The sequence below is a fragment of the Phyllobates terribilis genome, unplaced genomic scaffold, assembly GCF_046119375.1.
Source record: "Phyllobates terribilis strain yellow unplaced genomic scaffold, ASM4611937v1 Scaffold_7__3_contigs__length_470593459, whole genome shotgun sequence".
NCBI classification, from domain to species: domain Eukaryota; kingdom Metazoa; phylum Chordata; class Amphibia; order Anura; family Dendrobatidae; genus Phyllobates; species Phyllobates terribilis.
The window spans coordinates 169,540,888-169,612,976 of NW_027362767.1; the positions used below are offsets into that span (position 1 = coordinate 169,540,888).

Sequence of the window (72,089 nt, forward strand, 5' to 3'; positions counted from 1 at the left end):
GGGATCTCCCCTGGCCAGGCGTAGTTGTAGGCCTCCCAAGCTGACTGTACTCTTCTGGCTACCTTGCTAGAAGCTGATGTAAGTAGCCCACGTCCCTGAGTGTACCGTGTGGTGCTCACCCGTATGGCCGGTGACTCGGGGCCTTCTAATGGCTTCCGCTCCACGATGGCGGTGCTGGTCCCACGCGTGTGACCGGGCCTTCGGGCTTCTGGGCCAGGGGACCTGAAATCCCCTGCCTGACGGATTCTGCTGCTGGGTAGAAGTTAGTCCCCACAGCCTCGGACTCCGGGTCCGGTAAAGAATCTTCTTAGTCAGGGCGAGCTCTTTAGCTGCCAGCCCCTGACTCCTTGTGACTCTGCTGCTTCCTATGCTGCTCTTGTCTCTACTCTTCCTGGACTCACTAACCCTGCCTCAGCCCCGGGTTTATACAGGGGAAGTTCTTCCCCTCCCAAGGCTGGGCAGGAGGTGTGGCATGCACAGGATCCCTGACCAAAGGACCTCCCACCTGCTCTCAGACGTAATATCTCTATCACTGTGACAACCAGACCCCTGGGGTGTCACACTCCCCCCTAGTGAAATTTAGTACTCCGGGACTAAACACTTTTTAGAAAAATATAACAAGGTATATCAAAGAACAATAAAATACAATAAGGAAACACAATAAGATGGTCACGGATGTCCGCAACCGGGTGCAGTCTTTGAAGAAAAGCAAAGGTGTCCATTTCACCAACACAGGGAGACGTAACCAGGTAGGGGTCTGTCCTACCCCGAGTCCTTAACAGTCTCTAGTCCATCCTGGGTTACGCTCCAACTATATACAAAGGATTCCCGGTAAATCCACCGAAGACTCCTAAAAACAACTAGAAACACAAAATTACACACAAGCAACAATAAACAGGTAAACATTGTAAAACAACTTAAACATTTAGATCCTCCAACGTGCGGGTAACTGGCCTCTAGTGGCCCTAGTGGACCTACGGAGCTGACTGGCTGGCCCTGAACTACAGGGTGTAGGAGCTGTCAAGGGTAAACTGGGCAGCTGTCTACCGGCTCTTTGTCTCACTAGGGGTACGGCAGGCTCACTATAAGCAGAGGGTGGATTCTCCTGTTCCGCTTGGGTGGAGTCTTCTGCCTCCTGGACCGGCTGCTCTTCCAGCTCTACCCGTTGCTCCGTAGGTTCTTGGGATGATGGTTGGAGGAAGGTGAGTACGGGTACCACAACTGCACCATTGACTTGAGTCCAAGACCGAGGGAAGTCCCCGAGCACGGTACTAACCATATCTTCCCTTTCTTCCACGGGTCGATGGTCTTCCTGTTCCTCCTCAGGGTTCCTCAGTTGTTCGGGGCACTTCTTCAGGTGGTCCCGGGATACAATGGCTGTGGTTTCCCCTCCGTCTTTACTGATGGTACAGACCTTCGGGTTCTCGTGGCTTGAGGGCAGTACGGTGTACGGGTCCTTCTCCCACTGGTCGTCCAACTTGTGGAGCCGTCTCTTCCTCTTCAAGACCTGCTCTCCGGGTACCAGGGGAACAGCGGGAGCATACTGGTTGTAAGTCTTCTCTTGTCTTTCCCTAGCCTGACAGAGACTTCGCTCCACGCTCTCCTGTACTTTCCGGTACTGCTGCTGCCTCTCTGTGTCCCAGTCCGTTTCTGGTGAAGTGTCCTCGGGCGTCAGGACTCCCATTTCCAGGTCAACAGGTAACTTACCAGGTCTTGCCCTCATTAGGTAAGCCGGGGTACAGTTGGTGGAACCTACCGGGATGTGGTTGTATAGGTCCACCAGATCGGGCAACTTCTCAGGCCACAGACTGCGTTCTTCCAGGGGCAACGTTTTTAGAAGATCCATTACCACCTGGTTCATTTTCTCACAAAGTCCATTAGTTTGCGGATGGTAGGGTGTCGTCCTTATCTTCCGGCAGCCATACAGATTGCAGAATTCCTGGAAGACCTCCGCTTCAAAGGCAGGTCCCTGGTCCGTCAGCACTTGGTCCGGGTACCCGTGTGGACGGCAAAAGTGCTGCTGGAAGGCTCTAGCTGCTGTTCGAGCCGTTAAGTCCTTGACGGGGACGACAACCAGAAACCGGGAGTAATGATCCACGATGGTTAACGCGTAGACGTAGCCACTTCTGCTGGGGGTCAGTTTTACATGATCCAAGGCTACCAGTTCCAACGGTTGCCGGGTGACGATGGACTGCAGGGGAGTCTTCTGGCTGGCCCGGTCCTTCCTTCTCAGATTGCACGGGCCACAGTCTCTGCACCACTTCTCGATGGTTCCCCTCATGCCTACCCAGTGGAACCGCTCGCGCAGCAGGAACTCCAGCTTTTTCCACCCGAAGTGTCCAGCTCCGTCGTGGTATGCCTCCATCACCATGGCTGCGTCTCTTCGTGGCACCACTACTTGCCAGAGTAGTTCATGCGTCCTGGAGTTAACCATTCTGCGGCACAACTTCCCCTTGTAAAGGAACAGTCGACTCTTCTCTGCCCATAGTTGTTTGGCTTCCTCTGGAGCGTCTGATTCCAGGCTAGCCTCCGGGCGAGTCAGCATCTCCTTCACCAGTCGGACGGCAGGGTCGCTGTCTTGCGTTTCCGCCCAGTTGTAGTGAGGTAAGGGGTTCAACGTAGCAGCCTGCTTACTCCTTACCCGGTGGGAATACTGGATAGTCCCATGACGGTGGAACGCAGGGAGTTCAACTTCTTCCAGTCCCTCCGGATCTTCTCCTCCGTCCGGCAGGTTGGGCATCCTGGACAGGGCGTCCGCGTTGGTATTGGAGCGCCCTGCCCGGTATTTAATTGTGAACTCGTAGTTGGACAGACGGGCCATCCACCTCTGCTCCAGGGCACCGAGTCTTGCCGTGTCCAGGTGTGTCAGCGGGTTGTTATCCGTGTATACGGTGAACCGGGAAGAAGCGAGGTAATGCCTAAAGCGCTCGGTGACTGCCCATACCACGGCCAGGAACTCTAGCTTAAATGAGCTGTAATTTTCGGGGTTCCTTTCGGTGGGTCGCAGTTTTCGGCTGGCATAGGAGATTACTCGTTCTCTCCCCTGCTGAATCTGGGACAGTACGGCTCCTAGCCCGATGTTACTGGCGTCGGTGTAGAGGATGAAGGGCTGGCTATAGTCCGGGTACGCCAAGATTTCATCCCCCGTGAGGGCCATCTTCAGCTGGCGGAAGGACTCTTCTTCTAGCTTTTCCCATTTGAAGGGCGGCTTCTGGTTCTTGGCCTTCCGGGACTGGCCTATCAGGAGGTCCTGCATAGGTGCTGCCTTTTTGGTGAAACCGGGAATAAACCTTCGGTAGTAGCCTACCAACCCTAGGAACTGCCGCACTTCTTTTACGCTGGAGGGGCTTGGCCATCCCTTAATTGCGGTGATCTTATCGGGGTCGGGAGCCACTCCGTCAGCGCTCACCACGTGTCCCAGGTATTGCACCTTTGATTTCAGGAGGTGACACTTGGAGGGTTTCACCTTTAGGCCGTAACTCGCCAGAGCTTCGAACACCTCCGCCAGGTGTTTCAGGTGGTCCTCATAAGTTTTGGAGTATACGATGACATCGTCCAGGTACAACAGGACCGTCTCGAAGTTTCTGTGGCCCAGACAGCACTCCATTAATCGTTGGAAGGTTCCTGGGGCGTTGCAGAGTCCGAACGGCATGCAGGTGAACTCGCTAAGTCCCATCGGGGTGGTGAATGCGGTCTTCTCCCGGTCCGCCTCTGCTACAGGAACCTGCCAGTACCCGCTAGTGAGATCCAAGGTAGAGAAGAAGTTAGCAGATCTTAAAGCAGCCAATGACTCCTCTATCCTTGGTAAGGGGTACGCATCCTTGTGTGTGATACGGTTGATTTTCCGGTAATCTACACACATCCTCATGGTGTTGTCTTTCTTTTTGACTAAAACTAGTGGGGCTGCCCAGGGGCTACAGCTATCCCGGATTACCCCAGCCTCCTTCATGTCTCTAAGCATCCCCTTGGCGTGTTGGTAATGTGCAGGGGGTACGGGTCGATACCTCTCTTTTATGGGAGGATGATCTCCCGTGGGGATGCGGTGTTCTACCCCCTTGACTCGCCCGAAGTCTAACGGGTGTTTACTAAACACTCTCTCATACTCTTGAACCACCCGATAGACTCCTTGTTTCTGGTGTGAGGGAGTGGAGTCAGTACCCAGATGTAGTTGCTGACACCAGTCCTCCATGTCTTTCTTAGAGCCGTTACCTTCCTCCGGGTGAGATGGAGGCAAGGGTTCCACAGATTGTATAGAATTTTGATTAGTGGTATATAATTTGGCTAGCGTGGCATACCGGGGCAGGTACACTTCCCTCTCCCCGATATTTATTATGCGAACGGGCACCCTCCCATGGCGTACATTGACCACCCCCCGTGCTGTCAAAATGGTGGGCCTACTGTCTGAGTAAACTGGTTCTACCATTGCCTGGTAATCTCTACCTCTCAGACCAATAGCTGCCCGGCACCAAATCATCATTTCACTTTTTGGGGGCATGGCAATAGGAAAAGGGTCACACATTCTTACGCTACCAATCTCACCGCCGGAGAGTTCCACTTGTTGCCGTTGCATCAGTGCCCGGATCTCTTTCTGGAGCACCCGCTGCTCGCCGGAGCTGGCATTCTTGGCAACCTGCTGTAAAAGGAAAATCACCTCTGCAAGACAATTTTCAATTACATTAGTTCCTAGAGTTATTTTTGGGTGACTCTCATGTTTGTCAATATCTACAATGATCAGTCCCTGTGCGGCCAGTTCGACTCTACCAATTTTGATGGTCACCTCTTTAAATCCGATCTGTGGCACGGGCTGACCATTGCTGGCGATGATACTCAAGTCGTCGTCAGGGTAGCGGGTAATATCCGAGTCATTCCAGTACTGCTTGAAGAGCACGTACGGGATGGTGGTGACCTGTGACCCGGTGTCCAGTAGGGCACTCATGGGAATGCCATCCAGTACCACAGGCAAGACTGGACGTCCTCCCACATATCTGTCGCGCCAGTTCGATGGGCCTGGTGATCTTTTTCCTGGGGGTTGGCCCTCTACCCCAGGTTGTGCCCGTTTAAAGAACAGTACCTTTCCATATGTCCGGGTTGATTGCAGCGGCGGCAGATGGGTCGTCCGTCCTCGCTGTATCGGTCACTGGGTCTTCCTCTGGCCGGTGGGGTCCTCCTTGGTCGACGCCACGGGATGTCCTCCGGTCCGGATGCCAGCTGGATCTTCCCTGGAGTGGAAACCTGTAAAGACTGCACAGTTCGGGTTAGCGCAGCAACGCTTTTAGCTAGCTCTTGGACCTGATGGTGTAGGTCTGGAGCCGGGTCATTGTCCAAAGCCTGCGCATCAGCTCCCACAGGCCCTGCTGACAAGGGCGCCGCCTCCTGGTAGTAAGTGGTAGTGGGGCGTCTGTGGGTCACAACGCCACCTGGTGCCGGTTCTCGGAGCACCCGGATGGCTCTGTCCTTGAACTGTGCAAATTCTAGATGAGGGTCCTGTAAGGCCATTGCCCGCAACTGGGTGCGGTGGGCATTGCAATATAAACCCTCTATAAATTGTTCGGTCAACAGCCTGTCCTCGTTTCCCACTCCATTAGGGTCGGTCTGCTTAATGGCCCTCAGGGCCTCTTGTAGGTTGAGTGCATAGTCCCTTATACTCTCATGCGCTCGCTGCTTGCACCCGTAGAATCTAAGTTTAATCTCGGCTGAGGTGCGGGTATCAAAGGTGTCCATCAGCCGGGTTAGTATCCCTGCGACAGTCTTCCTCCCAGGTGGCCAGGATTTTACTTCCCTTTTGGCTGCCCCAGTTAGTTGGGCCACCAGGATGCTCACTTTTTGCTCTTCTGTGAGGGGGTACACCTGGAAGAGGCTATCCAGCTTTTCTCTAAAGTCATGCAGGGTATGTGACTCCCCTGAGTACTGGGGTAGCCAAGCTGCTCCCGGGATATAGGGCATGGTGAAGGGCATAACTGCAACAGCGGTAGCGCTGGCGGGGGTTGAGGCAGTGGAGCTCTCCTCCGTATCCGACATCTTCCTCCCCCCTAGTGGACCGTGGCCTACCTTGCGATGATCCTGTTCCGTAGGCCGCGGCTCCGCAGTGGATCGTCAGGGTTGAGGACCTTCCGTCGCGCTCCTGTGACGTCGGCGTCTGCTGGGCTCCTTCCAGGACCTTACGCAACGTCCGGACGTGAGGCGGGGCTTCAGTTCTCGCGCGCTTTCGGAGTCCACGCCCCTCTTCTTCCCGCGCGGCGTCCTCAAGATGGCGTCCAATGGCGGGAAAACTCCACGGATGGCGGGAAGAAGGCTGAAGATGGCGCCGGATGGCGGGAAACTTCACCGATGGCGGGAAGAAGGCTGAAGATGGCGCCGGATGGCGGGAATCTTCACCGATGGCGGGAATCTTCACCACTGGTAAGTTTGAACAGTCTTTGCTTTTCAGGCACGCAGTACCCGGTGGTTGCGGGCACGTGATCCTGCCGACTACGCCAAAGTTGACGCGCCCCTGGGCCTGTGTCGCGCTGCGTTGCGCACGCGGGAGCTTACCCGGAGCCGGATCTGTTTAGGGTTGTAGTCTCGTGGCGGTGACCCGGTCCGTGCCCAGGGAGTCAAACTGGACGGCAGTCTGTTAGCGGTAGAAAATGGTTGATGACTACGCCACCCGTTGAATGCAGCCAGGGGGCTGCTGCTGCAGGGCAGACCGCTGAGGCCGGTGGAAGGATGGTGCAGCGTGATAGTATAACCCCCAACGGGAGGGGTATGGCCTCAGGGCAGCCGACGTGGATGATGGGGGTAGCAGGAACCACTCAGAGACGGTATGGTAGCGTTCAGGGTCTTTACTGGTAACAACGATAGACCCTCCCGGAGTACTTGCTAGCGAACGGGGCCTGGTCAGTCCTTGAGCAGATGGGATCTCCCCTGGCCAGGCGTAGTTGTAGGCCTCCCAAGCTGACTGTACTCTTCTGGCTACCTTGCTAGAAGCTGATGTAAGTAGCCCACGTCCCTGAGTGTACCGTGTGGTGCTCACCCGTATGGCCGGTGACTCGGGGCCTTCTAATGGCTTCCGCTCCACGATGGCGGTGCTGGTCCCACGCGTGTGACCGGGCCTTCGGGCTTCTGGGCCAGGGGACCTGAAATCCCCTGCCTGACGGATTCTGCTGCTGGGTAGAAGTTAGTCCCCACAGCCTCGGACTCCGGGTCCGGTAAAGAATCTTCTTAGTCAGGGCGAGCTCTTTAGCTGCCAGCCCCTGACTCCTTGTGACTCTGCTGCTTCCTATGCTGCTCTTGTCTCTACTCTTCCTGGACTCACTAACCCTGCCTCAGCCCCGGGTTTATACAGGGGAAGTTCTTCCCCTCCCAAGGCTGGGCAGGAGGTGTGGCATGCACAGGATCCCTGACCAAAGGACCTCCCACCTGCTCTCAGACGTAATATCTCTATCACTGTGACAACCAGACCCCTGGGGTGTCACATTAGCCCTTCCGCATACAACTCCTCGTCCTCTACTTCCTCCACCTCCTCTTGTGCCACCACCTGACTCTGAATTCTGTTTAACATGTGCTCCAGCATGTAAATCACCGGAATAATCATGCTGATAATGGCATCGTCAGCACTAAACATCTAAGTCACCATTTCAAAACTGTGCAGAAGGTTGCATAGGTCCCTGATCTGAGACCACTCCTCTAGCGTGATTTGCCCCACCTCTGGATCTCGTTGGCCCAGGCTATACGTCAGAACATATTGCACCAGGGCTTGGCGGTGCTGCCACAGTCGCTGCAACATGTGCAGAGTTGAATTCCACCGGGTAGGCACATCGCATTTTAGCCGGTGAAGTGGCAGGCCCAACGACTTCTGTAGAGATGTAAGTCGCTGAGCTGCAGGATGCGAATGGCGGAAGTGAGCACACAGCAACCGTGCCCTCTGCAGAAGGCCATTTAGTCCGGGATAGTGGGCTAAAAATTGCTGGACAACCAGGTTCAACACGTGAGCCATACAAGGCACGTGTGTGACATTGCCCCGGCGAAGAGCCGCACCCAAGTTTGCAGCATTGTCACACACGGCCTTCCCTGGTTTCAGGTCCAGTGCAGACAACAATTCATGTAACTGGTTCTCCAGAGCTGACCACAACTCCTCAGCTGTGTGACTCACATTTCCCAGACATTTCAAAGTAAAAACTGCCTGATAACGTTGAGCCCTGCTACCAGCATAGTAAGAAGGTGTGCAGGATCCCTTCTGCGCAGTTAGAAAGCTTGTGGCATGACCAGACAGGCTTTGGGTGCAGGTGGAGGACCGAGAGGAGGTTGAGGAGGCAGAAGCAGTGGAGGAACTTCGAGATAAAGAGGATTGACGCACAACTCGTGGGGACGGCAAGACTTGGACAGCAGCCCCTTGTCCTGCTGTCACCATAGTTACCCAGTGCCCAGTAAGCGACATGTAACGCCCCTGTCCATGCCTACTCGTCCAAGTGTCTGTGGTGAAATGCACCCTGTCACACACAGGGTTTCTCAAAGAAGCGGTGATGTTGTATGCGACATGCTGGTGGAGCGCAAGCACACCTTTCTTTGAGAAGTAGTGCCGACTGGGCACCTGGTACTGGGGCATTGCGACGGACATAAGGTCTCGAAAATCCTCTGTGTCCACCAGGCAGAAAGGCAGCATTTCTGTAGCCAAGAGCTTGCAGATGGTGAAATTTAACCTCTTAGCTTTTTCATGGCTAGGAGGAAATGGTCTTTTACTTGTCCACATCTGAGGGACCGACGGCTGGCTGTTGTGCTTAGACGGGGTTGAGAAGGGTGTCCTCGGCAAACTGCCGGTCTGTGAAGAAGGTGCAGGCGGACATGTTAGGTTGCCTTGATCCAAAGGTGGTGCTATCGATGTCGGACAGCGCTGAACACCAGCTGGTGTTTCCACCTTCAAAGAAAATGATGATCGGCCAATCACGCTGGCTGTTGCGGGTAAAGAGGTGGCAGGTCTGCGTCCCAATACAGGTGTGACTGCTGTCCCCCCCAGTCACAGAGGATGAAGAGGCTGCGGATGCACAAGATATGGCAGACGGTGGTTGGCCCGGCCGGCTAGGCCGCATTGTAGCACAGTGAGCTTCCCACTGCAACTTATGCTTATGGATTTTTTGGCCTCTACTTAGCTTTTGCTGACAAATGTTACAGATAACACGAGTTGGGTCATCTTTATCGATCTGAAAAAATGCCCAGGCTATGCAAGGCTTAGCACCCATGTGACCTGAAGAGCCACCACGACTTGTGGTCAGAGGCAGAGTTTTGTTTGAGGATGCAGTTGTTGACGTGCTTCCAGTACTCCGTCTCTGTCCAGGAAGGCGCAACCTGACCTCGTCGTCACTAGCATCCTCCTCCACCTCCTCTGCTGACCTCATCAACTGGCTGACTGTGGGTTGACAGTAAGTGGGATCTCCAACCTCGTCATCATCACGCTGTGTGTTATCACACCCGTCGTCCTCAGAGCCAACCTCTTCCTGCCCTGGCAAAAAACTAAAGTTGTCGCTCCAATCAGGTATTTGAGTCTCATCATCGTCTTCCTCATTGTCTCCACCAACAGGAGTTACAGTTTGGGAACTTGGGTCGACATTATGGTCAGAACCTTCTGCGTCTGGTCCTGGATCCGACTCATAAAGATTCTGGGCATCAGTGCAGATCATTTCCTCATCTGGATTCACAGAAGCTCTGGAGCCGACCTCTGATTCCCAGGCTATAGTATGAGTAAACAGCTCTACAGACTCAACCATCTGTTCTACCTCATACTCAGACGGGCAGCCGGAGACTTGGGAGCTGTGAGGAAGCAAGTGCGATTTGGGTGACACCTCTGAGGACTGGAGTATTTGTGATGTTGAAGTTGAGGTGGAGGAGAGCCCACTTAAAGGAGCACTTGATATCCGTCAGGGTGGATTTGATTTAAATCAAAGTTTCTACCTAAACTAGTTCTTGCTACTTTACTTTAACATGCAAGTAGATGAAGATTTTTAGAATCACTTTTTATATTACTTTTTTCTCCTCAGTTTAATGGGTTAATCATTCATATTTGGACACCACTGTTCTGTTGTACTTAGGAAGGAGAAAAATAATCCTGACCTTAATAACAATTTAAATAGATTTATTCAACTGAAACAATAACAACATTACAGCATAAGTTATTTGCTTAAACAAACATCCATGTTTGTTAACTAATTTGGCTAAACAAAATATATATTTTAAGAAACTTAGACTGTCAGCTCAGCCGACACATGAAAAACTTAAATACTACTGTCCCTGCTGTCCTCTGTAGCTCACTCGTCGTCATCTACATCATCATCTTCTTCTTTGTTCCTATTCATAATCTGGAAAAGAAAAACAAGCTTTCCTGCTTTATTGGGTCCCAACCGATTTCTCAATTTAGAATGAATGAGTCCAAAGGAAGAGAATATTCTTTCAACGCCTGCAGAAGAAGCTACTGCTGTTAAAAGTGAAATCATTACTTGAACAGTCTCTAAATCCAAGCGCTTAAGTGACTTCCACCAGTTTACTGGTGTGACCTTCCTTAAAATATCTTCAGCAAACATATATTTCTTGAATGGTTCCCCCTTAGCTCTGAAGTTTATTATAGTTGGCATTAAAGATGGATGATTGCTGGATACCCATGTCATAGCTAACTCCTCTTCCTCAGCACTTAGGTTTTGACCCTGATATTGGATATTGACAATAGTTGCCAAAAAATGAGCTGGAGTCAGTGCTTGTCCCATTCGTTTGTTTACTGCTGGTAATTTAATTCTGTCCATGTGTAGTTCTGTTTTTAAGTGTTCACTCAGTTCCTTCCAAATTTCAACAGCATCCGCAATAAAGCAGCTATTTTTCTGTATTTTGTTTAAAGCTTGAGAGATGGGTTTCAGGAAGCTCAGCATATGTTCAACATTTCTCTTAAGCCCAATGTTGAGGATTTTGGACGTGACAGTGCCATCTATTTTATCTCGATTTTCTTCACAAAGTGTCATCAGAATAGGCCAGTTTTTGATATACTGCTCAAAACAGTCCACCACAGAGTTCCATCTAACATCTTGTGGGAGCGTTAGCTTGGTTCCACCCATCCTTTTCAGAGCTGCTGCAGCAAAATGATTATTACGGAAGTAGTTAGCAATTTCAACAACATTAGCCTTTATTTCTGGAACACTTAAGTCTTTGGCTAAGAGGTGCAGCAAATGAGCACTGCAACCATATGTTATTAGCAGCTTTGTATTCCCTCCCTGCTCTTCTAAATTTCTTCTCATCTTGGATACGTTTGCAGCATTGTCAGTGACCAAACTGCGTACTAGACATTTGAATTTTTGTTCACATGTTGTTATAGCTTTTACTGCCACTTCTTGTAAGTATTCTGCTGTGTGTGCATTTCCTGACGTATCAGTTGTTTGTGCAAGGAAGACTTTACCTTCTTCTGTTGTTATACAAGCACATACAATAGGATCATTGTGGACATTACTCCACCCATCAATACTTAGGTTAACAATTTTACCCTCCAGAGCTGTTGCACATTGCTCCATTTCTCTGTCATACACTTGATCCAGCAGTTTCCCTGCAACATCAGCTCTGCTGGGTGGACTGTATCCTGGTCTCAGTGACTGAACCATATTAATGAAATGTGGGTTCTCAGTCAGACGGAAAGAAGAGTTCATTGCATAAATAAACTGGGCAATTTTTTCATCAATCAACTCTTTTTCTAATCTGCTAGTTCTTATCACAAACCTATCTATGGTGGTTCCAGGAGGTAAAGGTTTTTTCTTCCTTTTGGGTGATGGTGATATGTGGCTGTGGGTGTCTGATGATGATGCTGCTGCTAATGAAGCACTATCCTGGATGGATAACTCTGAAACTGTAGAACAGGATGATGGTGATCTTGGAGGTGGATAGTTTCCAGAATCCATGAATTCCCCTAAACAAAAAAAGTCAATGCTGTTATTTTATTGTTTCTACAATTTCTGCTTATTGTACACAACACATCACTGCCCCTGCCCCAAAAGGAATATTTGTTTTTCTTCATAACTGTACCAAATGACAGTAACATGCATTAATAATAAGAAATATAATTTTTCTCACACAAGACAGTTCAGTCTTTAGAAATAGGATTCAATAAAAATGTTTACCAACAGATCCTGCCTGTTCAGAAGTGTTTCTTTGGTCATCTTCATCACCGCACTTCTCATGATGTTGCCTCATTCGCGCCACCAGGCCTTGCATCTCTTTGTTGCATCGTTTGCATTTTGCACGCATGCCTGCCTTACCGATAGGCGAAGGAGCTTCATTAAAATATTCATAAACTGGGTCTCTTTTACGGCCTGCTACCATTATAAGGAAAGAATGTAATAAACCTCAGATCGTACACACAAACAGATCCAGACTTGTCTGTCTGTGGCTATGCTGCAGTATTGTGCTCAAAGTTTCACTTTCATTTTCTTGTCTGTTTGCCCTTCCTCCTCCTCACACTTAGATTCACATTCTTCTTGTGTTGTGCAGATCTATTCCACTCCAAACAATCAGAAACATATTGTCTAACTTCTTGGACTTGGCACTGAAGGGGTTGATTCTGTATTCATAGGTTTGTAGAACAATAGGATTAAGGTCTTTTTCTCAACTCTGTTCATGTTGTAACATTTTTGCCGTGAAGAAGAGGCTGGGACCTCTGCGGAGTCAAATTCAGTTTTGAGAACTGCGTAAGTAAAGCGAGCGTCTGTGATAATATAGGCGAGAAACTGCCCACTAATCCTACAGAAACCTCTGGAAGAGCATGGCATTGTGAATGTTTCACATATACAGCCTTTATTCTACTGAGTTAAACAACTCAGCTTTATCTCATGATGGAAGAACCTTTGGATGGTAAAATATTTTCCTCAAAAAGCAGTTTATTGAAAAAAATCCGATTTAAATCAAAAAAATCCGATTTTTTTAAAAAAAACATTGATTTTTATCCACCCTGATATCCGTTAAAGCACCTGCTGTTTTTGTGCCTCATCTGGAATTTGTAATGATTGGCATGGCCGCAAGAAAGGGATCGTATCACATTGTCCGCTAAAAGAAGTAGACATCTTAGTTTGGCTGAAAGACGGTCTTTCTTCTGCAGATGTTACTGTTGCTTTAACACCTACCCCACGGACACAACCTTTTTTTCCCTTCCCAACATGCCTATTCCCCTTTCCACCAGCAGCAGGCCATTTTCCACTCATTTTGGTGGTTAATTAATTCACAACTCTGGAGTTGTTTGCACAAAAAGCAATGGATGGGAACCGAGCAGAGCTGAGTGTAAAAACTGTGGTATTAGCCCAAAAGTATTGGCTGGGTTAGATGCAGATAAAAATTATTTTTAACTTGCAACCTGGTGGAGCTTGGTATAGATGGACTAATAGAACAAGTCCCACACACTGCTACAAGCCGAAATATTTTTTCAGAGCTAGATGCAGATAAAAATTATTTTTAATTTGCAACCTGGTGGAGCTTGGTATAGATGGACTAATAGAACAAGTCCCATACACTGCTACAAGCCGAAATATTTTTCAGAGCTAGATGCAGAAAAAAATTATATTGAATTTGCAACCTGGTGGAGGTTAGTATAGATGGACTAATAGAACAAGTCCCACAAACTGCTACAAGCCGAAATATTTTTTCAGAGCTAGATGCAGATAAAAATTATTTTTAATTTGCAACCTGGTGGAGTTTGGTATAGATGGACTAATAGAACAAGTCCCACACACTGCTACAAGCCGAAATATTTTTTCAGAGCTAGATGCAGATAAAAATTATTTTTAATTTGCAACCTGGTGGAGCTTGGTATAGATGGACTAATAGAACAAGTCCCACACACTGCTACAAACCCAAATATTTTTTCAGAGCTAGATGCAGAAAAAAATTATTTTTAATTTGCAACCTGGCTGAGCTTGGTATAGATGGACTAATAGAACAAGTCCAACACACTGCTACAAGCCGAAATATTTTTTCAGAGCTAGATGCAGATAAAAATTATTTTCAATTTGCAACCTGGTGGAGCTTGGTATAGCTGGACTAATAGAACAAGTCCCACACACTGCTACAAGCTGAAATATTTTTTCAGAGCTAGATGCAGATAAAAATTAATTTTAATTTGCAACCTGGTGGAGCTTGGTATAGAAGGACTAATAGAACAAGTCCCACACACTGCTACAAGCCGAAATATTTTTTCAGAGCTAGATGCAGAAAAAAATTATATTGAATTTGCAACCTGTTGGAGGTTAGTATAGATGGACTAATAGAACAAGTCCCACACACTGCTACAAGCCGAAATACTTTTTCAGAGCTAGATGCAGAAAAAAATTATATTGAATTTGCAACCTGGTGGAGGTTAGTATAGATGGACTAATAGAACAAGTCCCACACACTGCTACAAGCCGAAATATTTTTTCAGAGCTAGATGCAGATAAAAATTATTTTTAATTTGCAACCTGGTGGAGCTTGGTATAGATGGACTAATAGAACAAGTCCCACACACTGCTACAAGCCGAAATATTTTTTCACAGCTAGATGCAGAACAAAATTATTTTGAATTTCCAACCTGGTGGAGGTTAGTATAGATGGACTAATAGAACATGTCGCACACACTGCTAGAAGCTGAAATATTTTTTCAGAGCTAGATGCAGATTAAAATTATTTTTAATTTGCAACCTGGTGGAGCTTGGTATAGATGGACTAATAGAACAAGTCCCACACACTGCTACAAGCTGAAATATTTTTTCAGAGCTAGATGCAGATAAAAATTATTTTTAATTTGCAACCTGGTGGAGTTTGGTATAGATGGACTAATAGAACAAGTCCCACACACTGCTACAAGCCGAAATATTTTTTCAGAGCTAGATGCAGATAAAAATTATTTTTAATTTGCAACCTGGTGGAGCTTGGCATAGATGGACTAATAGAACAAGTCGCACACACTGCTACAAGCCCAAATATTTTTTCAGAGCTAGATGCAGATAAAAGTTATTTTCAATTTGCAACGTGGTGGAGCTTGGTATAGATGGACTAATAGAACAAGTCCCACACACTGCTACAAGCCAAAATATTTTTTCAGAGCTAGATGCAGATAAAAACTATTTTTAATTTGCAACCTGGTGGAGTTTGGTATAGATGGACTAATAGAACAAGTCCCACACACTGCTCCAAGCCGAAATATTTTTTCAGAGCTAGATGCAGATAAAAATTATTTTTAATTTGCAACCTGGTGGAGGTTAGTATATATAGATGGACTAATAGAATGATGCTATGCCCAAAAGGTTTTACTTTACTAGGTGCAGTAAAAAATGGTATTCTATACACAGGTGCTTTAACTTGCAACACAGATAGGCTACTCCACTGACTAGCACACACTGCAATAGGCCAAAAAGGATTTGCTTTGCTAGATTTAGCCAAATGCTGTGAAAAAAACTTGCACAGCACTGGCACAGACCTGGCTGGAAAAAAGTGATAGGAACTGATGTAACCTAGCCCTCAAAAGGACTGCAATTACAATTAGTCTTTACTCCCAACCTATCTATTTAAGAGCACAGACCTGCCTGATAAAAGTGATAGGAACTGATGTAACCTAGCCCTGAAAAGGACTGCAATTACAATTAGTCTTTACTACCAACCTATCTTTTTAAGAGCACAGACCTGCCTGATAAAAGTCGTAGGAAATGATGTAACCTAGTCCTTAAAAGGACTGCAATCACAACTCTTCCCTACTCCCAAGCTATCTGTAGATTTGTACGCAAATTGGCTTGAAATTAACAAAGTATAGTGCACGCAGCAACAGCGGTGCCGTCTAACACGCAGCTGCAGCAGTGAGAAAATGGTGGCGACGGGGAAAATGGCTGGGTCTTATAGGGCAAGGACATGTGACATACACTGCCAATGACACATGCCCTTGCTTGTGTGAAAAAAAGCAGTTCGCTCCGTGTGTGCGCTGCTGATAGGCTGACAGATTGCACCTCCCCACTGTAAATGCGGGAATGAGAAAAAAAAATGGAGATCTTCATTATTTCTGCAGAGATCCATCCCCTGCCCCCCCCCCGCCCCGCTGTACACTCAATCTGCGTATTAACATTAATTTTCAGCATTACTGAGAAAAAATCCAGTTATGATTTTGGTGCATGAACAGTTATCGAACATAACCTCGAACAGCCGAATTTTTTTCAAATCGTTCGTGTTCGCCGAACGGCTCGAACACCGCCCAAAACAGCTCGAATTTGAGATTGGCGAAGAATTCGATTTGATCACCGCTCATCTCTAGTAAAGATGAACTCCATAATGTATGTTGAGTTTCTCAAACAGAACTTCCTGCCATGGTTCAAGAAGAAGAACCGTGCATTCCGCAGCAAGATCATTTTCATGCATGATAATGCCCCGTCTCATGCTGCACATAACACATCTGCATCTCTGGCTGCTATGGGCATAAAAGGGGACAAACTTATGGTGTGGCCCCCATGCTCCCCTGACCTCAACCCCATTGACAACCTCTGGAGCATCATCAAAAGGAGTGTCTATGATAGCGGGAGGCAGTTCACATCTAAGTAACAGCTCTGGGAGGGTATTCTGTCCTCATGCAAAACAATTGAAGCAGAAACCATCCAAAACCTGACAAATTCAATGGACGAGAGAGTTCAGAAGCTCCTTTCGGACAAGGGGTCCTATGTGCAAATGTGACATCACCTAGAATCAAGTTTAGAGTTGAAAACTGTTTGATTTCAGTTTGTAATAACCTGCTAATGCTTATAATTTCAAAAATGACCATTTTTTTGTTCTTTATTAAAATGAAAAGGTTGAAAACTCTGCTGTGCATAATAATTTGGAACATGCATTTTGAGTGCAGTTTGAGTGTTTTATTTTTTTAAAAATATACTGTTATCATAGGTAGTTTGTACAAAAACCTTTCAATTGTACTCTAATAGTTATTTGACTGGAAAATTACAATTACTGCAATTTATATAGATAATTTGGGAAAATCTGAGAAAATAGTATTTGCATAATAATTTGGAACAAAGTGTAAAGTAATAATGTTCCCCACTGGCCACCATAAACTAATAAAGTATGTTCCTCAATCTGGCCACCAAACAGTAATTAAGTCCCTTGTCCAGCCTGGCACCCCCATATGTCTCGGGTGGCCCCTCCATATACACTGCTCAAAAAAATAGAGGGAACACTTAAACAACAGAATGTAACTCCAAGTAAATCAAACTTCTGTTAAATCAAACTGTCCACCTAGGAAGCAACACTGATTGACAACTTAGGAAGCAACACTGATTGACAATCAATTTCACATGCTGCTGTACAAATGGAATAGATAATAGTTGGAAATTATTGTCAATTATCAAGACACCCTCAATAAAGGAGTGTTTCTGCAGGTGGGGACCACAGACCACATCTCAGTACCAATGCTCTCTGGCTGATGTTTTGGTCACTTTTGAATGTTGGTTGTGCTTTCACACTCGTGGTAGCATGAGACGGACTCGACAACCCATAGAAGTTGCTCAGGTAGTGAAGCTCATCCAGGATGGCACATCAATGCGAGCTGTGGCAAGAAGGTTTGCTCTGTCTGTCTGCTTAGTGTCCAGAGGCTGGAGGTGCTACCAGGAGACAGGCCAGTACACCAGGAGACGTGGAGGGGGCTGTAGGAGGGCAACAAGCCAGCAGCAGGACTGCTACCTCCACCTTTGTGCAAGGAGGAACAGGAGGAGCACTGCCAGAGCCCTGCAAAATGACCTCCAGCAGGTCACAAATATGCATGTGTCTTCACAAATGGTTAGAAACCGACTTTATGAGGGCCCGACATCCACAGATGGGGGTTGTGCTCACAGCCCAACACCGTGCAGGACGCTTGGCATTTGCCACAGAACACCAGGATTGGCAAAGTCGCCACTGGCGCCCTGTGATCTTCACAGATGAAAGCAGGTTCACACTGAGCACATGTGACAGACGTGACAGACTCTGGAGACGCCATGGAGAGTGATCTGCTGCCTGCAACATCCTTCAGCATGACTGGTTTGGCAGTGGGTCAGTAATGGTGTGGGGTGGCATTTCTTTGGAGGGCCGCACAGCCCTCCATGTGCTCGCCAGAGGTAGCCTGACTGCCATTAGGTACCAAGATGAGATCCTCAGACCCCTTGTGAGACCATATGCTGGTGCGGTTGGCCCTGGGTTCCTCCTAATGCAGGACAATGCCAGACCTCATGTGACTGGAGTGTGTCAGCAGTTCCTGCAAGATGAAGGCATTGAAGCTATGGACTGGCCCACCCGTTCCCCAGACCTGAATCCGATTGAGCACATCTGGGACATCATGTCTCGCTCCATCCAACACAGATGTTGCACCACAGACTGTCCTGGAGTTGGCGGATGCTTTAGTCCAGGTCTGGGAGGAGATCCCACAGGAGACCATCTGCAACCTCATCAGTAGCATGTCCAGGCATTGTAGGGAGGTCATACAGGCACGTGGAGGCCACACACAATACTGAGCCTCATTTTGACTTGTTTTAAGGACATTACATCAAAGTTGGATCAGCCTGTAGTGTGTTTTTCCACTTTAATTTTGGAGGTGACTCCAAATCTAGGCCTCCATTGGTTAATAAATTTGATTTCCATTGATGATTTTTGTGTGATTTTGTTGTCAGCACATTCAACTTTGTACAAAACAAAGTATTCAAAGAGAATATTTCATTCATTCAGATCTAGGATGTGTTATTTGAGTGTTCCTTTTATTTTTTTGAGCAGTGTATTTATCCTAGCCCACATGTATCGAGCCTGCCCCCTCCCATATATCCATCCCAGCCCAGTATGTGGCCATCCTGCCCCCCCACATATCTATCCTGGCCTCTATGTTTCCAGCCTGCCCCCCCATATGTCTGTCCTGGCTTCCATGTGTCCAGCCTGCCACCTCCCATATATCTGCTCTAGCACCCCATGTGTCCTGCCTGCCCCCCCCATATATCCATCCTGGCCTCCATGTGTCCAGCCCCCCCCCATATATCCATCCTTGCCTCCATGTGTCTAGTCTGCCCCCTCATATATCCATCCTGCCCTTCCCACCTGCAAATATCCATCCTGACACCCCCCATATCTCCCTTCTGGCCCCCATATGTCCAGCGTGGCCCCTCCATATTTTTATCCTAGCACACATGTATTGAGCCTGCCCCCCCACATATCCAACCTAGCTCCCCATGTGTCCTCCCTGCCCCCCCACATATCCATCCTGGCCTCCATGTGTCCAGCCTGCCCCCCCACATATACATACTGGCCTCAATGTGTCCAGCCTGCAGCCCCATATATCCGTCCTAGCCCACCATGTGTCCAGCCTGCCCCCCCCATATATCCATCCTGGCCTTCATGAGTCCAGCCTGCCTCCCCATATATCCATCCTGGCCTCCATGTGTCCAGCCTGTCCCCCCATATATCCATCCTGGCCTCCATGTGTCTAGCCCCCCCCCCATATATCCATCCTGGCCTCCATGTGTCCAGCCTGCCCCCTCCATATATCCATCTTGGCCTCCATGTATCCAGCCTGCCCCCTCCATATATCCATCCTGGCCTTCCCACCTGCATATATCCATCCTGACACCCCCCCATATATCCCTTCTGGCCCCCATATGTCCAGATTGGCCCCTCCATATATTTATCCTAGCTCACATATATTGAGCTTGCCCCCCCACATATCCAACCTAGCCCCCCATGTTTCCTGCCTGCCCCCCACATATCCATCTTGGCCTCCATGTGTCCAGCTTTCCCCCCCATATATCCATCCTGTCCTCCATGTGCCCAGCCTGCCCCCCCCATATATCTGTCCTAGCACCCATGTGTCCAGTCTGCCCCCCCATATATACATCCTTGCCTTCATGAGTCCAGCCTGCCCCCCACATATCCGTTCTGGCCTCCATGTATCCAGCCTGCCCCCCATATATCCCTTCTGGCCCCCATATGTCCAGATTGGCCCCTCCATATATTTATCCTAGCTCACATGTATTGAGCTTGCCCCCCCACATATCCAACCTAGCCCCCCATGTGTTCAGCCTGATCCCCCATAAATCCATCCTGGCCTCCATGTGTCCTGCCTGCCCCTCCATATATCCATCCTGGCCTCCATATGTCCAGCCTGCCCCCCCATATATCCATACTGACCTCCATGTGTCCATCCTGCCCCAAATATATCCATCCTGGCCTCCATGTGTCCAGCCTGCCCCCCCATATATCTGTCCTGGCCTCCATGTGTCCAGCCTGCCCCCTCCCATATATCTGTCCTAGCGCCCCATGTGTCCAGCCTGCCCATCCCTTATATCCATCTTGGCCTCCATGTGTCCAGCCTGCCCCCTCATATATCCATCCTGCCCTTCCCCCATGCATATATCCATCCTGACACCCCCCATATATCCCTTCTGCCCCCCATATGTCCAGCGTGGCCCCTCCATATATTTATCCTAGCCCATGTGTATTGAGCCTGCCCCCGCACATATCAAACCTAGCCCCCCATGTGTTCAGCCTGCCCCTCCATATATCCATCCTGGCCTCCATGTGTCCAGCCTGCCCCTCCATATATCCATCCTGGCCTCCATATGTCCAGCCTGCCCCCCATATATCCATACTGACCTCCATGTGTCCATCATGCCCCAAATATATCCATCCTGGCCTCCATGTGTCCAGCCTGCCCCCCCATATATCCATCCTGGCCTACATGTGTCCAGCCTGCCCCCCCATATATCCATTCTGGCCTCCATGTGTCCAGCTTGCCCCCCCATATATCCATCTTGGCCTCCATGTGTCCAGCCTGCCCTCTCATATATCCATCCTGCCCTTCCCCCATGCATATATCCATCCTGACACCCCCCATATATCCCTTCTGGCCCCCATATGTCAAGCGTGGCCCCTCCATATATTTATCTTAGCCCATGTGTATTGAGCCTGCCCCACCCCACATATCCAACCTAGCCCCCCATGTGTCCTGCCTGCCCCCCACATATCCATCCTGGCCTCTATGTGTCCAGCCTGCCCCCCCATATATCCATCCTAGCCCCCCATGTGTTCAGCCTGCCCCCCATATATCCATCCTGGCCTTCATGTGTCAGCCTGCCCCCCTCATACAGTGGTGGCCAAAAGTATTGGCACCCCTGCAATTCTGTCAGATAATACTCAGTTTCTTCCTGAAAATGATTGCAATCACAAATTCTTTGGTATTATTATCTTCATTTAATTTGCTTGCAAGGAAAAAACACAAAAGAGAATGAAGCAAAAATCAAATCATTGATCATTTCACACAAAACTCCAAAAATGGGCCAGACAAAAGTATTGGCACCCTCAGCCTAATACTTGGTTGCACAACCTTTAGCCAAAATAACTGCGAACAACCGCTTCCGGTAACCATCAATGAGTTTCTTACAATGCTCTGCTGGAATTGTAAACCATTCTTCTTTGGCAAACTGCTCCAGGTCCCTGATATTTGAAGGGTGCCTTCTCCAAACTGCCATTTTGAGGTCTCTCCACAGGTGTTCTATGGGATTCAGGTCTGGACTCATTGCTGGCCACCTTAGAAGTCTCCAGTGCTTTCTCTAAAACCATTTTATAGTGCTTTTGGAAGTGTGTTTTGGGTCATTGTACTGCTGGAAGACCCATGACCTCTGAGGGAGACCAAGCTTTCTCACACTGGGCCCTACATTATGCTGCACAATTTGTTGGTAGTCTTCAGGCTTCATAATGCCATGCACACTGTCAAGCAGTCCAGTGCCAGAGGAAGCAAAACAACCCCAAAACATCAGGGAACCTCCGCCATGTTTGACTGTAGGGACCGTGTTCTTTTCTTTGAATGCCTCTTTTTTTTATCCTGTACACTCTATGTTGATGCTTTTTCCCAAAAAGCTCTACTTTTGTCTCATCTGACCAGAGAACATTCTTCCATAACGTTTTAGGCTTTCTCAGGTAAGTTTTGGCAAACTCCAGCCTGCTTTTTTATGTCTCGGGGTAAAGAAGTGGGGTCTTCCTGGGTATCCTACCATACAGTCCCTTTTCATTCAGACACCGACGGATAGTACAGGTTGACACTGTTGTACCCTCAGACTGCAGGGCAGCTTGAACTTGTTTGGATGTTAGTCGAGGTTCTTTATCCACCATCCACATAATCTTGCGTTGAAATCTCTCGTCAATTTTTCTTTTCCGTCCACATCTAGGGAGGTTAGCCACAGTGCCATGGGCTTTAAACTTCTTGATGACACTGCGCACGGAAGACACAGGAACATTCAGGTCTTTGAAGATGGACTTGTAGCCTTAAGATTGCTCATGCTTCCTCACAATTTGGTTTCTCAAGTCCTCAGACAGTTCTTTGGTCTTCTTTCTTTTCTCCTTGCTCAATGTGGTACACACAAGGACACAGGACAGATGTTGAGTCAACTTTATTCCATGTTAACTGGCTGCAAGTGTGATTTAGTTATTGCCAACACCTGTTAGGTGCCACAGGTAAGTTACAGGTGCTGTTAATTACAAGAATTAGAGAAGCATCACATGATTTTTCAAACAGTGCCAATACTTTTGTCCACCCCCTTTTTTAGGTTTGGTGTGGAATTATATCCAATTTGGCTTTAGGACAATTCTTTTTGTGTTTTTTCATTGAAGACAAATTAAATGAAGATAATAATACCAAACAATTTGTGACTGCAATCATTTTCAGGAAGAAACTGAGTATTATCTGACAGAATTGCAGGGGTGCCAATACTTTTGGCCACCACTGTATCCATCCTGGCCTCCATGGCCCCCCCATATATCCATCCTGGCTTCCATGTTTTCAGCCTTCCCCCCCATATATCCATCCTGGCCTCCATGTGTTCAGCCTGCCCCCCATATATCCATCCTGGCCTCCATGTGTCCAGCATGGCCCCTCCATATATTTATCCTAGCCCATGTGTATTGAGCCTGCCTCCACACATATCCAACCTAGCCCCTCATGTGTCCTGCCTGCCCCCCACATATCCATACTGGCCTCCATGTGTCCAGCCTGCCCCCCATATATCCATCCTAGCCCCCCATGTGTTCAGCCTGCCCCCCATATATCCATCCTGGCCTTCATGTGTCAGCCTGCCCCCCACATATCCGTCCTGGCCTCCATGGCCCCCTCATATATCCATCCTGATCCATCCAGGCCTCCATGTGTTCAGCCTGCCCCCCCATATATCCATCCTGGCCTCCATGTGTCCAGCTTGTCCCCCCATATATCCATCCTGGCCCCCATATGTCCATCCTGCCCCCCATGTATAATCCTGGCCTCTATGTGTCCAGCCTGCCCCCCCATATAAACATCCTGGCCTCCATATGTCCAGCCTGCCCCCCCATATATCCATCCTGGCCTCCATGTGTCCAGCCTGCCCCCCATATATCCATCTTGACCTCCATGTGTCCAGCCTGCCCCCATATACCCATCCTGCCCCTCCTTCCCATGTGTCCAGCCAGGCTCTCCCCCTTATGTGTCCAGGCAGCCCCCCTTAATGTATCCAGTCAGCCCTCCTTATGTGTCCAGCCAGCCCACCCCCTTATGTATTCAGCCGGGCTCCCCCCTTATGTGTCCAGCCGGGCTTTCCCCTTATGTGTCCATCCAGGCCCCCCCTTGTGTGTCCAGCCTGGCTCCCCCCTCGTGTGTCCAGCCAGGGTCCTCCCTCGTGTGTCCAGCCAGGGTTCCCCCTCATGTGTCCAGCCAGGGATCCCCCTCGTGTGTCCAGCTATGCTCCCCCCTTGTGTATCCAGCTGGGGCCCCCCTTGTGTGTCCAGTCAGGTGCCCCCCTTGTGTGTCCAGCCAGGGTTCTCCCTTGTGTGTCCATCCAGTGCCCCCCCTTGTGTGTCCATCCGGCTCCCCCCTTCGTGTGTCCAGCCAGGGTTCCCCCTTGTGTGTCCAGCCAGGGTTCCTCTTGTGTGTCCAGCCAGAACCCCCCTTGTGTGTCTAGCCAGGGTTCCCCCTTGTGTGTCCAGCTAGGCTCCCCCTTGTGTGTCCATCCAGGGCCCCCCTTGTGTGTCCAGCCAGGGCCCCCCTTGTGTGTCCAACCAGGCCCCACCTTGTGTGTCCAGCTGGGCCCACCCTTGTGTGTCCAGCCAGGGTTCCCCCCTGTGTGTCCAGCCAGGGCCCCCCTTGTGTGTCCAGCCAGGGTTTCCCCTTGTGTGTTCAGCCAGGGGCCCATCCCATTCTGCATACACACACACACATATACATACACAAACACCTCTTACCTTCCTGCGCTCCCGTGCGGTGTCCTCCTTCTCTGGCGGCTGAGTTGAGCGCCTCCTTCACAGCAGGCGCATGAAGATGACGTAATATGCTGGCCGGCGAAGGGAGATGAGCAGCTTCAGCTGCTTCACTGGTACGTGCACCGCAGTGGTTCATGTAATGAACGCTGCGTATGCGCGTCCCTGCATACACTGTGCCTGCGCATTTAAAGGGCCCGTTAATTTTTTTGGGCTCTTTTGTCCCCCTCTCCTCTGCAGCAGGGGGCAGAGCCCATCGGGAAAATTCCCTGTACCCTGCCAGCCCAGTCCGACCCTGGTCTCACACCACATGGCCAGATAAGGTTGTAAAATGTTAAAATGACATTTCCCGGTGAATGCATTTGTCTTGGTTGAAAGCAATACAAAAGCACAAAAATGCATCAAAAACGCTACATGTGAACATAGCCCAAGGTGTGGAGGAGCATTTTTCTTTTTGGTTATTTATTTTGCCTTATATACAAGTCATTACCCTTTAAAGGATATTCCTTAACATATTTCCCAGGAAAATCCATTTTGGTTTCGTTTTTGTATGTTTTATTGTGAGTCTGCAAAAGTGGCGTAATACTCTAACAACGTTGTTGACAGCAGTGATCTGGGAGTCAGAAATGCTTCCAGGGGTCTTCCCCATGCTGTTCCCATGTCATTTGAGCACTATTCCCATCGATTTGGGCAATTTTTAGGCCCTCTGCAGACCGCCGGGGGGAGCCGCCTGAAAAATTCTCGAGTTTCCCATAGACTTACATTGGGCTCGTTGCTCGGGTCGAGCACCTGAGTACCTGAGTATTCCAATGTGCTCGACCCGAGCATCGAACACCCGAGAATTTTAGTGCTCGCCCATAACTAATCCTTACACAACCCCTCCATATGAGCACTTCTCTCATTCTCCTTTGTTTCCTACAATATTGCCCTATTTTCTGCACTTCTGTCCCATCCAGTCTTGACATTGCAATTTTCTCTAATATTTGATTTACTTTTGTTTTTGCTTTTTTCATGTGTGGAATTCTGCTTCAGAAATACATATACTATTTGTAAGTCAAGAAAGAAGTTGTAATTTTGGATCTCAATTCATATAGTTGCATTAAGCAATATATACAGTACAATAGTTTTATGAAATATCAATCACTGCAATTTGTAATAGTAAAGGATCCAATATTTCTGGAAAATCTGTTTAGTAATCCCTTCATGAACCTTCTCCCTAGAGTCATATTGTTTTTCATTTTGTTATAGCATACAGGATTGTTTTTGTATTTTTAGGCCAAGGATCAGATTATTTCTGAAGTGGCAATACCAAATCAAATTATTCTTTTTTTGAGCAAGAGAGGTGATTTAAATATTTTCTTTTTTACTTTTTTTATATTTTTTAAAAACATTTTTTCCTTTATTAATAATTTACTTTTAGAAGTGCTAGGACTTTACTATATATTAATTTCAAGGGCAATAATTATTTTATTTTAGTAGGTTTTTTTTTAAGTCTAAACTTTCTCAAAAAGATGGTTTGAGTAGCCATTTTCTGCTGAGATTGCTTATTTATAAAAATTTTGGGTAAGAATGGCATTTTCATAGCTTTTTATTGCATTTTTGGAGAAGTTGCGATGACCATCATCAACACTTTATTTTCGACCTCTTAGGGTTTGTGCGATGTTATACACCTATCTCTGGTCTAGGCTCTGCTCCATCTGCCAGGTTCCTTTGAGCTTTCTGGTGCTCCATGTTGGGCAAATTTGTGGCCTTTGAATTTAATTGAAATGCAGTAAATCCACATACACCTGCGGGTTTGCTGCATTTCAATGTTCCTCAGTGGCCGCGAATTTGAGGCGCAATCACGGTAGAAATGGTCTCGCATTTTGCAACGCAATGCGAATTCGGCGTGCACAGCACATCCGAATTCACATTGTTTTGCATGGCAGATGGTTTTAAAAGCGTTTTCGCTGCATTTTCGCGGCCGTAAAAACGCCGCAAAAATGCTACAAGAACGCTATGTGGACACATAGCCTTACAGTATATATGTACACAGCAACTTGGCTGCAGGCTGCAGGTCATCTCCTGTAGACTAGTGCCTCATCCTACTTATCTGCGGCTTCTAGTAACTCCGGTGTTGTGTCGGCTACTGTCCCTGGGGCTCCTTGACCTCATTTCTGTGTCTATCTGTATTTTTCCGGACATCTTCTTGGCTCTGTGGGACTTCCTTGGTTGCTGACTTTCCGGAGAGTTATCTGCTACATTCCTGCAGTTTCCTGACGTCCTCAACCTGCCTGTGGTTTCCTGCACTCCACCTGCTTTTCCTGTGGTTTCCTGACATCCTCCGATTGCCTGCAGTTTACAGCATTCCACATGTCTTCCAATGGTTTCCAGTCCCTCTACTCACCTCATGGACCTCGGGTGTATAGGTTCCTACTCATCCAGTGATCCCATTGAACTTCTCATAACATACAATACACTGCAATGTAATCTTTTTTGAAGTATGTAATAGAAATGACAATCTCCTTTGAAGCTAAGCTTGTGGCTGGGTTTCATTGGAGTAAAAACATGACAATGACATCTAGATAGTTAAAAAAAATTCTTCAATTGCACCCTTCTCCTTGATACCATCCTAGATTACTCAATACCATACCTGATCCTCAACAAGCCTCAGCCCCCTCCATGTTGTCTACTTGGCCTAACAGGGCTAAAGATATAGCAGTTTTCCTCGTTAAAAAAATTATTTACAAATTACTAATGTAATAGAAGGAGAAAAGTCTTTCAGAGAATCAATGCGAGATGTATGTAATAAGGAGAAAGAGCGCCATCTGGTGAGCATTTCACATTTTCACGCTGGACCTTGTCAGGTGACCTCCGGCAGAGGATTTCAAAATTTAACCATCTAGCCTGAGGTGATTTCAGAGTCAGACACAGAGAGAGACGTGACGCAGGCCGGACGCGCTGAAGGAACCAGCGAGAGAGACCGGGGTGAGGAACCCGTAAGGCAAGACGGTTGGCTGCCGGTGAACGAGCTCGGGTTTCAGTGCAGCGGTCCCTCGGGTGTTTCGGCTATGGAAGAGGACCGAGACTTGGATACAACATTAAGGAAATGTACAAGACCCTCCTACACACGACGTGGTAAACCGCCCCGATTGACAGCACAAAGAGAGGATAGAAACGAGTCGTGCCGGAGAGATCTCGTCAGCAGAAGCCGACGAGTGTCATCGCTGAACAGGGCTGTCAATTCAACCGCTCCCTCACGGTATCGGGAACAATCGGGTTTAGGGTATCAGGTTGGGAGGGGGACGGGTGAGGTGGAACAAGCCAAACGGGATCTTATTGACTTTGTCAGAAAAAGACTTAAAGGCCTAGCGGGAATAACCGGAGACCCCTGCTAGGGTCATTTGCAGAACCAATGGACTTCAGTGCTAATCCCATATTTGGGCTAGATACAGTATTTTAGAGAAGGAATTTATTGCTATTGTTATTGCTGCTGTGATAGTGTTCTCATTACTAACCCCTGTTGCAATCCGTGTCAGCTTATTTAATATATATATATATATATATATATATATATATATATATATATATATATACATATATACATTTTTATTCATAGCTATTTGACTGCCCTCATTTTGTGACTCTGCGCGTTGCATTCTGACACCTGCATTACATTTGGCGTAGTCGGCAGGATGCAACATTCAGATGCAGAGATGGGGGATCAGTCTGTGACAGGGTCTGTCAGTGGACATATACCCTTGGGGGCTATGCTCAGTCACCTTCCCAAATTTACGGGGGATGGTACGTCACTGTGGGACTGGGTAGAGAGACTGAAAAATATGCTACGCATGTATCACCTTAATCTCCTAGCCCAGGCTAAGTTGGCCCTTTTAACCCTTGATGGGGAAACCCGACAGACTGTAATGTACCGCCCACCCAGGGACCATGACACTGTAGACAAAGTGATCAAAATTCTGGAAGACATGCATGGTGATACTATGGATCTGGGGCATTTACGGTTGTGGTTATTTCAGAGAGTTCAAAAGGAAAATGAGACTATTAATCAATATATTAATGCATTGCAGGAAATGACAGCTCATATCATTAAGAAGGCTCGAGATGGGAATCGAGGACTGGGATCATTAGATGAAATATTGCGCGACCAATTGATTGCTGGCTTAAAAGACCCCTCCCAGAGACAGATCTTAAAGGAGTGGCTACGCCTGAGGCCCGGCCTAGGTTTCTTAGAGATTGGGGTGGAAGCTAGAGTCTTGGAGGAAGAAATTCCTGTTCTCAAGGCCAATGTCAGAAGTCATGAGGCAATAACCCCTCTTCCACCCAATTCTCAGCACACTGCTTTCAGTCAGTTGCCCGTTTGGGTACAAGAGATACGTCAAGAGATTCGAGACCTTCTACAGTGGTGGCCAAAAGTATTGGCACCCCTGCTATTCTGTCAGATAATACTCAGTTTCTTCCTGAAAATTATTGCAATCACAAATTCTTTGGTATTATTATCTTCATTTAATTTGTCTTCAATGAAAAAACACAAAAAGAATTGTCCTAAAGCCAAATTGGATATAATTCCACACCAAACCTAAAAAAAGGGGTGGACAAAAGTATTGGCACTGTTTGAAAAATCATGTGATGCTTCTCTAATTCATGTAATTAACAGCACCTGTAACTTACCTGTGGCACCTAGCAGGTGTTGGCAATAACTAAATCACACTTGCAGCCAGTTAACATGGATTAAAGTTGACTCAACCTCTGTCCTGTGTCCTTGTGTGTACCACATTGAACATGGAGAAAAGAAAGAAGACCAAAGAACTGTCTGAGGACTTGAGAAACCAAATTGTGGGGAAGCATGAGCAATCTCAAGGCTACAAGTCCATCTCCAAAGACCTGAATGTTCCTGTGTCTTCCATGCGCAGTGTCATCAAGAAGTTTAAAGCCCATGGCACTGTGGCTAACCTCCCTAGATGTGGACGGAAAAGAAACATTGACGAGAGATTTCATCGCAAGATTGTGCGGATGGTGGATAAAGAACCTCGACTAACATCCAAACAAGTTCAAGCTGCCCTGCAGTCCAAGGGTACAACAGTTTCAACCTGTACTATCCGTCGGCGTCTGAATGAAAAGGGACTGTATGTTAGAATACCCAGGGAGACCCAACTTCTTACCCGAGACATAAAAAAGCCAGCTGGAGTTTGCCAAAATTTACCTGAGAAAGCCTAAAACGTTTTGGAAGAATGTTCTCTGGTCAGATGAGACAAAAGTAGAGCTTTTTGGGAAAAAGCATCAACATAGAGTGTACAGGAAAAAAAAAGAGGCATTCAGAGAAAAGAACACGGTCCCTACAGTCAAACATGGCGGAGGTTCCCTGATGTTTTGGGGTTGCTTTGCTGCCTCTGGCACTGGACTGCTTGACCGTGTGCATGGCATTATGAAGTCTGAAGACTACCAACAAATTTTGCAGCATAATGTAGGGCCCAGTGTGAGAAAGCTGGGTCTCCCTCAGAGGTCATGGGTCTTCCAGCAGGACAATGACCCAAAACACACTTCCAAAAGCACTATAAAATGGTTTTAGAGAAAGCACTGGAGACTTCTAAGGTGGCCAGCAATGAGTCCAGACCTAAATCCCATAGAACACCAGTGGAGAGATCTCAAAATGGCAGTTTGGAGAAGGCACCCTTCAAATATCAGGGACCTGGAGCAGTTTGCCAAAGAAGAATGGTCTACAATTCCAGCAGAGCATTGTAAGAAACTCATTGATGGTTACCGGAAGCGGTTGTTCGCAGTTATTTTGGCTAAAGGTTGTGCAACCAAGTATTAGGCTGAGGGTGCCAATACTTTTGTCTGGCCCATTTTTGGAGTTTTGTGTGAAATGATCAATGATTTGATTTTTGCTTAATTCTCTTTTGTGTTTTTTCCTTGCAAGCAAATTAAATGAAGATAATAATACCAAAGAATTTGTGATTGCAATTATTTTCAGGAAGAAACTGAGTATTATCTGACAGAATTGCAGGGGTGCCAATACTTTTGGCCACTACTGTAAATGAACTGAGCACTACTAGAGGGACCCCTGCAACCCTCTTGTTAATGGACCGCTCTGCCTCACGTGGATGGAGACAAGAGCTAGGAAGACGTTCCTATCAGGTTCCAACGAGTCGTGTACTCAGTCCACCTGTAGAGCTAGGACCGGAGTGTTGGACCTGTGGCGGAGAGGTCATATCTCCAGAGACTGTCCGAATAAAGTAAAGAAGATACGAGGGCAGCCATTAAACTAAGACGCCCCACGGTTGTGGAGCATACCGTGGGGTTTCCAACTTCAGGGCATGTAAGGAGAACCTCTGAAGACATTGTCTCCGAGAGGCCTATTATTTGGACTGAATTCAATGGACAGCGGATTCGTTGTTTAACGGACACTGGGTCTCAGGTGGCCACTATGCGTAAAGCATATTTTCAAAGTCATTTTCAAGAGGTTGCTCGTTCCTGGAAGGAACCTACCGTCAAATTGGTAGTGGCTAACCAATTACCTATCCCGGTGGCAGGGGCAGTATGGTTGTCGGTCCGGGCAAGTGGAAAGAACCTCGGCCGAAAGGGGATAATACTGACCACAGGATCTGCAGGTGATGGGCCCATTGTAACTCTGGGCATAAATGTGCTTAAGGAGGTCGGACAGTTCTTGGCTGAGGATTCTGACAGAAATAACTGGACCCGCACCACTTATGACCCAGCCAGCAAGAGCGTCTTTCAACACCTCGTATGAGTCAGTCAAATTCAAAAATTGTCTGTTTCTTCTCAGTATCTTGGTAGAGCGTCTATGCCGTCTGAAGCTACAGTGACATTGCCAGTATGACAGACTGTGCTCACTCTGCCAGTGCTGGCACATGTATCATTAGAGGGTATGGACATTCAGATAGAACCAATAGAAGGGGAAGAAGCACCTTTTGGACTTTTGGTTGCTCACACACTGGCCACCGTGCGTCAGGGTCGAGTACCCATACGTTGTATTAACCTAAGTGGCACAAGCCTACACTTGTTGCCCCGCCAAGACACAGCGCGGGTTTGCATAACGCCAGAGGACCTAACCAGGGCGGATGCTATAGAGTTGGAGCCTGTGGATGGAGAACCATGGACCCTAGAAGTGTCCCTTCACGGGTTAGAAGTCAAAAGTCAAGGCCTCTTAGAGCAAATGGAGGCTAATCTCACTGAGTTCTCGGCTGAACAAGTTAAGCAGATCGAGCAATTTTTACAGCGATACCAGTGGGTTTTTACTCGAGATATTCAACACGAAACACCCAAAGGAAATACGGCTCCCATTTGGGAAAAGTATCAGCAGATCCCACCTCAAATGTACCAGGAGGTGAAAGAACTTTTAGCCCATATGCTGCAGAATGGCGTAATTTGTGAAAGTCAGAGTCCTTGGGCAGCTCCTATTGTGCTAGTTCGAAAAAAAGATGGTACTCTGAGATTTTGCGTAGATTATCGGAAATTGAATGCATGTACTGTGCGAGACTCTTACCCATTACCCCAAATAGAAGAATCTCTATCCGCATTAGGAAGTGCTAAATTATTCTCTTCTCTTGACCTGGCCAGTGGCTATTGGCAGGTCCTAGTAGCTGAGAAAGATCACCCGAAAACTGCCTTTGTTCTTCCTATGGGTTTGTTTGCGTTTAACCGGATGCCGTTCGGGCTGACAAATGCACCAGGAACATTCCAAAGATTGATGGAGAGAAGCTTGGGGTACCTCAACTTCGAAGCTACGTTAATTTAACTGGATGATATAATTATTTATTCATCCATATTCATCTCCACCAACTGGAACAAGTGCTAGAATGACTTCAGAGGCAGGGATTGAAAATCAAGCCTTGTAAGTGTCATCTCTTCGAATGAGAAATTGAATATTTGGGGCACACTGTGTCCAGTGCGAGAGTGTATCCCACTGCTGAGAAAGTAGCTGCAGTGCAGAAGTGGCCCACACCAGTCAACTTAAGAGAGTTGAGAGCATTTCTAGGACTCGCTGGATATTACTGCAGATTTATAAAAGACTTCACTTAGAATTACTGAGGGAAACGGCTGGAGGAGCAAAGCGTTAACCTATTCAGTGGGGAACATGACAAGAAGAGGCATTTCGAGCATTGAAAATGGCACTAACGAACGCCCCAATACTGGTCTATGCCAATTTCTCACAGCCTTTTGTATTGTACACTGATGGAAGTCTACATGGACTGGGATCAGTGTTGGCTCAAGTGCAAGAAGGAAGAGAGCGGGTGATCATGTACGCCAGTCAGTCTGTGACGCCTCTACTCGAAAGCCCTTTTCTTTACCCTGGGAGATGGGGGACTCAGCATCGGGTCCTATGATGGAGACATGGGGTGCGGCCATGGCCCGGACCCGACCCGTGCTCAGGGCCGTCACAATTAAAAGCATGGTGTGGGCTTATCCTGGTTGAGTGGCTGATTCCGACTACGCCACCTGTGACACCTGGTGAAGGCCACCAGCGTCGCTGCAGTCCGCTGAGGCATGGTGGTATAGCGGCCAACGTTGTTACTACTCCCCACAGGTGAAGCAAGGCCTCAGGGCAGAGGGACAGGATGGAGGGGGGTAGTGATAGAGGAGAACGGATGCCGCATCGCGCGGTGTGGCACAGAATAAACAGTCCGTAGGCCATAGGGGTGAACTTCCAAGGCTTTACTCACTTTAGAGATGGCAGAAGGAAGGCGACTCCCTGCTCCCCGCGGAATCCTGCAGTCACCAGAGACGGGGGTACGAAAACCTCAGAGTAAGTCCAGTGTTCAATCGGGACCCTGCACCAGAGTGTTCCTGAACTACAGACCGAATCCTTTCCTGTCCGTGTGTGTGCGAATAGGCCGGGTATCCCTCTGAGCTCCTCTCAGAACAAGGGTACGGGTGGCAGCTCAGCTCCTTCCAATACCCGGTGGGATCGTCAGGGCCTACCGGGCTTTCCCGACCAGGACGTGGAGTATCAAGGTCGGGTGTCGGGGGCAGGTACCCCTCTTGCAGCCGGACTCCCTTTGAATATATCAGCTGGTGAGGACAGGTGGCGTACACTGCTCCGTCTGCATCCTCCCCGGTGATCCATTTGCTATGGAGCCACACTCTTAAGCTCTGGGCCTTCTTGGTCCTGGTCCTTGACTGGGTCGAGACATTCCTTGTCTACAACCTATCCCTCATCCCAAGGCCGGGGCACGCAGGCTGTGTCTCCATCTGATGCAGGCCCACACAGGATCTGCGCTCCGGGAGGGAGGTCACAGTGCCAAGACTTGACTACACTGTCAGTCAAAGAATGATCAAAGACCAGCGAAAGACAGACAGACCACGAACCAAGATGGCTTTTCTATTAAATATGAAATTTAAAGTGTAACTAAATTGTAAGTCCTCCACCCTCACCCACTAACTGGTTCCCCTAACTCTTGGTTCCCCAGTCTCCCTGTAACCAGGAGGGCAGCACCTAGTGCTTACTAGCCCCCTCTGGTGGAGAAATGTGGTGTTGGATGCAAGGTTTGGGTCACGACCATCACACTGTTCTTACCACAGAGGAGGAACACTACACTCCATTAGAGAAGTGCAGCATCCCTGTGGTGGTCGAACCCTCAGGGGTGCCACAGGTCACTTCGGGACTCTGAGAAGAATCCAGATAACTACAGTTTGTTCAAACTGGAGCTACTGGCACTGGTATGGGCCATGACTGAGAAATTTGTGGAGTACTTGTCAGGTTAAGAAATACAAGCGCGGATGGACAATAATCCCTTGGCTCATTTAGAAAATGCAAAGTTGGGTGCATTGGAACAATGGTGAGTCGCAAAGATGTCTAAATATCAGCACAAAATCACTTATCGGTCTAAGGTCCTGAACACCCATGCAGATGCTCTGTCCTGGGTCACTCAGATGGGGCCGAAGAGAGATATAGATGAAGAGCTGGAAGGTGATGAGACTCCGGATTTTCGTCAATTTGCTGCAACTGTAATCGATGCTCAGAACTCCAAAGAAAAGGCAAGGCCCGCTCAAATCCTGGGTCGCTCAAGAGACGAGTGGATACAGTTGCGGCAGTTTGACCCAGAGTTGGTAAAGCTTAGGGAATGGGTCACTCTAGGTCAGAGACCCGACCAGAAGGCTAGAGCTGCTTCACTCCCAACTACCCTACAAATCCTAGGTCAGTGGGAAAGACTCTTCTTGAAGGATAGCTTGCTATGCTGGAAAATCCAGCTACCTTGAGAGTGTGACGTGACCTGGCAGGTATTAGTCCCAGGAACACTAGTAACACAATTAGCCCAGGAGGCTCATGGAAGAGGTGCCCATTTCGGCATGGAGAAGACCTTTCGGTGGTTACAATGACTGGTATATTGGCCCCAACTGTGGCAAGAAATCGAAGAAGTTTGCCGAAAGTGTCGGTAATGTGAGTTGAGCAAGCCTCCTGAACAAAGAGCTCCCATTCAGACCATCCGAACTTCTGCACCATTAGAGGTTATGATGATCGATTATCTGACAATCGGAGCTTCATTCAAAGGCTACGGGCATTGTTTGGTAATGACCGATCACTTCACCAAGTTTGCAGTGGTGACACCTACTAGGGATCAGATGGCAGAAACCGCAGCCAAGGCCATTTGTCAAGATTTAATTTGGATCTATGGGTGTTCGAAGTGGATACATTCTAAGGGGCCTGCTTCCAAGGGCGAGTCATGGATGAGTTATATCATATCTCTGGGATCAGCAGATCTCGAACAACGCCCTGTCACCCCCAGGGAAATGGGGCATGTGAGCGCTTCAACCGAACCTTGTTGTAGATGTTACGGACATTGGAAGAGGACAACAAAATTAAATGGCCTGAGTTCGTGTGGGTGTATAATAATCCCGTTCATGCGACTACTGGTTACACACCCTACACTGTGTTCCAAATTATTATGCAAATAATATTTTCTCAGATTTTCCCAAATTACCTATATGAATTGCAGTCATTGTAATTTTCCAGTCAAATAACTATTAGAGTACAATTGAAAGGTTTTTGTACAAACTGCCTATGATAACAGTATATTTTTAAAAAAATGAAAAACTCAAACTGCACTCAAAATGCATGTTCCAAATTATTATGCACAGCAGAGTTTTCAACCTTTTCATTTTAATAAAGAACAAAAAAATGGTCATTTTTGAAATTATAAGCATTAGCAGGTTATTACAAACTGAAATCAAACAGTTTTCAACTCAAAACTTTATTCTAGGTGATGTTACATTTGCACATAGGACGGCTTGTTCGAAAGAAGCTTTTGAACTCTCTCGTCCATTGAATTTGTCAGATTTTGGATGGTTTCTGCTTTAATTGTTTTGCATGAGGACAGAATACCCTCCCAGAGCTGTTGCTTAGATGTGAACTGCCTCCCGCCATCATAGACACTCCTTTTGATGATGCTCCAGAGGTTGTCAATGGGGTTGAGGTCAGGGGAGCATGGGTACCACACCATAAGTTTGTCCCCTTTTATGCCCATAGCAGCCAGAGATGCAGATGTGTTATGTGCAGCATGAGACGGGGCATTATCATGCATGAAATGATCTCGATGGTCCAGATGGGTGGAGTGGAGGATGGCTGGTTGATGGACACCCCATGCAAACACGGCTACAGCACTAACAAGGAGGAGGTGGAGTAATGTTTTGGGCTGGAATCATGGGGAGAGGGATTGTCGGCCCCTTTAGGATCCCTGAAGGGGTAAAGATGAACTCCATAATGTCTGTGGAGTTTCTCAAACAGCACTTCTTTCCATGGTTCAAGAAGAAGAACCGTGCATTCCGCAGCAAGATCATTTTCATGCATGACCTCAACCCCATTGAGAACCTCTGGAGCATCATCAAAAGGAGTTTCTATGATGGCGGGAGGCAGTTCACATCTAAGCAACAGCTCTGGGAGGGTATTCTGTCCTCATGCAAAACAATTGAAGCAGAAACCATCCAAAACCTGACAAATTCAATGGACGAGAGAGTTCAGAAGCTCCTTTCCAACAAGCGGTCCTATGTGCAAATGTAACATCACCTAGAATAAAGTTTTGAGTTGAAAACTGTTTGATTTCAGTTTGTAATAACCTGCTAATGCTTATAATTTCAAAAATGACCATTTTTTTGTTCTTTATTAAAATGAAAAGGTTGAAAACTCTGCTGTGCATAAAAATTTGGAACATGCATTTTGAGTGCAGTTTGAGTTTTTTTTTTTTTTAAATATACTGTTATCATAGGCAGTTTGTACAAAAACCTTTCAATTGTACTCTAATAGTTATTTGACTGGAAAATTACAATGACTGCAATTCATATAGGTAATTTGGGAAAATCTGAGAAAATATTATTTGCATAATAATTTGGAACACAGTGTATATGCTGATGTTTGGAAGGAATGGACGATTGCTGAGCTGGAGCTAGACTCAGAAGATTCCGGTCCGTACAACAGTCCGAGTACCTGAAATCGAGAACACAGATGGCGGCTTCATACAGTGAGAAAGCTGGTTGCGCAGAAATTTCAGGAAGTAGAGCATACAGGGCGTCCCCCGATTTCAGTGAGCCAGTGATCAGGAGATCGTGTGTTAGTAAGGGCCAAACCGGTTGGGAGTAAGCTAGACCATCCTTGGGAGGCGGTACCATATCGAGTATCCATCCAAATAATTCAGACTACAAGGTTAAGCGTGAAGGGGGTAATGCCACGTCATCTAGGGTGTTGCACTGTAATATGCTACAACCCTGTTCGTCCGAAGCAGAGGACTGTAACAGAATTGAGCCTGCGGAAAAACTAACTGAAGTGCCACACTTGGTGACTCTGGAAGACAAAGAAGAATGGGCTGCAATGCAATTGAGCCCTTCAGACCTGAGTGAGATGCAAAATGGATCAGGAGGCGATTTACAATCTTCACTGCTTGATTTATGAGATACTCCGGAATCACCTTCGCAGGAGGAACCCCACAGAACCGAGCGGGCTAATGCCGGGATCCCTCCTAACCGATATGCTCAAGAGGAGTTTATCTGGTCTCAGATTTAACAGAAAACAGAAGAGTGTGCTCAACTCTTGTCTGAACTTACGCTGCCTTGAAGGAGGCATCTATCTTGCAAAGAATACACTCGACCGGGTACTGGCGATTAAAAAGGAGATAGGAATGTAATAGAAGGAGAAATGTCTTTCGGAGAATCAATGCAGGATGTATGTAATAAGGAGAGAGAGTGCCATCTGGTGAGCATTTCACGTTTGCACGCTGGACCTGGTCAGGTGACCTCCAGCAGAGGATTTCAAAATTTAACGGTCGAGCCTGAGGTGATTTCAGAGTCAGACACAGAAAGAGACGTGACGCAGGCCGGACGCGCTGAAGGAACCAGCGAGAGAGACCGAGGGGAGAGACCTGTAAGGCAAGATGGGTGGCTGCCAGTGAACGAGCGCGGGATTCAGCGCAGCGATTCCTCATGTGTCACGGCTGCGGAAGAGGACTAGGACTTAGATGCGACATTAAGGAAATGTACAAGACCCTTCTACCCACGACGTGGTAAACCGCCCTGATTGACAGGACAAAGAGAGGATAGAAACGAGTCGTGCTGGAGAGATCTTGTCAGCAGAAGCCGACGAGTGTCATCGCTGAACAGGGCTGTCACTTCAACCGCTCCCTCACAGTACTGGGAACAATCGGGTTTAGGGTAGTAGGTTGGAAGGGGGACGGGTGAGGTGGAACAAGCCATACAGGATCTAATTGACTTTGTAAGAAAAAGACTTAAAGGCCTAGCGGGAATAACCAGAGACCCCCGCTAGAGTCATTTGCAGAACCAATGGACTTCAGTACTAATCCCATATTTGGGCTAGATACAGTATTTTAGAGAAGGATTTTATTGTTATTGCTATTGTGATGTGTAGCGCCCCGAGGGTTCGGCCGCTACAGGGGTATTGCATCTCAACCAGAGGTGTGGTATTCCACTCCCGGGTAAGGATGGAGTATGGACAAGGGCTCAGTTAGCTGCACATATAAACACTCCTCATTTCCGGGGGACAGCTCTACGGTGCTCCCATTAGTATGTAGGCACGACTGACTATGTCCCTGGCTGGAGTGGGGAGAGGGGGGGAACCCTAGTGATGTGGGAGCAGATAGGGGCTGGTTCCTGGGCATAGGAAGGAGCTCATTGGTTGCAGGTCACCAGGGCTCAGACACAGAGGAGGAGGTATATAAGGTGGGCACCATCTTAGTTCTAGGGGAGAAGAGAGGATAGAAGAGAGGAAAGAAGAGAGGCTGTGAGACGAAAGTGAGAGTGGAGGAGGAGGGGAGCAGAGGCTCCGCTGGAGTTCTGCTCCACAGCCAGGCCTAGGGACACGGGCCGGGCGAGAAGGAGAGAAGGAAAGGAACAGAACAGAAAGAGAAAGGAACCGAAGAGAAAGGCCCAGGAACACGAAGGAAGAAGGGACCCTAAGGACCCAGGAAATTACCGGTGATGGGTCAGGCAAGGAAAGGGTCACGGATCCCAAGTTGGTGGAGGCAAATAATCCTCAGGCAAGAACCAGAGGTCGTGATCATATATTGGTGCGACCCCTCCCTAAACCTGCTAGGAAGGCACCATATAGGATAGCGGGAAACGGGGCCCACGTTTGCCCACATAAATCTGCGGCAGCTGGACAGAAGTTTGGTCACTGGTGGGGCACGAGCAAGAGAGAGGACAGAAGGGGGTACTGTGCCATGCTCCTGAATTGCCTGGGAGTTGACCGAGCCCCTTACCTGGTGGACGCAGCACGGCTTGGGCAGTCACTACCTGTACAGAAGTGGTTTGGAGTATACGAACTGTGAGTAAAAGACCCTGGACTGCAACACGTTGTCTTTGTGCTTCTTACTTCGCCAGCACCAACGGTACTGGAACTCCCTGCACCATCACCCCCACCATCTACTCTTCGCTGCCCTGAGGCTACACTCCTCCCGTGGGGAGTCGTACTATTCCCTGCTGCACCCACAACACCAGCCTCAGCGGTCTGCACTGCAGCAGCGGTTAGCCCTGACCGCAATCCACGGGTGGTGTAGTCGGACACTGCAAAACATAGTAGACTACCACCGGTCTGACCACCCTGAGCCACGGACCGGGTTGCCACTACTACCCCCATCGTCACACTGAAGCCCGGTTCCGAGTGTCCCACGGCCCAGGGGGCGAGTCAGCTTTGGCGTAGTCGGCAGGATCGTGACCAACCCGCCACAAACGGGTATTGCGTGCCTGAAAAGAGACTGATTCACTGTATTAAAAATGGCGCCCGCCCCAGAAGAACGGACGCCATAATGTGCACTCCAAAAGACATCAGGAAGCCACCTCCCATCGTGGGCCAGGTCCCAGAATGGCGCCAAAGAAGGAGCCCACCCCCAACAGCCATGAGTGCGGCTGTAGAGATGTCCATCAAGGTGGGGGGGCTGCCCCTGAACGTGATTGTCAGCAGATTGCCCCAAGACCACCCCCAATGGGGGTGGAAAGAGAAGAAAACTGCGGGGCCGGGTGTGGTTTGGATCAGTCTCACCGGACCACATCCGGAGATGGAGAGAGGAGCCAGCTCCAGTACTTTGGCGAGGGCCCTGCTACAGGCCGAACCACCATGCAGCTTCACGGAACTGCTAGCACAGCTCCCCAAGGAAGACCCGGAGTATGTGCGGGCTGCGCTGGAGGAGTTGGACCGGAGGATGGTCCGGGCGCAGCGGGACGTAATTGCTGAGTGGAAGGAAGAGATGGCCCGGCGGACCGTGACCCAGCAGCAGGAGGCACCGCCACCACCTAGCAGCACGCCTGCCTCCGAGGGCGGTGAGAGTGGATCGGAGGCTGAGGATGACACCGCGGAGGAGGCCATAGCCGTGGAGGCAGGTAACGGGGAAGTCCTTACCCCGAGTCCAGGGGCCGCAACCCTGTCCCTGTCTCCCGTCACGGCACCCGAAGCCCCGGAAGTCGTAGCTGCCGCCGCACCTCCCCCGCTACCAACTAGGCCCCAGGCCGTAGACGCCACCGGCGAGCCCCGCCCCGCACCGTGCCCTTTAACCCCGGGCGCGACCGGAAGCTGACCACCGCAGGCCTGGTCGCAAGGCCTAGTGCCCCCGGCGCCGATGCCCCGCCAGCGCCTCCTGCCTCTGCTGTGCCACCCCCGGGTGCGACTAGAAGAAGACCACCGTAGGCCTGGTCGCAAGGCCTAGTGCCCCCGGGCGCCGCTGCCCCGTCAGCGCCCTCTGCCTCTGCCGTACCACCCCTGGGCGTGGATCTGTTTGCCCAGCACACCGGTCCGGATGGGCTCCCTTTCATCTGGCCCCCCGGATATGTTAACCCCCGCCTACGGAGAGGCCTGTCCGCGGAGGCCGGAGTCCCACCTGAACCCCTGATACCTGGTCCGGAGCCCATGGAAGTCTCCCAGCCCCCGCTTGAAGACGCGCAGTTTGAGTGGGACCCGACCGGAGAAAATCTAATGGGGTTCACCCAGGAGACACGGGCGGACGCAGCCCGCCTACGGGAGTCCTGTCGCCAACAGTTGGCGATGTTCGAGTGGGAGCAGCGGGAACGGCGTGTCCGGCAAGAGCAGCTACAGGCCCGACGCGCAGAGCAAAAGATGCGAACCCGGCGAGACCCCCGAGCTGCCCGCGGTCCCCGAGCCACCGGGACTGTCATAAAATTTCAAATGGAGCACGGCTGGGGATTCATCTGGGACCTAGACACGATCAGTGATGTGTTCGTGACCCGAAGGGACGTGGAAAGTCACCTGCCGGAGGGTCATCATGGACGGGATTTGCATCCGGGAGACGTGGTGTCCTACACCCGACACCAGGACGTGAAGGGGTGGTACGCCCACCACATTCACAGAGTAGTAGAGGAGGCAGAGCAGTACTACTCAGACCCCGAGTACCAAGAGGACCCGGACGGGTCTGAAGATCTTCACCATGAGGAGCAAGGCGCGGCTGGAGGGTATCACTACCAGTGAACAGTGGCATACCATTGTATATAGTTACCCGACAGAGTACATGGGACTGTTACCTGCTAAAGTTGTCCCCTTCCCCAAGTTACCTGGCTGAGGACTGAGAACAGCCGCCCCTTTTCCTTAACCTGGCTGAGGACTGAGAACAGCCATCCCCTTCCCTACCTGGCCGAGGACTGAGAGCGGCCGTCCCTGTAAATAGTTGCGCTTCCTAAAGCGCCCCCTATTGGTTTTATAAAAGAACTGCAACGTCTACCTCAAGACAAGTTTGCTAGAGTGTTGCACCTTTAAGAAGAATGAACGCCTGGTCGCAAGTTGCACCGCGGCCAGTACCCAAGAATATGTTTTACTTAAAAACGTTTTATATGAAGAGTTTTATATGCTGCTATATGATAATGAGAATGTTTTATATGAAAAAAGAGTTCCGGTAGTATTAACAATGACAAAGAAAAGTGTTTCCCATAAAGGGAATTGAACAATGTCGTCCATTTTCTAATGTGAAAAGCTTTGAAAAAGTTTTGCATGTCTTGTAATCAAATGTCTTTACTCTTTTCCAGCCCGAGGACGTGCTGTGGTTAACCAGGGGGGAATGTAGCACCCCGAGGGTTCGGCCAGTACAGGGGTATTGCACCTCAACCAGAGGTGTGGTATTCCACTCCCAGGTAAGGATGGAGTATGGACCAGGGCTCAGTTAGCTGCACATATATACACTCCTCATTTCTGGGGGACAGCTCTACGGTGCTCCCATTAGTATGCAGGCACGACTGACTATGTCCCTGGCTGGAGTGGGGAGAGGGGAGGGGGGACCCTAGTGATGTGGGAGCAGATAGGGGCTGGTTCCTGGGCATAGGAAGGAGCTCATTGGTTGCAGGTCACCTGGGCTCAGACACAGAGGAGGAGGTATATAGGGTGGGCACCATCTTAGTTCTAGGAGAGCAGAGAGGAGGGAAGAGAGGAGAGAAGAGAGGCTGTGAGGAGAAAGTGAGAGTGGAGGAGGAGGGGAGCAGAGGCTCCGCTGGAGTTCTGCTCCAGAGCCAGGCCTAGGGACATGGGCCGGGCGAGAAGGAATGAAGGAAAGGAACAGAACAGAAAGAGAAAGGAACCGAAGAGAAAGGCCAAGGAACGCGAAGGGAGAAGGGACCCTAAGGACCCAGGAAATTACGGGTGACGGATCAGGCAAGGAAAGGGTACCGGATCCCAAGTTGGTGGAGGCAAATAATCCTCAGCCAAGAACCGGAGGTCGTGATCATATATTGGTGCGACCCCTCGCTAAACCTGCTAGGAAGGCACCATATAGGATAGCGGGAAACGGGGCCCACGTTTGCGCGCATAAATCCGCGGCAGCTGGACAGAAGTTTGGTCACTGGTGGGGCACGAGCCAGAGAGAGGACAGAAGGGGGTTCTGTGCCATGCTCCTAAATTGCCTGGGAGTTGACCGAGCCCCTCACCTGGTGGACGCAGCACGGCTTGGGCAGTCACTACCTGTACAGAAGTGGTTTGGAGTATACGAACTGTGAGTAAAAGACCCTGGACTGCAACACGTTGTCTTTGTGCTTCTTACTTCGCCAGCACTAATGGTAATGGGACTCCCTGCACCATCACCCCCACCATCTACTCCTCGCTGCCCTGAGGCTACACTCCTCCCGTGGGGAGTCGTACTTTTCCCTGCTGCACCCACAACACCAGCCTCAGCGGTCTGCACTGCAGCGGCGGTTCGCCCTGACCGCAATCCACGGGTGGCGTAGTCGGACACTGCAAAACATAGTAGACTACCACCGGTCTGACCAAACTGAGCCACGGACCGGGTTGCCACTACTACCCCCATCGTCACACTGAAGCCCGGTTCCGAGTGTCCCACGGCCCAGGGGGCGAGTCAGATGTATTGTGTGTTATTGCTATTATTATTGCTATTGTGATAGTGTTCTCATTACTAACCCCTGTTGCAATCCCTGTCAGCTTGTTTAGTATATATACATATATAAATTGTTATTTATAGCTATTTGACTGCCCTCATTTTGTGACTCTGTGCGTTGCATTCTGACACCTGCATTACACTATCATTATTAACATTATTACATATTTTAAGATAAATGAGAGGAATCAATGTTCTCTGTTTGGTCACACCCAAAAGCATACAGCATTTGTCCGTTTCTTTATCTGTCTGACAACTAAAGCATTGGTGGTCCAAAATCAGTTATGACAGATCCTTATCATTGGTTGGGGAGATTTTGGAGCCCCCATCCACAGTAGACGGTTGCCTAAGCCCACTGATATGAATGGGGTAGTTATTCGATGGTCTAATGTGTATGGAGGGCTTAACTATTTCTGTTGCACTTATACTTAATTCTTCCTATATTGACCACAGAGTTCTTTCTTGAGTATGACATCTGTCAATTTTCCATATTTTAATTAGCATTTTCCTTGTGGCTTATGGATGTGTGACGTTATTACTTTAGGGACCTCATTAGATATTGATTGATTCCCAGACGACTTGTCCATCTTATATATAAATGATTAGGAACCTTCAAGTACATTTGTACCATTAACATTTTTTGATGTGAGATCTCTTGCTATTTTAGAGAAATAGTTGTACTTTATTGACAAGCCCTCAAGTCATTTATTTGCTTATTAAAAAACTAATTCCTCCATCCCTGTACATAAGAATTCTTTAGAAACCTGTGATTCATATGTTAAAGAACATTTTATAAATTTAAGGTTTAACATGTAAGAGAAACCATGTTTTTTTCTATAATTGTACGCTTGACATTATACTATTGTAATATATCAACTTAATGGAGGAAAAACAAAATGAGCTTCAAAAATTATATGAACTATTTTTTAAAACATTTTGGAACTCAAATATGGTTCATAATGGTAAGTTCTGGAGAGCAGATATACATAATCCTTAGAAATGTCATTGATAACTGGTTATCATGAAACTATTCCATATCTTAACCTTTGTAATAATCAAACTTTTTCATCTTGAAGTCAATGTCAAAGTCCCGCACAGTTGGAGCTCTAATGTCGATGTTGGGACATGAAGAATTGGAAACACACAATGTGACTTTCTTAGATGGTTTCATTCTTTTAGGCATCACTGATGCGCCAGACCTTCAAATCTTCCTTTTTATATTTTTTCTCATGTTTTATCTATTTAATTTATCAGGAAACCTCAGCATTGTTCTTCTTATTATTATTGAACAGTCTCTTTACAAGCCAATGTATTTCTTCTTGGGTAATCTTTCATTTTTGGATATTTTCTACTCAACTACCACGGTGCCCAAGATGCTCTCTGGCTTACTTCTAGGTGACAAGAGGATATCAGTCTTTGGTTGCATAGCTCAACTCTACTTTTTCCACTTTCTGGGCAGCACTGAGGCCCTTCTTCTTTCTTCAATGTCTTACGATAGATATGTTGCCATTTGTAACCCTCTTAGATATCATGTCCTCATGGGCAGAACGTCTTGCATCCAGTTGGCTTCCAGCTGTTGGCTCATTGGTTTTCTATATTCTTTACTGCTGACCATTATTACTTTCAGGTTGCCTTATTGTAACAAAAAGCAAGTTACACATTTCTATTGTGACATAAAACCCGTTATAAAACTGGCTTGTGCAAATACTAAGCAAATTGAACTTCTATTGTCGGGCATTTTTGCTCTTGTGGCTGTCAGTACATTTTTATTAATCACCGTTTCCTATATGTACATCGGAAGCCACATTTTGAAAATTAGAACTAGACAGGCGAGGCGGAAAGCCTTCTTCACTTGTACTTCTCACATCACGGTTGTTTTATTATATTTTGGAACAAACTTGGGAATATATCTGGGTTCAACCACACAGAACTCATTAGAAAAAGACAGAATGAGTGCCATATTGATCACAGTTATTATCCCAGCTGTAAATCCTTTAATTTACACACTGAGAAACAAAGAAGTAAAAAAATCTTTCCAAAGACTTTTGGGTCGAAAACAACATTGTGTAAAATGTTATTAACATTTCTAAAAAAAAAAAAATTTTTAAAAATGTTTACATTTTGGCTCAGTGTTGAACAAATGGATGAAAAGAAAAAAATTAATTTTCCACATTAACTATGATTCGATCACCCTTTTGTTAATAAAATAATGTTTGTAAAAAAGATTGGGAATCTTTAATCGTCAAAGCTATACTTTCAGCATTGGATCTAAATACATATACAATTACATGGATGGAATAATAACAGCTAGATATGAAATAGTATCTTAAGAAAATCACTAGAGAAGCGCCTGGTCCAGCAGGCACATCTTTATTCCAAGGCTGTCAGAAGGGATGCCTCCTACCCACCGATATCCCCAGCTCCTCTTTAATTAAACATCCAAGTGCAATATCACCATTGCATCATGACATGAAATGACAATGTACAAGGATAGCTAAACAAAAGAGGAGCTGGGGATGCTGGCAGGTAGGAGGCTTGCGGTGCTCCTGTCCAGGGGCCATGGAACGTTATTGTGGCCACTAAACCAGGGTCTTGCGAATTGATTTATCTCTAAAGGACACATTTATAGGTATTTTTATATTTAACTAGCATACAAATTGACTAATTTTTATGTACCCACTAGTCACAACAAGGTGTAACTTTCTTTGATAGGACCTTAATTTATCACACTTACCTCTCCTGGGCCAAGGCTTAGAAATCTAAAAGACAAGTAGGATGCACTGCTATTTAAAAACAGCTTTAGACTGATGGGGGGAGTGCTCAGCCATCTAAGAAGGCAGTTGCTACCTTCAAATATATGCTCCATAATATTTGCTTCATTCATCTGCTAGGAGGTGCTAGTCAGAGTTGTTTCTTTTGTTATTTTGGCAGACATTTTTAAATAGGGGCTTACTCCTTAGTTGGCTGAGCGCCACTCGACAAAAATCTAAGACTGTTTTTAAATATCACTGGATAATATGTGTTATTTAAATAGTAGGTCTTAGCCCAGGAGAGGTAAGTCCATAGAGTTAAGGTCCCATCCAGTGTAAAGGTCACAGTTTATGGTTGGTGGGCACAAATGAATTGGCCAATTTGTATGCTAAATACGACAATTTTACAAGTTTAGTCAGTATTTCAGTTTACTTTTCCTATAGTCAATGTTTCTTACATCTTAGTGCATAAAGTTTGCTGCTTAACTCTTAGGTTTGTATATAATACTGTCACAGCAGCTTTCCTCTGTTCAGACTATTAGATGGAGCTGGTCAGTTTTTGTTTCTTTGTCGCATACAATTGAAGGTGGTGGCTGCCTCCATTATTGATTGAGCACTCCTCAAATCAGTCTAAGACTGTTTTTATTTAGTGCTGAATCCTGCCTGCACTTTTTTGTAGACCTTGACTGAGAAGAGTAAGAGCTATTAGATAGCTGTCCATGAATGATGCTTCGGCTGATTGATTGGTCAAGTACCTTCTCAGCCATACACAGCTACGCTGTTTAGATAAATGCTCCTATCAGCTAGTGAAGCAAGGCTGGAATCCAAAGGCTGGGGGAGCAATAATGGGGAACTGTAAGCGGTAATGGAAGTCCCTGGAGATAGCAATAGGAATTGTAGTAAAAAATCTAGAGAAGAGTGGGAACAGTCTGGGTAAGACAGTTCTCAAGGGCTAGAGATTGGAACTAGACTAACAGCAAGACACAATACTCAATACGCAATGAGTGAGTATTCCATGTGGCTTTAAGTAGGCCAAAACAGAAAACAATATGGCTTCCACAGGTTCAGAATATGACTTATTAATAATGGGCGATTACAGAATACAACAGCAGCCTCCTGTGGTAGGGAAGAGAGATGCAGCACAGGGTAATCAAGGTAAACAATAGCAGACAATAGAGGTCAATCCGCAGAAGGACAACAGGAATCTTGACAGCTGCCGGCTTATATCAGCGAGAACAATGTGATTGGCTGTCTGAAATCAAACATGCCTGATCAACATCTCTATCGATGATCAATTGGCCGTCACCCCATGTACAACTGAACCCAATGATTAGACATTAGTCTAATTTGTATAAGGTACTTTAGGAATAGTTACGCCTTCTAATGGCAGGTGGGCAGACTCGAATGGTCAATTTATATGCTAAAAACCTTACTTGTATAAGTGTAGCCTAGGAATATTCTTGTATTGGGCATATTTAGGATGTGACTTCTTTACATGCATCATGAAAACAGGAGTGATCAAAACATGCTAATTAAGGCATTTTGATTTTTCTCTTTACAGCATATAGAATAATTCATTTTATACATTTACAGATCGGATTTCTACAGATTTGCTGATACCAAAAGTATATATTTTTTAAATGTATGTTTGAATAAGTGAGGTGGTTTCAAGATTTAGATTTTTTTACTCTTTTTTAAAAAATTTTCATTCATTATTGCTTTGCTTTTAGACCCCCTTGGACTTATACTATAATCTTCAATATAATAATTTTATATTTTATATTTATATTTATTTTATATAAAGTCTACCTGAGTACCTATTCACAGGAGACTAATGTCAGATTAATTAATTTAAAAAAAATCACAATTTTTATTTGGATATTTAAATATTACAAAAAGGGTTAATAAAAGGAATAAACCTGATATGAGTAAACACATGTCATACAGGATCAATGAAGAATGAATCAAAAGAATAAGCCCACAGTCACAATACGCTAAAGCAAAGTGTAAGTGCAAAATAACCAGATATGTATCTCCATTAATAATTCAGCCAATAGCTAAATCTTTTGTAAGGGCCAACTAAGTATGTCCAAATCAATTCATAGTGTAGTAACTGTGATAGTGAAATGTCATAAGCAGTCGTACTTGCAGCACCTTATATGTCTATCAAACACATAGATGATCTTAGTGCCGTTACCTGGTTTCTTAGATCAAGTGATCTTGACAATTCAATGGCACAACTACTCTTCACACTATTGGAATTTGTGTTAACATATAATAGTTTCATTTTTCATCAGAAAATATATCTACATCTCAAAGTTACGGCAATGGGGGCCTCATGAGCCTCTTCCTATGCTAATCTCTTTTTGGGAGCCTGGGAGAGGGACATTTTTCAAGGGGACAGAATACCTGAAGATGAAAAAATCCATGAATGGATGAGGTACACAGACGACGTGTGGTTCGTTTGGGATGGACCTATAAAGCAACTAGAACAACTGATGATGAGACTAAACAACACTGACTTAATTATCAAACTCACTTATAAATATGGAAGATTTTCTGGATCTCCACATAACTGTACTACCTAGCAGCCACATCCCGATTGATGTGTTCTGAAAAGTGATGTCTACCAACACTCTTCTACATGCAAAATCATCCCATCCATCCAGAAACCATTAGGAGAATTCCTTTTGGGTAATGTTTGAGGATCAAGAAAATCTATATAGAGGAAGATTTCTTAATGAATCAAGCCAAGGACCTAGCCTATTGGTTTGAAGAACTGGGTTATAGTCATAGAAAAATAAAAAACAGCTACAAAAGAGCAACACAATCAGTTAGGGATGATTTGCTTTATGGAAGTGGAAGCAAAAAAACAAAATTCAGAAAAACACGAACAAATGCGCCCAAATACTACATACAAAAACAATGGCCTGAATTGACCGCAATCATCAAGAAACATTGGAAGATTCTACTGATAGATCTCATCCTCAAAACGATTCTACCATCTACTCCCTCGATTGTAGCGAGATGATCTAATATTTTGAAAGATTTATTGATCCATGGCCATTATGTCTCCACCTAAGAGAAAAGAAAAACATCTTCAACAGCTGGATCCTTTCCCTGTGGCCTCTGTAAAGTCTGTAAAAACCTTATTAAATGTAAAACCTTCAGGAATCATTACAGATCAAGAACCTTCGAAATTAGGACATTTTGGAATTGTTCCTCTAAAGGCGTAATCTACCATGCCCAATATCTTTGTGGTAAGATCAATATTAGCCTTACAAACTGGGAACTGAATGGACTGGTTAGAGAGCACATAAGGGCTATAGAAAATTCCTTTACCATTGAAGACAATAGCACCTTAAAACTCTACCAAGACATTTTAAATTACAACATGGTGGAAAATCAGGGGGTGTAAAAATGAAAGCAATTGATCAGATAGTCCAGGGCCCTAGAGGAGGTGATCTGGGGAGAATCTTGGCACAGATGGAGAGTAAGTGGATATACACACTGTGAACCTTATCTCCCCAGGGATTGAACGAAAGCCTGGGTTTTGGGTCTTTTCTTTAAAATGATGGTATCTCGGGTGGTTGTTGTTTTTAAATAATTGTCTCTTTATTGTTTGTTCATTTTTATTCTCTTCTAACTAAGAACTGGATAATATGCCTTGGGAACAGATTTTGAATACTCCTTGAAGCTTTTTGACTGAAGAAGGGTCCAGGGACATCCCTACTTCTGGTTCTTGAAATCAGAACACTGGAGTGACACTCACCAACAGGATTGCCTATATTGATATACATTCCTTTAAGTACGACTGCTTCTGACTACACTATCACAGGGACTACACTATGAATTGATTTAGTCATACTTAGTAGGCCCTTACAAAACATTTAGTTATTGGCTATATTATCATTGTCTGTATTATCAAAGTAGATACATACTCGGTTATTTTGCACTAGCACTTTGCTTTAGCATATTGTGACTTTGGGCTTATTCTTTTGATTCATTCTTCATTGATCCTGTATGGTATGCTTTTACTCATATAAGGTTTTCCCAGTTTATTCCTTTTATTAACCCATTTTGTAATATTTAAATATCTAAATAAAAATTGTGAATTTTTAATGACTTATTCTGGCATATGTGTCTTCTTATCCTGTGATTAGGTTTTCAGGTAGTGTTTATATATTATGTCTTTGAAGAAGTGTGCACCATTATTATTCTGACAGAAGTGTTAAATAATATAACCATTTTTCAGTATATAATAGAAGTGAGGATCTCCTATGAAGACAAGCCTGTAGGGCTGATGGTGTCTTCTAGAAAATTAAAAAGCAGCTATTGGATTCTGTTACCATCACTGCTGTTCCAAGCAGATGCCGGCTGTATAAAATAGCCAGCATCTGACCGATATGGAGCAGGATGAGCTCCTGAGCCCAATCCATACACGCTCACCTTGACTGCGATGTACAGTTACAATAGGGAGTGAAAATTAGTTAAGCAGTACTAAGCAGCAAGGCATGAAACAGATCATAGCTCCCTGAGTACCATTATATATTTAATTATTTTTGTGTCCATAAAAAGGTTGGCCGCTACTTTTTTATTGGAAATTTGTGGTCTCACAAACTACTGTTTTAAAAAACTTGGGCATAACTTCTTTGATATTTTTTATATTCTTTTAATTGTCTTTTTTTTATTAATGACAGATTCATAAAAGGGCAGCACCTCGCACATCAGTCGATCAGCTGTTACCTGGACCAGCAATGGTCAGAAGTTCTTGAATGTTGCCAAAACACAGCAGCACCATCACTTCTATAGTGCACGATGCTGGGTACTGCAGATTTACCTTCCAATAAATGAATATGGGGTCGATGTATTGTACCCGGCTGTGACCATTATAGTTTTGATGAGTTACTGTGTTTTGGCAGAATCCAAGAATTTAAGGCAAGCCATCAATTAAAAAGTAGTGGCAAATCTCTTTTTAAGCTGTGGATGCATTTGAATATAGTAGCAGTGCAGCAAGACCTATGAAGTGACGTTCAATTAGGAATACAAATAATTTAAACAGCTAAGCATTTTACTTTTAATTATAAAATCCATGAATTGCACCCTTCTCCTCGATACCAGACTAAATGACTGCATACTTCACCTGCCCCTCAACACTAGAGATGAGCGGTGTTCGACTAGAACTGTTCGCCAATCTCAAATTCGAGCTGTTTTGGGCGGTGTTCGAGTTGTTCGACGAACCCGAACGATTTGCAAAAAATTCGGCTGTTCGAGGTTATGTTCGATAACTGTTCGTGCACCAAAAGCGTGTCCTGCATGTCTGGCGCTATTTAGAGCACCAATCATGCAGGGATTGTCTGTCACTCACTGTAATGCCACAGCCATGGTGGTTGTGGCATTACAGTGATTGCCCAAATCGATGGGAACAGTGCCAACAGTGAAACATGAAAAGCCGGCAATTCAGCAGCGGCATACACCTGTACCCGACAATTTAGAACCGAAAGAATAGAGCTTCACACATAGATTAGATAGATATAAACATGTCAGCCACATATATACGAAGTACAGTGAAAGTGCTGCTTACTGTACTTGTCATTTAGCGTAAAGGATTTATCAAAAAAAATATTAGTGTTTTCATGCACCGTCTCTTTAAAAAAGCCGGCCGGCAATTCAGCATCTGTACCCAACAATTTAGAATAGAAAGAATAGAGAATCACACATAGATTAGATAGATAGAAACATGTCAGTCACATATATATGAAGTACAGTGACAGTGTTGCTTACTGTACTTGTCATTTAGCGTAAAGGATTTATTAAAAAAAATAATAGTGTTTTCATGCACCGTCTCTTTAAAAAAGCCGGCCGGCAATTCAGCATCTGTACCCGACAATTTATAACAGACAGAATAGAGCTTCACACATAGATTAGATAGATAGAAACATGTCAGTCACATATATATGAAGTACAGTGATAGTGTTGGTTACTGTACTTGTCATTTAGTATTAAAATAAAGGATTTATTATTAAAAAAATTGGCGTGGGGTTCCCCTTAATTTTAGGCTCTAGCGGAGGTTAAGCAGACGGCTGGGGCAGATGTTTGAAGCCTGGGAAGGGGGTAATACCCACGGAGCTTCCCAGGCTACTAATATCAGCCCCCAGCTGAATACATAGCCTTTACTAGCTATTAAAATGGGGGACCCCCCAAAAAAAATGACGTGGGGTCCCCCCTAATTTAATAGCTAGCAAAGGCTAGGCAGACAGCTGGGGGCTGATATTAATAGCCCAGGAAGGGAGCCATGAATATTGGCCCCCTCCCAGGCTAGAAACACCAGCCGTCAGCCGCCCCAGAAATGGCGCATTCATAGGATGCGCCAATTCTGGCACTTAGCCTCGCTCTTCCACGCTGCCCTGGTGCGGTGGCAGGGGGTAATAGGGTTGGGGTTGATGTCAGCTTATAATGCCAGCTGACATCAAGCCCAGGTTAGTAATGGAGAGGCGTCTATAAGACACCCCCATTACTAACCCCATAGTCAAAGTTAAAAAAAACACAAACACCCAGAATAAAGTCCTTTAATTGAAATAAAGACACAATCCTTTATTGTTCTAAATTAAACCATACTTACCGTCACGCCCATTCCAGCTGAAGCCAACGATCTCCTGCAATAAAAGAAAAATAATAAAGCAACCTCATCCTTACCTTTCCATGGTTCCCACGACAGCTTCAGCTCTGCTACATCGAGATGACAGGCTGGACCGCAGCAGAACGCTGCCATCCAGCCTGTCATCCTGCAGACACTGAGAAGCGCAGGCTTGCTTGCGCTGCTCAGCGTCTCTCTGTGACGACATCCAGATGAGCCGAGTTCATGTCCAATGAACTCGGCTCACCTCATGCACGTCACTGACAGCGTGGGAAAATTCTCACGCTGAAGCGGTGAGTGCAGGAGAATTCTCCCACGCTGTCAGTGACGTGCATAAGGTGAGCTCATGTCCAATGAACTCAGCTCACCTCCTGCACGTCACTGACAGCGTGGGAAAATTCTCACGCTGAAGCGCTGAGTGCAGGAGAATTTTCCCACGCTGTCAGTGACGTGCATGAGGTGAGCCGAGTTCATTGGACAATAACTCGGCTCATCTGGATGCCCTCACAGAGAGACACTGTGGAGCGCAAGCAAGCCTGCGCTTCTCAGTGTCTGCGGGATGACAGGATGGATGGCAGCGTTCTGCTGCGGTCCAGCCTGTCATCTCGATGTAGCAGAGCTGAAGCTGTCGTGGGAACCATGGAAAGGTAAGGATGAGGTTGCTTTATTATTTTTCTTTTATTGCAGGAGATCGTTGGCTTCAGCTGGAATGGGCGTGATGGTAAGTATGGTTTAATTTAGAACAATAAAGAATTGTGTGTTTATTTCAATTAAAGGACTTTTTTCTGGGTGTTGTGTTTTTTTTAAATACTTTACTAGAAATTCATGGTGGTCATGTCTAATATTGGCGTGACCCCATGAATTTCGGGCTTAGGGCCAGCTGATAATGCCAAGCTGGCCCTAACCCCTTTATTACCCAGTGAGCCACCGCATCAGGGCCCTGGATGAGTTGGGTACAGCGCCAGAAGATGGCGCTTCTATGAACGCGCCATTTTCCGGGGTGGCTGCGGACTGCAATTTGCAGCGGGGGTGGCCCAGAAAGCTTGGGCCTCCCTGCGCTGCGGATTCCAGCCCCCAGCTGCCTAGTTGTACCTGGCTGGACACAAAAACAGGGCGAAGCCCCACGTCAATTTTCTTTAAATTATTCCATGAAATAATTAAGAAAAAAAGGGCTTCCCTATATTGTTGTGTCCGGCCAGGTACAAATAGGCAGCTGGTGGTTGGGGGCAGCCCGTTCCTGCCTGCTGTACCTGGCTGGACACAAATATAGTGCGAAGCCCCACGTCAATTTTTTTAAAATTATTTCATGAATTTCCTGAAATAATTTAAAAAAATTGAAGTGGGGCTTCGCACTATATTAGTGTCCAGCCAGGTACAGCAGGCAGGAACGGGCTGCCCCCATCCACCAGCTGCCTATTTGTACCTGGCCGGACACAACAATATAGGGAAGCTCTTTTTTTCTTAATTATTTCATGAATTTCATGAAATAATTAAAAAAAATTGAAGTGGGGCTTCGCATTATATTTGTGTCCAGCCAGGTACAGCAGGCAGGAACGGGCTGCCCCCAACCACCAGCTGCCTATTTGTACCTGGCCGGACACAACAATATAGGGAAGGCCTTTTTTTCTTAATTATTTCATGAATTTCATGAAATAATTAAAAAAAAAGTACGTGGGGCTTCGCCCTATTTTTGTGTCCAGCCAGGTACAACTAGGTAGCTGGGGACTGGAATCTGCAGCGCAGGGAGGCCCAAGCTTTCTGGGCCCCCCCCGCTACAAATTGCAGTCCGCAGCCACCCCGGAAAATGGCGCGTTCATAGAAGCGCCATCTTCTGGCGCTGTACTCAACTCATCCAGGGCCCTGGTGCGGTGGCTCACTGGGTAATAAAGGGGTTAGGGCCAGCTTGGTATTATCAGCTGGCCCCAAGCCCAAAATTCATGGGGTCACGCCAGTATTAAACATGACCACCATGAATTTCTAGTAAAGTATTTAAAAAAAACACAACACCCAGAATAAAGTCCTTTAATTGAAATAAAGACACAATTCTTTATTGTTCTAAATTAAACCATACTTACCATCACACCCATTCCAGCTGAAGCCAACGATCTCCTGCAATAAAAGAAAAATAATAAACCAACCTCATCCTTACCTTTCCATGGTTCCCACGACAGCTTCAGCTCTGCTACATCGAGATGACAGGCTGGACCGCAGCAGAACGCTGCCATCCAGTCTGTCATCCCGCAGACACTGAGAAGCGCAGGCTTGCTTGCGCTCCTCACTGTCTCGCTGTGACGGCATAAAGATGAGCCGAGGTCATGTCCAATGAACTCGGCTCACCTCATGCACGTCACTGACAGCGTGGGAAAATTCTCCTGCACTCACCGCTTCAGCGTGGGAGAATTCTCACACTGAAGCGCTGAGTGCAGGAGAATTCTCCCACGCTGTCAGTGACGTGCAGGAGGTGAGCTGAGTTCATTGGACATGAACTCGGCTCATCTGGATGTCGTCACAGAGAGACGCTGAGCAGCGCAAGCAAGCCTGCTCTTCTCAGTGTCTGCGGGATGAGAGGCTGGATGGCAGCGTTCTGCTGCGGTCCAGCCTGTCATCTCGATGTAGCAGAGCTGAAGCTGTCGTGGGAACCATGGAAAGGTAAGGATGAGGTTGCTTTATTATTTTTCTTTTATTGCAGGAGATCGTTGGCTTCAGCTGGAATGGGCGTGATGGTAAGTATGGTTTAATTTAGAACAATAAAGGATTGTGTCTTTATTTCAATTAAAGGACTTTATTCTGGGTGTTTGTGTTTTTTTTAACTTTGACTATGGGGTTAGTAATGGGGGTGTCTTATAGACGCCTCTCCATTACTAACCTGGGCTTGATGTCAGCTGGCATTATAAGCTGACATCAACCCCAACCCTATTACCCCCTGCCACCGCACCAGGGCAGCGTGGAAGAGCGAGGCTAAGTGCCAGAATTGGCGCATCCTATGAATGCGCCATTTCTGGGGCGGCTGACGGCTGGTGTTTCTAGCCTGGGAGGGGGCCAATATTCATGGCTCCCTTCCTGGGCTATTAATATCAGCCCCCAGCTGTCTGCCTAGCCTTTGCTAGCTATTAAATTAGGGGGGACCCCACGTCATTTTTTTGGGGGGGGTCCCCCATTTTAATAGCTAGTAAAGGCTATGTATTCAGCTGGGGGCTGATATTAGTAGCCTGGGAAGCTCCGTGGGTATTACCCCCTTCCCAGGCTTCAAACATCTGCCCCAGCCGTCTGCTTAACCTCCGCTAGAGCCTAAAATTAAGGGGAACCCCACGCCAATTTTTTTAATAATAAATCCTTTATTTTAATACTAAATGACAAGTACAGTAACCAACACTGTCACTGTACTTCATATATATGTGACTGACATGTTTCTATCTATCTAATCTATGTGTGATGCTCTATCTTTCTGTTCTAAATTGTCGGGTACCGCTGCTGAATTGCCGGCCGGCTTTTTTAAAGAGACAGTGCATGAAAACACTATTATTTTTTTAAATAAATCCTTTACACTAAATGACAAGTACAGTAAGCAACACTATCACTGTACTTCATATATATGTGACTGACATGTTTCTATCTATCTAATCTATGTGTGAAGCTCTATTCTTTCTGTTCTAAATTGTCGGGTACAGATGCTGAATTGCCGGCCGGCTTTTTTAAAGAGACGGTGCATGAAAACACTAATATTTTTTTTAATAAATCCTTTACACTAAATGACAAGTGCAGTAACCAACACTGTCACTGTGCTTCTTATATGTGTGACTGACATGTTTCTATCTATCTAATCTATGTGTGATGCTCTATTCCTTCTTGTCTAAATTGTCGGGTACCGGTGTATGCCGCTGCTGAATTTGCCGGCCGGCTTTTTTAAAGAGAGTGTCTTCTGAGCAGTTTGTCAGCTTTTGGACACCTTTGCAGGTGTTTTCTATGTGTTTCTATGTGTTTTTGTTTGCCTGCCATTGGTTTTAACGGTGTTCGACGGTGTTCTAAGGTGTTCGACGAACAGTTCGACGAACAGTTCCTCGAACATCCCGGTGTTCGACGAACCGAACCGAACCCGAACACTACGGGGGTGGCTCAACACTACTCAACACTCCTCAGCCCCCTCCATGATGTCTATTTGGCCGAACTGGGCTAAACATATATCAGTTGTCTTCAATGTTCCACATTTCGCCGACTCTATATCTTGTTAAGAACCAAAGCATTGTTGATCCAAAATCAGATATGCCAGAACCTTATTTGACATCAATGTTTGGAAATATGTTGCGGCCTCGAATGCACATTAGACTGTTGGCTGAGCCCACTGATATTGGTGGGTTCATGCTATGATGTTCTAGTGTGTATAGAAACCTTAATTCTTTCCGTTGTACTGATACTTATAATTCTTCCTATATTGGCCTCAGTGTTTTTTCTTCTGTATGAAATCTGTAAATTTTCTCTTTGGTTTAATTACTACTTTCTTTGTGGCTTATGGATGTGCGACATAATTTCTTTAGGGACCTCGTTATATATTGATTTATTCCCAGACGAGTTCTCCATCTTTTATATAAATAATTAGAGATTTTCTAATACATTTGGAGCATTAATATGTTTCAATGTTAGAATTCCAGCTATTTTTTGAGAAATATTTGTACTTTATGGATCAACCCTCCAGTCAATTTTTCCCTTTCTTAAAACCAAATTCCTCCAGCCGTGAATTCAAGAATTCATTAGATATGTGTGAGTCATAGCTAACAGAAAGTTTTATAAATTAGGTCTGTCATGTAGGAGAATCCTTGCCGCTTTGCTATAATTATGTACATGACTTTATACAATTGTGATATATCAACATACTGGAGGATAAACTACCTTTGAATTATATAAATTATGTCATTTTTTTCAATTTTGGAACTTAAATGTAGTTGATAATGGTAAGTGCTGGAGAAAAGATAGGTATACTCCTCAGTAATGTCATTGATAACTGGTTAATATATTTAATATATGGCTTTTCCATATATTTTAACCTTTGACACAATGAACTAAAACCAAACTCTTTCCTTTTGAAATCAAAGTCCAAGTCCCATACAGTTAGAGCTCTATTGTGGTTGTTGAGACATGCAGAAATGGAAATACATAACGTCACTTCTGCAGATGGTTTCATTCTTTTGGGTATCACTGATGTTCCAGACCTTCAAATCTTCCTTTTTATACTTTTCCTCATGTTTTATCTATTTAATTTATCAGGAAACCTCAGCATTGTTCTTCTTATTATTATTGAACAGTCTCTTTACAAACCAATGTATTTCTTCTTGGGTAACCTTTCATTCTTGGATGTCTTCTACTCAACTACCACGGTGCCCAAGATGCTCTCTGGTTTACTTCTAGGTGATAAAAGGATATCAGTCTTTGGTTGCATAGCTCAACTCCACTTTTTCCACTTTCTGGGCAGCACTGAGGCCCTTCTTCTTTCTTCTATGTCTTACGATAGATATGTTGCCATTTGTAACCCTCTTAGATATCATGTCCTCATGGGCAGAACGTCTTGCATCCAGTTGGCTTCCATCTGTTGGCTCATTGGTTTTCTATATTCTTTATTGCAAACCATTATTACTTTCAGGTTGCCTTATTGTAACAAAAAGCAAGTTACACATTTCTATTGTGACATAAAACCTGTTATAAAACTGGCTTGTGCAAATACTAAGCAAAGTGAACTTCTACTGTCAGGCATTTTTGCTCTTGTGGCTGTCAGTACATTTTTATTGATCACCGTATCCTATATGTACATTGGAAGTCATCTTTTGAAAATTCAATCTAGGCAGGAGAGACGGAAAGCCTTCTCCACTTGTACTTCTCATATCATGGTTGTTTTTCTATATATTGGGACAGCCTTGTGTATGTACCTTGGTCCAACAACACAGAACTCATTAGAACAAGACAGAATGAGTGCCATATTGGTCACAGTTATTACTCCAGCAGTAAATCCTCTTATTTACACACTGAGAAACAAAGAAGTCAAAAAGTCATTTCACAGGCTATTGGCTCGAAAACAAAACTGCGTAAAATCTTATTGACATGTCTGAATAATATTTAAAAGACTTCGACCATATAAAGTTTCAGTTTTGCTTGAATAACAGTTGTGATTCGTTAACAAGTCTTTGCCATACTTTAACCTTTAGAGCTACTCACATGGCTGGAGTAATAAATGCATGATATGTAATAATATCTTAAGACTGACAATAGAGAAGACCCAGGTATTGTTATTCCATGGCCATTAGAAGGCAGCCCTGAGAACCGCCTCCTACCCGCTGGCCCTTCTTCATTTAGCCAGCCTGACATGACGTCATGTGCATGCCATGGTTAGCCCGGCCGGACGGCTAATCATGGAAGAGTTGGGGATGCCAAAAGGTAGGGGGTGGTTTGCAGAGCTCTCTGTCTGGTATCTCCCAGACAGGAGCTGCTCTTCCACACTATGGAAAGCTTATTTGTTTAGCTTTCTCCAAGTACTTATCTGCCTCTATAATATTCCCATGTTTGCTAATTGCTGCCTTTTTATATTTTGCTAGGTAGTGTACTTAAATGTTAAAAATAAATAGATGATTTTCTGATTTTTTTATTCACATTGAGTAATTTTCCTTGATTTTGTTTAATCTCTCTAGCAAAAACATGAAAGATCACAATTTCAACATAGCTTTCATTTCTCAATTTATCTTCTCTACATTGACACATCCAAGTGAAATGTCCATCTGCTGTCGGATTTTTTTTCTTGGACAGCATACGGACCCATAGATTTTTATGGATCTATACACATCCATGAAAATCCAATGGGCCCAATTGTGAGATCCGTGACACTCAGAGTAGGTCCCATTGTGATCCATCTTTGTTGTTTCGAGTCGAACATACAAGGTGATGGGAATCTGTGAAACAATGCTTCCTATTTGCTTTGTTTTGCTTCGGTGTCTCATGGATCCGCTACTTAATGATCAATGTTAATTTAATTTGAATTTAAAAAAACTACCAGGGGTCTTCTTATTAGTTTGGAAGTAAAGACATAATTTCAGTGGAAAAAGATGGATCAGAAAAAAAGAATGCAACAAGAAAGCAACTAGAATGACACCTGAGAACAAAAAAAACCAATATGTTTGCTGACCAATGACATCCTAGATGAGCTCAATGGGAGTCAAGTCTGGAAACTCAGCAGGCCATAGTAGCACATTGAGGCCATGCAGACTGCTCACAGTAGCATGAACAGCATGCGGACTGGCATTGTCACGTTGAATAAAGGCTCCTAGGACACACTGGAGAATTTGGATATTAATAACATGACTATTAGCCCTTTGGTTTACACAACTCCATGACTTTTCTTTCGTGATGTTGCAATTTCAATATTGAGCAGTGTGTATTAGAAACTAGCAGATTTATTTGAATGAACTAAAATTCTCTTTGAATTTTTCAAAATATCATATTCTGCTGAACATGAATTTAAATTTAGTAAAATGATGGATATCTGCTGAACTGTAGAGGGCAATGAAAATGGTGAAAAAAAATAATTACGGTATAACATTCACCTCTCCACTCATCTGTTTAAATGCTCTCTCAGTCCACAGCCCGGTTCTCCTCACCTCTTCCTTTCTCCTTTCACAGTTGTGCACATACTCTATGGCCACTTCACTTCAGGTCATGGCCTCCAAAATGAACTAGACCTTTAATGTCACTGTGCACTGTGCTGTCGTGGCGCACGTCACGACAGTATGATGTCCATTGCCCAAAGGTCTAGACAGCACAGTGAAAACAGAGGCCTAATCATCGATGGAAGCCATGGCATAGAGTGAAGTGGCCTAAGAGAATGCACATGATGGAACAAAGGGAAAAGAAGAGGTGTGAATGACCAGATAGTGGGATACAAAGATGGTGGGACAGGTCAGTGGTGATTTAAGTATTAGTATTTTTTGTGGGTGGCTTACATTTTTTTTAAATTAAATTGTGGGGTCTGGAGAATTTTCAAATTGAAGCAAATTGTAGCAAATAACTTTGCTGTGAATCGAATTTCCCTGTAAAATCACCAATATATATGAGTACACAGTATACAGGTGATTCTCACAAAATTAGAATATCATCAAAAAGTTAATTTATTTAATTTCTTCAATACAAAAAGTGAAACTTGCAAATTATATAGCGTCATTACAAACAGAGTGATCTATTGCAAGTGTTTATTTCTGTTAATATTGATGATTATGGCTTACAGCCAATGAAAACTCAAGCGTCATTATCTCAGTAAATTAGAATAATTATCAAAAAAACCTGCAAAGGCTTCCGATGCATTTAAAAAGGTCCCTTAGTCTGTTTCAGTAGGCTCTGCAATCATGGGGAAGACTGCTGACTTGACAGGTGTCCAGAAGGCAGTCATTGACATACTCCACAAGGAGAGTAAGCCACAAAAGGTCATTGCTAAAGACGCTAGCTGTTCATAGAGTGCTGTATCCAAGCATATTAATGGAAAGTCGAGAGGAAGGAAAAAGTGTGGTAGAAAAAGGTGCACAAGCAACCCGGGATAACCGCAGTTTTGAAAGAATTGTTAAGAAAAGGTCATTAAAAAATTTGGGGGAGATTCACAATGAGTGGACTGCTGCTGGAGTCATTGCTTCAAGAGCCGCCACACACAGACGTATCCAGGATATGGGCTACAAGTGTTGCATTCCTTTTGTCATGCCACTCATGACCAATAGACAATGCCAGAAGCGTCTTACCTGGGCCAAGGGGAAAAAGACCTGGACTGCTGCTCAGTGGTCCAAGGTGTTGTTTTCAGATGAAAGTAAATTTTTCATATCATTTGGAAATCAAGGTCCCAGAGTCTGGAGGAAGAGTGGAGAGGCCACAATCCAAGCTTCTGGAGGTCTAGTGTGAAGTTTCCACAATCAGTGATGGTTTGGGGAGCCATGTCATCTGCTGGTGTAGTTCCACTGTGTTTTATCAAGACCAAAGTCAGCGCAGCCGTCTACCAGGACATTTTAGAGCACTTTATTCTTCCCGCTGCTGACAAGCTTTTTGGAGATGGAAATTTCATTCTCCAGCAGGACTTGGCCCCTGTCCACACTGCCAAAAGTACCAATACTTGGTTTACACACAACCGTATCACTGTGCTTGATTGTCCAGCAAACTCGCCTGACCTTAACCCCATAGAGAATCTATTATAGAGAATCCATGGGGTATTGTCAAGAGGAAGATGAGAGACACCAGACCCAACAATACAGACGAGCTGAAGGCTGCTATCAAAGCCACCTGGGCTTCAATAACACCTCAGCAGGGCCACAGGCTGATCACCTCCATGCCACATTGCCGCATTGATGCTGTAATTCATGCAAAAGGAGCCCCGACCAAGTATTGAGGGCATTTACTGAACAGACATTTCAGTAGGACATTTCAGATTTTAAAAACAATTTTCAAGCTGTTATTATAAAGTATTTTAATTTACTGAGATAATGACTTTTGTGTTGTCATTGGCTGTAAGCCATAATCATCAACATTAACAGAAATAAACACTTGCAATAGATCACTCTGTTTGTAATGACTCAATATAATAAATTAACTTTGTTGATATTCTAATTTTGTGAGAATCACCTGTATATCTCTTAAAGAAGTTGTCCACTACTTTATATGAACCCCCCCAATGTATCCCCCCGGGGCCCAGAAGTGTTTTTTTAAATACCTTGCGGTACCTTTTCTGCCTATGAGTGGCGCTGTAGCTGGCTGCTCAGAGGCATCACGTGGCCTGTCATTGATGTCACGTCAAGTGAGGCATGAAATCAGTGACACGCTCCCCGTGGTGGATGCTGGGCTGTGGGCGGGGATAACCCGTGTGTCACACCCAGCATCCACCTCGTGTTTTCCCAGTAAATTAGGAAAAATGAGGAGAGGGAGAGCGCAGTGGATGCTGAGTGTGACGCGCGGGGTAACCCCGTCCACAACCCAGCAGCCACTGGTGGAACGCGGAAGAGGGACCCTCAGCTGCAGCCTGGACTTGTCGTGATGTCAGCGGATGTCAGAGCTGGCTAAAGCCAGGGGTCACGTGATGCCTGTGAGCGGCTAGTGATAGCGCCGCTCACAGGCAGAAAAGGCACCACAAGGTATTTAGAGAAACACTTATGGGCCCTGGGGGAATATATTGGGGAGTCATATAAAGTAGTGGCCAACCCTTTAACATTGAAATCGCAAGACCAAGAAGGAAAAGTTGTGGAATTCTGAAAATAAAAGGTTTAATAGACTTGTTAAAGATATGTAAATCATGAAAAAATTTAAAAACATTCTCAAAACAATCTGATTTAAAGTCATGGCCGAAAGTGCTTGCATCCTTGAAATTGTTCCAGTAAATGAATTATTTCTCCCAGAAAATTATTCCTGTTATTCGTGTTTTGTTATACACGTTTATTATCTTTGTGTCTATTGGAACAACACAAAAAAACTGAGAAAAAAGGCAAATTGGACATAATTTCACACAAAACCCTCAAAATGGGCCTTACAGAATTGTTGGCACCTTTGCAAAATTGTGGGTAAACAACTTTGTTTCAATCATGTGATGATTGTTCAAGACTCGCAGAAGTATTACATGTCTTCGCTGCTAGCAATGAGGTTAATAATGGTTTTCTGAGGAATCTTCTGCCACGTTGAATGCACTTGGTCAAATAATCAAGATCCACTTCTGGCAGCCTCCTTTTAAATTGCTGACCAGTGAAATTTCAAATATGCTCGATGCGAGACAAGTCTGAAGTCCCTGCAGACCATGGTGGCAAGTTTAGGCCATGCAAGCTGCTTACAGTAGGAAGAACAAGATGCAGGTTGGTCATGTGTTGAAAAACAGCTCCTTTGATACTTTGGAGCATATCTGTGATGTCATTGGTTGGCAATTGCAAAGGGAACTGCTAGCAGCAGATCTTGATGATTTGTCCAAGTGCATTCAGTGTGGCAGAACCTTCCTCAGACAACTATTAATAACCTAACAAATAGCAACAAAGGCTGTAAGTGCAGGGATTTATGCATCTGGCACTCATAGTCGAAGCTGAGTAAATCAAGATGTTTTGAAAATGTTGTTTTCATTTTGTAATCATTTGCATATCATTAACATGCCTATCAATCCTGTGATTTCTATAATTCAATGACTTTCCCTTCATGGTGCTGCAATATCAATGTTGAGGAGTGTTTGTTTATTAGTGGTTAAAAATTTCGGAACTTTGAAAAACAAATCTGGTTTGTATCACCATTTTCTAAGACAATGTGTAAGGGCTTGCCTTTTTCTTGGTGAGATCACTTTTTATTAATACCATTTTGGGGTAATAACAGCACTCTCATAGCTATTTAATGTCATTTTGAGAAGGTGCTGTGGCCAAAAAATGGAAATTCCTACATTTAAAATGTATTTTTTTACAAAATTCCCTGTAGTTAATTAATTTTATGCTTTTATAGATCAGACTGTCATAGAAGTGACAATACCAAATGTGATTGATTTTATTTATCTTTGAATTGAGAAAAGGGAAGTTTTATATATTGCATTTTTTTATATTAAAATAAAAACATTTTTTTTCATTACTAAAAATTCTTTACTTTTTAGTACCCTTATGGGGTATAATCCTTGATTGTTTAATTGCTTATGCTTTATACTGTTTTGCGGTAGGTAATAGAAGTCACAATCTCCTATGAAACCAAGCCTGTGGCTGGACTTCATGAGAGTACAAAGATGGCCTTGTGGGCATTCAATAGGTCTAAAGTACAATGGCAACTCAGTGGCACCCCATGAATTTGTCACAGGGGTTGATGGTCACCGAAATGGTTGATTGCATCACTGAAATGCCATTGACAGCAGAATTCAAGTTGTTAAGCAGCAGCTATCATATTTAGCTCCAATCTAGGGCTATTTGCATACACCATGACATTAAAACCACTGACAGGTAGAAATTAATACACATGAAGTAAAAAAGTTAGTTGTTGAAGATGATGTGCTGAAAGCAGGACAAATGGGCAAGCATAATAATTTGAGAAATGCTGGAAAGGGTTAATTTGTGAAGTCTAGATGTCTGGGTCATCTCCATGGATCATCTCCAGGTCTTTTGGTGGATCATCTCAAAAATGGTAGATCTGTGGGTGTTCCTGGAATGTCTTGGTTAGTGCCTACCAAAATTGGTCTAAGGAAGGACAACTGGTAAACCAGCAGCATGATATGGCTACTTAAGGTTCAGAGGAGTCCACCCTTAGTCTGTTCCTAAAGAAGAGCTTTTGCAGCACCAATTGCTAAAAAAAAGGGTGCTCAAACACATATCGCTTTACAGCTTGCTGTGTAGCCCCATCTGAGTTTCCATACAGACCTCTGTTCACTGCCAAAAAACACACACAATGGACACATGAACATCAGAAATAGACCATGGAACAATGGAATAAGGTGTCCTGGTACGTTGAACCACTTTCATTTTCTTTTACATTAAATGGATGGCTGGCGCCATGATCGGCACTACCCTGGAGAAGAGAGGCACCTATGCTTGGAAGTCTTGAGTCATGGAATTCATGTGGGTGTTGATATATATGCACACACATGTATACCAATGAAAAGGCCTCTTTAGCAGTATAATGTGACACTGCAAAAATTGTTCAAAAATGGTTTGAGGAATGTGACCATGGTATTGACTTGGTCTTCAAATTCTCACAATCTCAATCCAATAGAATAACTGTGAGATGTGATGGAAATACTAATCAATCCAATTCTGGAACTGATACATAAGATAATTCCATGTTATTACATACAGTTTATTACATTATATCTATTAAATGATAAGGCTTACAGGAAGACAGAGTTGTCAGTTGTCTCCAAGTTCAGCTCACATCCAAAGTGGGCAGAGAATAGCTGTTAAAATGCCGACAATACACAACACACATCGAGAAGAGGAGATCCTGCTCCATTATCTCTCACACACAATGAAATGCTGAATCAGCACAACAATATTATACAGCAGTACTGAACAGTGTAGCTGTTAATCCAGCTCTGGGATTCTTTATAATACTTTCCAGAATGCAGCAGCCAGCCATGTATGCTTCCCTGCATCTTCTCCGCATCTAACCAGTGTGTGTAGGACACCTGGCACCCCACTGATCTGCTGTTACCTGTGCAGATCCATCAGAACTATAATGGGCACTGCAGATCCACCCTTCATTCATTTGAATAGGCTGTGGATATGCAGTAACCGGCCATGGTCACTATAGATATGACGGAGCTACTGCATCCCAACAGAACTTTCGACTGCTGATGCCGTTAAGAGCTGATCGGCAGGGGTGCCGAGTGTCGCAGATATTGGATAGGCCATCAATAAATAAAGTACTGGCTAACCACTTCAAAATAGTAGTTGATGGAGGAACATGATATCACACCTGTCAATCAGCTTTCTCATGTTCAGTGTTTTTCAATTGGAGGAGTTTGATGGATAGGTAATACATTTTGAGAACAGAAGTGCTTTAGAGTCTGTGCAAAAAGGCTGCCCTAAAATGTAAGAGTAACATTACTAAAATATAGATATGTTAGTAAAAACCACAAATTAATTTTCAAATTCCAACGCATTTCTTAAAATACAGATAAAAGGGACAACTTCCTTAAACCATTTACGACTGGGCGATTTTTAATTTTAGCTATTTTTCTTTTTTCCTCCTCTTTATCTAAGAGCTATAATATATTTATTTTTTTGTTGACATTGCCGTATGAGGGCTTGATTTTTTGCAGGACGAGTTGTAGTTTTGCATTACACCATTCACCATTCAATGTCCTAGTGTAATAAAATTACGCAAAATTAAACACAATTTTGCAAATGTTTTTTCAGTTTTGCCTTTTTGATGGCTATCATTATGCTTTAAAATTGACCTGAGTCTCAAGGTCAATAATATTACTGCAATACCCAATTTGTATTTAATTGTTTATTTAGGTGGTGAAGAAAAATACTGAAATTTGTAAAAAAATAAATAAATAAATAAAAAATGTGCTTTTATTACCATTTTGTGAGACCCAATTATATTGTCATTTTTATGTCAATACAACAAACACTTTTTGTAAAACCATTTAAAACATAAAGAAGATGTTAATACTATGGACAAAAATAAAGAATTTACCAAAAGTGTATGTCCAGGGTTGTATTATATGACTACTGGCAACGGATTTCTATGATAACACCCCAAAAAAATCTGCATGTAGACAAGGGGTGCTTGGTGTACAAACCATTTATTGAATCTGGTCTGATGAGTGTTTCTTTGGAATCCATTATCTCTCATGTGAGGTGCTTAATGTAAGAGGGATGCCAAAAACCCACCTCTAAGGTTAAATCAAACTTTGGATGTTACCCAGTTTACATATCATATAAAAGTGCATCATGTGCATACATTAATAATGCTCCTACAGCATATTGGGCCTATTGGGGGTGCAAAGTCAACCTATTGCTGATGTAACTAGACAGCTAAATATAAGAAGATAATAGTCTAGAGGAAACATTTTCTCTTGTATAAGTGCCAAATGCAAAATGTAACTATTCCCAGACGAAATCAACCACATTCATTGTGCTGGCAGAACACTGCATGAAGGGAAGTCAAACAGAAAAATGCATTGTAGGAATAGCACAAAAATATATTAGGGGACTGGGTCCCCCAAAATAGTATAGTGGAATATAACAATGCTGAATAATATTTGGAATTGTTAGTAAATGCTGATTGCACAAGCAGTAGGTACTTAAATGGATATGTATAAAATAAAGTGCTCAATGTTAAAACATTAATGCAAAAAGTATCAAACAAATATGTAACAGCATTAACATGTGCTAATGAGACCATGCAGTAAAACACATAGGAAACAAATCAGCCACAACGATGTATATTACCCTAAACACAGACCATGCCTGTGTACCCCAAGACGCATGTTTCGCCAGAGCTTCTTGGTTTGTAAACCTAGCACCCTTGTCTACATTCAGATTTTTTTTTGGGTGCTATCATAGTAATCCGTTGCTGGTTGTCATATGATACAAGCCTGAAAGCACACTCTATCAGTTCTTCATTTTTGTCCTAAATATTGACATATTCTTAATGTTTTTACAAAAAATGTTTGTTTAATAAAGTTGTTTATTACTTATAAATTATTGTCAAGGGTCCTTTTTCATTCTTTCTTTCTCTTTCATTTTTTCTTTTCTTCTTTCTTTTGGATTTTGTGCTATTATGGGCCTTCACATTATTGTTTAGGGCTTCATAGGTTCATTTTATGTCCATAGAGTTGTGTGGCAAGCTGATGTTTTTATTGTTATCATTTTTACGTATTGTGAGGAGCTGCCCACTTTCTAAAGAGTATGATACTTTTCCAGCAACACACCACCATTTTTGTTAATATTATTATTGTGCTTTATTAGTGATTTACTTGTTATGTTTTATATAGTTCTGCTAACTTGTCAGTATGTGCACTAGATTCACTTGTAAAATGTCCAGCATTCCACTAATCTGTATCTCAGGATATCTGTATCTCAGGAGTATCTAATCATTGTTCCAATAGCCAATAATCTCGTTATGTATGTGTAGATTGTAGACACAGTGGAGCCGTCACCACAGGGGGTCTTACATGCAGTCTCAGATGAAGGCTTCTAGAATATTCTTCATTGTTTAGCGAATAGTGAATGTTTAATGGGGAGGGTGTGATCACTTCTGACCTGGGAGGGGACTGAGCCCAGTGGAAGAAAACACAGACATGTTTTATTGAGTTGGGTGGAAGGATTGAAGGAAGAGGATGGAGACAGTGAGTATGGCCTTATACAAAGCCAATGGAGCTACTGAACCCAGATTGGGAATTTGAGGACCGAGAGAACTGTATTTTGGACATTTACCTGGAATTGCTTTATTACCATGGCTGTGATCAATAAAATATTGTTGCATCATTAACCTGACTAGGTGACTACTTACAACCCACAACCTCAGATCTTTACAAGTGGTGGCAGGCGGTGGAATCACCTATCTCTGGAGAGCATACCAGGGAAAGTTACCGAGCGGTGACTAGGCAGAAGAGATGACGGAGGATGGACCGACTGAGTTGAGGAGGATGCTGGACGCGCAAGGAGAGCGGGCCACGGAGATGGAGCGAATGGAAGTGTTAAACAAATTTCTGGGTGTGCATGTAGCGATACCCCCACCTGCCCCAGTGCAGAGGACAATGGATAGCAGGAGAGAGTGGCCTATACTTTTAAGGTATACCACAGTTCAATGAGGACACCTAGGATATTGATGAATATCTCCAGTTATTTGAGAACCTCTGCCTGCTGCATGAGGTGTCAGTCAATGATTGGCCCAGATATTTGAGTGTTGGCCTCAAGAGAAGCTTTTAATAACTTGTCTTCGGTGGATCAGAGATGTTACTCTACCATTCGCAGTGCATTGCTAGAGAGGTATGCCATCACGCCGGAAACCTACCGGAGGAAGTTTCGGGAGACTGACAAGCCCGCTTCACACACACATTGGGAGTTTGCCAAAACACTATGTACGGCATGTACTCGGTGGATAGAAGGACTGAGGGCTCGGGAAGCAGAACATGTAATGGATATAATCATGCTGGAATAATTTATGTCAAAACTCCCAGGCAATTTAAAAGAATGGGTGGCAGATAGAAAACCACTCAGCCTGGATGAGGCTGCAAGATTGGCTGATGATTGGTCTGCTAATCGACCAGGGCAACGTGGAAGTACAGCCCCAGTGAGTCGGGAACAAGAGCTTACAGGGAGGCCATTGAAACCCATGGACTGGCCAGAGGAGGAAAATCAGGGAGTTCGGACTTCACAAAGAGGGGGAGGTTGCCCAAACCCCCAAGTACGGCCCGTGTTGGGGCAAGGAAGGCTTAACTGCCATAACTGTGGACGCATGGGGCATTTTGCCAGGGAATGCTGGGAAATTTTTAGCCCACATCACAACCTAGGACGAGGATTGGTGTGCCTCTGGGCAAATGTCGTAACCCAAAGACCGGTTTTCAATGCTTTAGCCGAGAGGGAGCGGCACTATCTGCAGACTAACCCATCACCTGTGGTGAGTAATACACAAAATACAATAACTGCTACCATGAAGGAATGTGACCTGGGGGAGGGAAATGACATCAGGGAGGAGGGTCAGGGACTTTGGGACACTGGTTCTACCATCACTCTGGTTAGCCCAGGTATTGTACCCCCAGAACACTATCAGGCCGTCAAGTGACCATCCTCCTAACTGGGTGTCAGCACTCTGGGGTTGGTCGCAATGGATACAAGTTTGGTTCTCATTGGGCACGTGTAGAGTTTCCCAGGACAAACTGGGGATCAGGGGGGGGATATGGAGGACCCCACTGAAAGGACAGACCCCTGATCCAGTGAACTAAATACAGAGTCCTTGTCTCCGGGCTTTCCCCATCGGGAAGTTGGCAGGATCTGAAAGACCATATGAGAGAAGCTGGAGATGTCTATTATACTGATGTATACCAGGGTGGAATGGGGAATGTGGAGTATATTCGCAAGGACGACATGAAATATGCTTTGAGGAAACTGGATGATACAAAATTTCGTTCTCATAAAGGCGAGACCTCTTACATTCGTGTCCGTGCTGAAAAAGTGGGGGAGGTATGTGAGGAGCTGCCCACGTTCTAAAGACTATGATACTTTTCCAGCAACGGGCCACCATTTTTGTTAATATTATTATTGTGTTTTAGTAGTGATTTACTTGTTATGTTTTATATAGTTCTGCTAACTCGTCAGTATGTGCACTAGATTCACTTGTAAAATGTCCAGCATTCCACTAATCTGTATCTCAGGAGTATCTAACCATTGTTCCAATAGCCAATAATCTCGTTATGTGTGTGTAGATTGTAGACACAGTGGAGCCGTCACCACAGGGGGTCTTACATGCAGTCTCAGATGAAGGCTTCTAGTATATTCTTCATTGTTTAGCGAACAGTGAATGTTTAAGGGGAAGGGTGTGATCACTTCTGACCTGGGAGGGGACTGAGCCCAGTGGCAGAAAACACAGACATGTTTTAGGGAGTTGGGTGGAAGGATTGAAGGAAGAGGATGGAGACAGTGAGTATGGCCTTATACAAAGCCAGTGGAACTACTGAACCTAGATTGGGAATTTGAGGACTGAGAGAACTGTATTTTGGACATTTACCTGGAATTTCTTTATTACCATGGCTGTGATCAATAAAATATGGTTGCATCGTTAACCTGCCTAGGTGACTACTTACAACCCACAAGCTCAGATCTTTACATTTATAAATGACATTTTGACATTACTTATTGCATTTTTTGCAAGGTTGCTAAGAAAAAAAAAAAACACAATTCTGGCGGTTTTAAGTTTTTTTGTTTTTACAGCTGTGACAACACAACATTTCTTTTAATTATCCAGACTAATAAATCAGTAAGCCAAGAGAAATCTGTTCTTATCTTTATGTTGACTTTTGAATTTGTGTTCTTTGTTGGTTGATCAACACAGACTAGTCCACAGGTATTTAGCACAATCAGCTGTGGGTACATGGTTCATCAGTATCAAAGTGTCAAAAACTTGCAGATGTTGAACTTGCAGATATTGTTTGAATAATCCTGAATGTTGATCCCGTCTGTTGATATTTACTAATTGATGAGTGGCTGTTATTTACATCTTATATCAGCTCCTACAATGTATTGTTTGCTAGATATGTTAAATACCATTGTAGGGTGTTTGCCCATCAACATTGGGGGATGAGCTGTGGATACTCGAGCCCTGTGGAATAATATCATGATCCCTTATCCTTGATCTTTGGATGAGTGCTTTAAAGGACAATTGTGAACTATTTAAGGGCCATATGCCTCTGTATCACAGAGACTTTACAATTAGAGAGCCAAGAGAGACTCTTCAGCACATCAACCAGGACATATGGCTCCATCAAGAGGAATACAGGTCTGCTCCATTGACTATCACTGAACTCTCAGAGACGTTATGAGGAAATCCAGGTTGGGACAATCAGGACACCTGGCCACATACCTCACTCCTCTATTTCCAGTGGGCCAGCGGAAGGGTGAGATTCTGTAACTTGCACCATCTTGTGTAATTGCTGGTGCTGTTCTATATGTTATTGTCTGTTTGATGATTCAATAAAGTATTGCCACACTGTTTTACCCTCACCCTGTGTTATCTGAGTAATATTACACCCATGGCAGTGGTGGGATATTACTCAGCCTGGTCGATATGGAGGAACTGCAGGGTACTGTTGTTTGCAGACACCGTCCAAGGGTTCCAAAACTAGGGAGGCATACTGACAGACTCAGCAGACCATAGGTGAGCCATGCACAGCAGGTTTTCAATGGCACTATATCCAACCCCTCCAGCTCTGCCTTGGGAAGAGGACCAGAGTGGATGTATAGCCGTAAGAAGAAACGGCAACTACAGTAGCTGTGCCAGCTTCGACAGATTGAATTCCAGGCCATCGACACTTGGTCCAATTTGATCAAGGAATTGGTCTATTGGGATGCCCAGAACATTGTGGAGGATGACAAAAACTCCGATGAGATGGACCTAGAGGAATCGCCAGAGCAAGGATGCAGTGGCTCTCTCGGTTCAACCCAGTCTCCA

General features: G+C 45.3%; 3 protein-coding genes across 3 annotated transcripts; 2 read left to right on the forward strand and 1 right to left on the reverse strand.

Annotated features, from left to right (window-relative positions):
• Window positions 1–10,277: 10,277 nt before the first annotated feature.
• On the reverse strand, window positions 10,278–12,352 carry LOC141155444 (uncharacterized). The gene is made up of 2 exons (XM_073642308.1): window positions 12,123–12,352; window positions 10,278–11,911 (listed from the first exon to the last, which is right to left on the reverse strand). Exons 1-2 carry the CDS (start codon window positions 12,322–12,324, stop codon window positions 10,278–10,280), a joined length of 1,836 nt encoding a protein of 611 aa, XP_073498409.1. The 5' UTR covers window positions 12,325–12,352.
• Window positions 12,353–31,120: 18,768 nt separating this feature from the next.
• On the forward strand, window positions 31,121–45,157 carry LOC141155445 (olfactory receptor 12D1-like). Its single transcript, XM_073642310.1, has 2 exons — window positions 31,121–31,615; window positions 44,153–45,157. The coding sequence occupies exons 1-2, from the start codon at window positions 31,121–31,123 to the stop codon at window positions 45,155–45,157; spliced, it is 1,500 nt and encodes a 499-aa protein (XP_073498411.1).
• A 12,444-nt stretch (window positions 45,158–57,601) lies between these two features.
• Window positions 57,602–58,549, forward strand: LOC141155446 (olfactory receptor 12D1-like). The gene has a single exon (XM_073642311.1). It carries the CDS (start codon window positions 57,602–57,604, stop codon window positions 58,547–58,549), a length of 948 nt encoding a protein of 315 aa, XP_073498412.1.
• The last annotated feature ends 13,540 nt before the right edge of the window (window positions 58,550–72,089 follow it).

Excerpts from the sequence above, each read along its gene's own strand:
- LOC141155444 (XM_073642308.1), bottom strand. The coding sequence starts at position 12,324 with ATGGTAGCAGGCCGTAAAAGAGACCCAGTTTATGAATATTTTAATGAA. Across the intron at positions 11,912-12,122 it reads TGAACAGGCAGGATCTGTTG|GGGAATTCATGGATTCTGGA; the intron begins GTAAACATTTTT and ends TTTTTTGTTTAG.
- LOC141155445 (XM_073642310.1), top strand. The coding sequence starts at position 31,121 with ATGGACATTCAGATAGAACCAATAGAAGGGGAAGAAGCACCTTTTGGA. Across the intron at positions 31,616-44,152 it reads CCCATATGCTGCAGAATGGC|TCAATGTCAAAGTCCCGCAC; the intron begins GTAATTTGTGAA and ends TTCATCTTGAAG.
- LOC141155446 (XM_073642311.1), top strand. The coding sequence starts at position 57,602 with ATGGAAATACATAACGTCACTTCTGCAGATGGTTTCATTCTTTTGGGT.